At 42.3% G+C, this 72,089-nt stretch overlaps 1 protein-coding gene across 1 annotated transcript; it reads left to right on the plus strand.

The window, feature by feature from the left end:
* Window positions 1–32,026: 32,026 nt before the first annotated feature.
* Window positions 32,027–45,398, plus strand: BDNF (brain derived neurotrophic factor). Its single transcript, XM_064576727.1, is given in 3 exon segments — window positions 32,027–32,204; window positions 32,207–32,250; window positions 44,257–45,398. Coding segments are annotated over 3 exon segments (972 nt in total). The 5' UTR covers window positions 32,027–32,041; the 3' UTR covers window positions 45,022–45,398.
* Window positions 45,399–72,089: the final 26,691 nt, after the last annotated feature.

A 72,089-nucleotide genomic window follows, 5' to 3' on the forward strand; every position in this document is an offset into this window, starting at 1 on the left:
GGATTGGAAGTTGGAGTTTATGAAGAAAGTTTGTGAGATCTGATTTCTTGCTATGAGAAAAGTCTGAGTGGTGACTTAATAACACAGGAGGTTAGTAAGCAGCTGTTCTCCATCTTCACTAAGGTTGGAAGAAATGAAATAAGATATAAATTGCAACAAGAACAAAAATGTGTTGTAAGTGGGAACTTCCAAGCCCTAGAATTGCTGGATCCTTAGAAAGGTCTTCAGAAGAAGAATGTGGAATCTACTGGTCTGCAATGATAGGCCTATGAGTGGTGAGGAAGATGAGATAATCTCTTAAGATCCCCTCTGGATCTCTTTTTATAAATCTACCTAACCACTTAGAAAAATTATTTGCCTGAACAATGCCTCATTTCCTTCCTACCATTACTTATATCAGGATCCCTTATCCTTTGTCTACCTTCTGTAAAATGCTGCTAACCAAGGGTAACTAGGGCCCTGATCAATCATGACAGGCCTCCCCAGCTGCTAGGTGCCCTTCCAGCTTTGGGAACAAGTTTCTTGTCCATCACTTATATCCCTGGCCACTGCCAGCATGTTGAAGATCATCTTCCCATACACCAAATCCATGACAAAGGAAAGCAAAACCAAACATAATTTCCTACCTTTAACTAGTTCACAAATGACCCAATGGATTAAAAGACAGATCTTATGTTCTAGAATTTGAGTATCTAAAGAGCTGAAATATGTTTTATTCATCTGCCTTTAACATAGTCCAAAGGGGTGGGGTACCTGGTTGGCTTAGTTGGCGGAGCATGTTACTCTTGAATTCAGGGTTGCAAGTTCGGGCCCTATGTTAGGTGTAGAGACTACTTAAAAAATAAAATCTTAAAACAAAACATAGAGCAATGTTTGGCAGTAGGTATTCAGCAAGTTTTCATCAACTGAATGAATGTAAGCATGACATGAAGATAGTAAACTGAAGATTAACTGAAGTTGAGAAAGTCAAGCGTTTCAGATGTTTCCAATGGTTCTGTATGCTAGACAAATCTAAGTCTCAACCCTTGTTGCCACACGTGTAGCACTGAGGATTTTATTCCTACCATGCCTGTGCTATCGGGAGCATTTAGACAAGAGAGCCAGCTACACGTCCTGCTCAGGTCCTTTGTCAGAGAGCCCATTCAAGACAGGCACTGTATAGATTCAGAATCATATAAAAATAGGCCAAATTCCTAGTGTGATTTTGTTTTTTAGGAAGCTCAATGGTTTTTTTTCTAAATTCTCTTTTTGCATATGTTTCTAACTTTCTCCATGAAGAATATGAAATTTAACAGTAGAAAATCTCTCATTGCGATCACCAAACAGCCTAGTTGTCTCAAAAATAAGGTAATCTGTACTTTACAATTTGATTCAATGTCCTGAAACCTTCTGGTTTAAACCTGCTAATTCTTCTCATGACTCTTCTCTCAGTAAAACCAACGACATACCACGGGCAGCTATCTCTGTCAGTTCTAATGTTTGTTCTCGGTCTACAATCGCAACCCTTTTGACCGTGCTTACAGAAACATTACAATGAGTAAACCAATTTATTCTTCACTATTAATTTTTAAATGTTCTCAGGGAAAATCTGGTAACTCAGAGGGTTACAAGTTGATGACTCTCATATGTTTGGAGGTTAGTCTCAGTTGTTTTATAACAGTTTTGGTGCTGTTTCTCTTGATCCAACTAAATATTATTCCCAGATGGGATCGGTTTTTGACCTTCTTGTTCTATTCTCCTAATTTGGGCCCTTCTAACATTTTCCTGCTGTGACTCCTTTCTTTTTTTTGTTTGCCACTAATGGCCATACTTGGTTCCATAATTCCTGTAACAGGTGTTGGCCAATTTGGGCATTTGATTGTGGCATAGAAGCTATTCTTGAGGTTCACAAAAAGCTTACAGAGAAGAAATACACCCCATATTAAAGTACCATCTAATAAACAGGAATATTATTTCTCTTTTAAGATTTTTCTCAGGACAGACCTTACTCAATAATTTGTAGGATTAGAAGTGACACAGTTCAGTGCTGGATTGGGCCTTTGAAATCATGCAGCATGACTTTGAAAATACCTTTGCCACTCTGCGAAGCAGTAGAGTTTTCTGTTTACTGATTATTTTCCCTATGCTAATTACGAAGATTTTCAGCAGTTTTAGTCAATTCATTTGATTCTAGACAACTTTTTTTTTTTTTTGCAAGGAGGATTGAAGGCAGGAGTAACTAGGAAACAAATAAATATAATTAAACATAAAATGCTTATAATGATAGAATTGACCTCACCAATTAAAATTATTAATAGAAAAAAATATGTCAATGTCAAATCTGAGTCTACTGCCTCTGTTCCCACTTGGGTAATGAGGCTTAGTTTATGTTTCTTGACAAGAATAGATGAGAATTCACATTTCTTCCTGACCTTTGTCCTTCTAGAACATTGGGTTAGAATCAAATTAGCCCATAACCAAAAATAAAGATTTTAACTAATTCAAAATTAATTTTTAAGCCCCCCAAAAGTGAAATATGGAGCATTTTCTTTTCAAGCAGTCAAGTTTTTCCTCCTTTGGGTGATTGAGAAAATGTTCAGATCATGAATTTGGGAACTTTGTTCTTAACCTATCAATCATGTGAGAGACTAATCTTTAAGGAGAATCAGAAATGTTTGCTCTATATTCTCAGCATCACCCTTGATCATAATAGGAAAATAATTTTGTAAAAAGTTTGATCTTAGACTTCTAGCACTATCTCCATATGCTACCTGAACTAAACAAATAAAAAAATTATTCAGAGTTCCGTGCAACACACCAGTACAACTTAGTTTATCTTAGCTTCATTGTTTTTGAATGTAAGATGTACTTTTAAGAAAAATAAAGTATTTTAAGTCTGATCTTTTACTGTTTTGGTAACACTGTAATCACAAATCAGAAAGTTTTAAAATGCTCAGAAATGTCAAGAGGTCTGATTCATCAAAGGGTTTATCTGAATTGACATTTGTTCTTCTTTTATTTCTAAATATTCCTGCCATTTCTGACTCCTCTGTCTTTTCCTCAGTAAAACTTCACCACACACTGGAAAGTAGAGATACAAACATTTATTTGTATAACGTCAAGGGAGAGTAGGGATAAGAAGATTGGCCGTAGACACAATCAGAGTCTCGGAAATGAGAACACTTTTCCTTCCACAAAAATGCTGATGTGGCAATGTGGATTTAGCCCGTAGAAGATCTGCCATAACTTCTAACTGAGCGGCACCGAGAATGCTAAGATTCTTGACTCTCACTTGGTAGGTATTTTTCCAAGGAAATAAATTACAATTGAGCTTAAGAACTTGAGGAAATAACTCATTTTCAAGCAAATTTAAAGTTGGAAAGTAAGCATGGGTTTGAAGTTAGCATAAAGTTATTTTAAAAAGTTTAGGTAGGGCTCCTCTAGTACTTTATATAGTACAAGGTTTGTGTGTGTATATGTGTGTGTGTGTTTAATTTATAAATCTAGTCTCTTAAATTGTTTTGCAGTATTAAAAGAAATTGTGTCTGCATTCAGCCTACAGCCCTGGGAATCAATACAGAGTTTCTCTGAGGTGGCCAAGCCCAGCTTCATGCCCACTGTCCTTTATTGCTTCTGGCTAGCCTGCAGATTTCACATGCATTAAATATCCCACAGTAAACTTCATCATCTGTGCTGTAAGGTAGTTTGTATTGGTCATGTGTCCTGTCATGCTGATAGAAGTGCAAAGCTAAATGTCTGACACGCTAAGAATATGCATGTTTTTGAGCAATTTGACTACTCAGTCCACCAATTTGGGAAATCCTTCTGATAACACTTCCAAGGTACAGATAGCTTTGTTTATTTTGAGGTGGGGGGAGGCACGGATATTTCTAGCTGGAGTTCCTGAGTTCATTGAAGTCTCCTCTCTGGCATTTAGCTGTGTGAATTTGGGCAAATTATTTCATGGCATTGACCCTCAGGTTCTTCATTTATAAAATAATAATAGTTTCTGTCACTAGTCTTTAGAAGCTCTAAAGCAGCTAATACAAGTGAACTCATTTTATTAACTGTAAACCCTTAGATATAATATTATTATATACTCAGTTCAACAGCACATTCTTGATAACCACAAGAGGGTCCAGGAAAGGAAACTGTTTATAAATCTTTCCCTTTCCCCAAATTAATGTTGGAGTGTTTAGGGAAATTCTTACCGCAATGAGTCTTAGCAATTATTAGGTCAAACCCCTTTGAGATTAGAGAAAAATGCACATACACATAAAACTGGCCTACCAAATTGGGGGAGGATGGGCGATTCCTCTGACACCCATTTATTCATTCCTTAAGGAAGTGTTTCTCAGAGCGTGACCTCAGATTTTCTGCATCCGAATTGCCTGGGATGCTTGTTAAAATGTTAATTCCTAGACCCGGCCCCACCCCTACTAAATCACGAATTCAGGAGGAGAAATCTGCGTTTTAGCAGGCACCCAGATGACTTGTATGCTCGCGGGAGGTCCAAGGACTACAAATTAAGTACTGCCGTCCTGTTCCTTATTCTATATTTTAAGGTCTTTCCCAGTAGCCTACGAATCGGTTGGACAATTGGGAAGAAAATTCAACTTCAAAACAGGAACCTAGGTAGACGGTTGACAGTGTTCGTCCAATGGCAAATTGAAAATAGTCCTCTGGACCCTAGCCACTTAAGTTCTCTCCGAGGATCTTGGCTACCTGCACCCTAAAGACTGCTCTTCGCTGAGTGGGGGAGGGGCGCGAGGGTAGGATTAACTGAGCCAACTGCTTCTTCCCCCCACCCCCCATCCCACAGGTAAGAACAGAAGGCTCTTTATCTTTGCTGCCCAGGTTCATTATTAAAAGGATTGGTTTATGTGTGTAAGTTTGCTAGGGAGAGAAGTGAAAACATCTGCAAAACCATGCAATGCCCTGGAACGGAACTCTTCTAATAAAAGATGTATCATTTTAAATGCGCTGAATTTTGATTCTGGTAATTCGTGCACTAGAGTGTCTATTTCGAGGCAGCGGAGGTATCATATGACACCGCACGTCAAGGCACCGTGGAGCCCTCTCGTGGACTCCCACCCACTTTCCCATTCACCGCGGAGAGGGCTGCTCGCGCTGCCGCTCCCCCTGGCGAGCTAGCATGAAATCTCCCTGCCCCTGCCGAGATCAAATGGAGCTCCTCGCTCAGGGGGTGCGAGTATTACCTCCGCCATGCAATTTCCACTATCAATAATTTAACTTCTTTGCTGCAGAACAGAAGGCGTACATACCGGGCACCAAAGACTCGCACCCCCCACTTCTTTTTAACCAAAGGGAACGTGAAAAAAAAATAATAATAATAGAGTCTGGGAGTTTTGGGGCCGAAGTCTTCCCCCGAGCAGCTGCCTTGATGTTTACTTTGACAAGTAGTGACTGAAAAGGTGGGTTTCTTTTCTTTCTCTCTCTTTCCGTTTTTCTCTGGTCTGCTAGAAAGCGTTTGGCTTTAGTGAGGTCTGTCATTACTGGCTGGAGCAAGTAACTTGATGTAACGTTATCTGGGGGCATTCATTAATAAAAAATGCCTTTATTATCTTGATTGAATTCCTATTAGGCAAACTCTGGAGAGGTCAGTGCACGAACTCTGTTTAAGCCGACGTGTTTAAGGCAGCGGAGTAAACCTATAGCCCCCATGCTCCGTGCGATTTCATTGTGTGCTCGCGTTTGCAGCTCCGTCGTGCGGGAAGGTGCGGGAAGGTGTGTCTCCTGGCCCGGGAAATGCACGCCCTCTCCCGCAGAACTTGGGTGCTGGGATAGGGCGGAGGGAGTTGCAAGGGAGGGGAGCAAGACCCCGGGGACGCTCGATTCGCACCAGCTCCTTCCCGCCCCAGCGCGCACAGCCTGGGTTTCCGCGAAGGGCGCGGATGCGGGGTTTCCCCGGGCGGGGGTAGGTCGCTCCTCGAAGCAGCGGGCGCGGCGCGTACGTCCTGCCCCGGAACCCCGGGAGGGCGCGGGGCTTGCGGGGACACGTCGCGGGGTCCCAAGGACAGGCGGAGGCGGGTGCACGGACCCGGGGAGCCCCGGGAGCCCCAGGGGCTGAGCCAGAGCGAGGAAAAGGCGCGGCGTTCCCTTTAAGCGGCCGCCCCGCACGGGTATCGGTGGCGCGGGCGAGCCGGGGGAGGGGGGCGGGGGGCGGCGCCGTTTGACCAATCGAAGCTCAACCGAAGAGCTAAATAATGTCTGACCGGAGCTCGAGGCGCAGGCTGGAGCTCCCGGTCACCGCCGCCGCCGCGCCCGGGCGCACCCGCCCGCTCGCTGTCCCGCGCCCCCCGTCGCGCCGCGGGCTCCCGGGCGGGGCTGAGAAGCCGGCCCGGCGCGCCCCCCGCCTCCTCCTTGGGAAGCTTTGATGAGACACTTGAACTGCAGTTGCCACCGCTGTTGTGGGGCCGGCGGCCAGCGGCTCCGCGACGGGGATCCGGGCTGGGCTCAGGGGCCAGGAGCGAGATAACGATGTGACTCCTCCGCCGGGGACCCGTGAGCTTTGTGTGGACTCCGAGGTAGGCGAGTAGCGGGCGTGGGGCTTGGCGCGGGAGCCGCCCGTCCGCGGGGGAAAGTTGGCTGGGGGGGCCCGAAGTTGTGGGAAGAGGTTGGAACTCCTTTCCTCCCCTCCAGGAAAAGGGGGACTTGGAGTTGCTCCGGCGGAGCTTTCTCCTCGGCGTCCCCCGGCCCAGAGGGCAGCCAGGACCCCCCGAGGGAGAGGGACCCCGGGCAGCCCTGAAGTGGGGGAGAAAAAGCCTAGAGGAGACGCGGAGCTGCGTAGCAGGAGCGGAGACGGCGCCCCGGGGATCCCCCGAAACCCTCCCCTAGCACAGCCGGGGTCGTGAGAGATTTAGGGCGCCAGCTGTCGGGGCCCTGACTGCGGTGACTGTGTCGGAGCTGGGATATGTATCTTTCCTATGGGCTGGCGGTCCCCGCGCAGATTTTGGGGGGGTCCCTTGCTCCCTCAGCCCACACCACCGCCCCCGGGGCTCCAGCCAGGCTGCACACGGTCACCTGCGCCTCGGGATTTGAGACCAAAGCGGACTTACACAGGTCCAGTGCCAGTATATCTCGGAAAACTTGAGACACTCCTGCAGCTCGGACCTGAAAGGGGCTGCGGGACTCCGGGGCTGGCTGCGCCCACACTTAACCCCATCTCGCGGCCTTCCCTTGGAGCACCTTCCAGGGAATTACAAGTTTTGACTTTCGGGAGCAGGATGGGGTGTCGACTCGGGTGGGTCTCTGGGGATGCAAAGCCGGGAAGAAGGAATGGGTGAGCTGCGCCTGGAAAGAAATTGCTGAGGGTTTGGGGGCTTTATGCCCGACGGGCTGAGAAGGGAAATTGCAGACTGGGGGCACCCCCAGGAGAGAAAAGTCTTGGGATCGCTGGAGTGAATTGGATTCGCGGTCGGAGGATGCTGTGTTTCTGTGTTGGGGGTGGAGCGGGGTGGAGCGGGGTGGAGGGACTGGGCTTGGGGGGCGAGGAGGAGGGGGCAGGGAGCTTGGTGCTAGGGAAGGTAGAGGGTGCCCTCTGCCGGCCAAGCTACCCAGAGCAGCTGCTGGGGGCCGGGAGGCTGGGGGTGGGGAAGTGGTAAGGGATGACTTTCCGGGATCCCTTCGGGAGCTGGTAGGAGGGACTTGTTGAATGATGCTGCTGACTCCCGACTCGGATGTATTTGACCCGTGCTCTTCTTTGGCTCCAAAGCAAAAAGTTTTCCTCGTGCTGGGGGAGTTATGACGGACTACAGTTGGTGGTGTTAGGGCTCCCTGGATCTTATTTCTGGGTTCTCCAGGTATCTTATAGTTACCCCTCACAATGTCAGTAGTAGCCAGTGAACATTTTTTGACAAGAATGCAGGAATGTTCTTGGCCAGAAGCAAAGAAAATCATATTTCTGAATGTTTATTAATTCTCCTAGTACAGTAATCTTTTTAAAGCAAACCAATGTCTAATTGGGAACGTTGTTGTTTTTAAACTGCATATAAAACGTGTTATGCTATTAAATAAGATCTTCAAACTGGCTCTACTTCTTGGAAAATACCCCTTCTCTATTCTTATCCAAAAGTTTATTTCTGTATGTGTTTATTATAAGGTCAAAAGCTATTTTGGTCTTAAAATTATATACTTTTTAAAAATATTTTTATTTATTGAGGTATAATTACAGATTTATTTCGTCTAAGTGTGGGAACCCTCAATGTTTACTTCCTGCAAAACATCATTTTTAACTTGAAGTTTCTGAGATTATGGCACGTACTGCTCCATGTTGTTGCACGTAATAGATCACATCACACATTGCACATAGAGATTGCCAGTTCTTGGCCCTGGGACCAGCACCCCTTTAAAACACTCACTAACTCCTGTTCCCTGATTTTGCAAACACCTTGCTTAAGATTTTTCTTTTATGAGTTTACCTCTGGGCTAGCAGCAGAGGTAAGAGAAAGGAAAGAGACACTTGTTGAAATGTAACCATAACTTTTACTGGAATTTAAAACATGTTGGTCATCATTACTGGAATTCCAGGGCCATAAAATCGTTGTCTTTTTTTTTTCTACATTATTTTGCAAAATGTGATAAATGTTGGTAAATACAGACTGGTAGTAAGTATTTTGATAGAATTGTTATGTAGGGAGGGCTATTTTAAGTTATTACAGAACGTATTCTATTTATAAATGATATAAGCAGAAAGAAATGATTTCCAGATAAACAAGACGTACGTACATGTTTTGAAGCATTAGAACATTGCATACACACTTAGACATCACATTTTTTTTAAAGCAAAATAACAGAGTAATTTTTCACATACCTTTGGAGCCATTCATAGCCCATTCAGAACTGAATTAGTAACTGGAAATCATGTTTATTTTAAGGTGATATTTAAGGTCATTTAAGGTATAAAGTAGGTCAACATTTAAGTATCCACAGAATAAAGCATTAAGGAAATCTGTTTTAGGATGTCTTCTCAGTAAGTGTAACTTTTACTTTCGAACAAGAGGAACTGGGTAAAGGATCATTTGCCTAAAAAGCAAATGATTCATTTGTACTAAGTGAATTAATTGTCTAAAGCTCATAATGGCCAAAGTGGGGTGGGGAGGTGCTGGAATATTGCTGGCTCATTGTGATTTACCAGGAGGGGGAAATCCTGTAAATGCAAATTTCTAAAATCCTGGCTTAAAGTCCTTTGGTTTCCTGTTTAATAGGGGCACCATTAGAATATAAGCTATTCCCTTCTTCCTGGAATCTTAACTTTTCAGTAGTCAAATGCAGATGATTGATAATCTCATTTTTTTCAAACATAAATAGCTCTGGTTTGTAGTTGAGCACACACAGCAAGCTGGGCACGTCCAACGTCCACCTGATAATAGCAAAGAGCTCTGTTACATGTTTTTACGTTTGTGTTTAAACCGTTCTGTAAATATCTCCCCCCACCCCCCACTTCAGACGCACGGAGTACACAGAGCTCTATATTCTATATCCAGTTAGTGAACTTGTGGAATGTAACAGCCAGCAGCTTTGGGTCTCAATTACGGACTTACTCTTCTACTAAACTTCAAGAATATTGAAGATACACAATGGAAAGGTCATATGCACGCAGTTCATTAACATTTTAAGATCTAGGAAGTTAGTCCCAGAGTAGAGAGAATAATTCTCGATTTCGTGAATGAAAACAGAGAGCATGGAAATTGTATGATAGCTAAACTCTGAAGATCTTTTAAAATGAAAGGCACTCCCATTTTGATGTCTATAATAGCGAATTTATTTTAATGGTTGAAACATAATTTTCAACTCCCTGTATGGAAGATTGCAATTTGTGTGAGGGGGCCAGCTCAGCCAAATGCGAGTGAATATGTCCCTTTAATTGGGTAATTGCTAACTTTTCTCAACTTGTTTTCAAACGATTGTTATGGAGCACTCAGTTTCCACTAATTGCAAAATTGCTGCTTAATTGAAGGACTCTCAGCCATCTAGAGCAGCCATTCATCCACTGGCAGGCTCTGTAATCTCAAACTGTGAATTGCATTTTAAAAAGGAATGGAGCAGAGAATTCAGGGGAATTCTAGGTTTAAATGCTGGATGTTCAGTGGAGGAAGAAATCATTTGAACAAGAATCACATTAAGTTGCGTTGTGATAAATTTTCTTTACTAGGATGAATAACATACCCAGATGGGCTTCAAAAGTGAATGAGCAAACTTATTGGTTACCCTCTGCATCCATTTACTCTGTTCAGCATGGAGTAATGTTAAGCAATAAATGATGTTGGCAAATGAAATCCGTATGTCATTTGTATATGGGATTTAACCCTAGACACAGAAAAAAGCTTTGGTATTTTTAAGCTCAGGCATGTGTGTTCTCAGAGTCCCCTTAAACTTCCACCGAAGGCATAGAATTGTTGTTTAGTCCTAAATAATTTTATACTTAAACACATCTCTGGCTTTCCAGAACACTTAGACTAAAGCGTTAGAATAAGTCATGGACCCAGTTATTAAATATATGGAATCATTCTTGATGGCAGACATGAAACAATGAAGCTCACTAATATATTGATTTTGAAAAACTTTTGGGGGGTAAGGGAGTGGTAAATGGGTGTGTTCCCTAAGTGGAACAGAAAGGTATTCTGTTTCTGTAGAAAAACGCGAGAATGTGGTCAGATAAGAAGTATGGAAGCTTTCATTTAACTGCAGATACTCAAATTCAAGTTCAGACTCTGGGACACTTAGGTTCTTGGTGAAACAAATCTGACCGGATATGCTGGATGCTAAGAAGTGGTTCATTGCCTTGATTCTCATTTGCACATGGTCTGAAGCTTGAGGATGGGTTCCTTTAAATGAATTGGGGGAGGGCCGGGGGCGGGACCAGGAGAGTGACAAGGGGGAAGCAGAGTAAATTTACAAGCTTCAGTGACAGCGATAATATAGCAAAAGTTTATTTCCAAAGATCCCAGAGAGTAAAGAACATTATGCAGTTTTCCCTAAAGGTTCACTTGAAAGAACTTTTCACTGGTTGTCATGGTAGTAATGTCCTGATTTTGAAAGCTCCCAGAACCTAGTAGCTCTTAAATGTGCTTTCATCTTGATTCCTTTGGTCTGACTGAAGCTTTATGACCACCTTCTGTGTTTTTGACATGCCTCTGCATACTTAGAGGGAGGTGGGTGGGCAAAGGAAGATGCCTTAATTCTAAGACAATATAATTAGGAAATGTAAAATTATATGGTAAGAAATCACTTAACTTCAAACTGGCTTATTAAAATAAAACTAGAAGACAGCCTGTCATTTAATTACAACGAGTGTGTGTAAAATTAAGATTTATACAATGGAAATTCAAAAAAAAAAAAAGCGGCATTTTCAAGAAATGTAAGCAACTCATCAAAAGTTGAAGTAATAGTGCCACCTAGAGAACAAAATCACCAGCTTTACCAAGCCAAATGGTTCATTTGCCATATGAGCCCTTTCTTTTCAGGCTATACTTTTAAGGCTACAGTTACTAGGATTTGCTTGCTACCCTATTCAGATTTGGTGAGTGTGGGGGCGGGAGGGCGTAGAGGTTTGTTTATGCCTTTGGGATTGTAGATGAGATTTTAAAACTGGCAGATCCTCAACTCACTGCATACACTAAGTCATTTTAGCATTTTAATATAGTAGCCAAATGTAGATTAGCCTGCCAGGAATAAAGGCTGGCTTTCTTTCTTTTTTTTTTTTTAACATTTATTATTTTCAGTAATATGTATTGAAGCATTGAGTACAAAGGTTCTGATTTTATTCACTCGTTACAGGCAATTCATTACACTTTCTGAGATACAATAACACCAAATAAATTGAGTAGAGAGACCTGAAGAATGTCTTTGATCTGAGATCCAATTTTAACTTTAATGATTTGAGGAGAATTAAGAATAAAATATAGAGTCATATATGTAGCAAGACTTTAAACACCAAAAAAGTAAGAGGGGAAAAATAGACAAGGAGAAGGAAATTATAAGAGCTGCCTCAGCCTTAGAATAGATAAAGATAGACATCTGAGCCAGCACCAAAAGATAGTAGTGGAGCCAGGAACCAATAATTGCAAATTAGCTTAAAATTCTTTGATGACAAAAATCTGTGTTTAACTCGTTTTTGCATGCTCCCACAATAGCATCCAAAACGGTGCTGGTAGCAGAGGAGGCACTTGGACAAATACTGTTGAATGGACAAGTAGATTGATTAATAGTTGCTTCAGAGTCTGACTAGCAATGTAGACAATGAAGAAATCTCATTATTGCAGAAAAATGCTTGTTTTGCTGGCACAGGAGCAGAAGTTGGAAGAAAGTGTAGTGCTACCGGTTGTTGATGTCCTTTAGTTGGCTTAGTTCTGAAATTTCTTATGCACCATTCTTTTATAAAGTTAATCATGTTTGGAACATAGGAAGGTTAGAGTTGATGGACGCAGTAGCAGCTGTGAACTTACTGGTGGATTTTCGTTTAAAATGTTTTCAAAGTTTTGGATGTCAGTTATTGTGCTTCAGGGAATGGAAAACTGTGTGTGTGTGTATTTTTTAACAGTATATGTTAAGTTAGTGCCAGTTTTTTCCAGTAAGCAGATCAACAAAGAAAGTCATTATATTGTCTGTATTTTGTGTCATGCATGGGAACAATCAGGTGTGGAAAACTTTCAGGAAAAAAATACTAAAAAACGAGAGACAGAGAGAAGGAGGAAAAAGGAAACTCACTGAGTACAATTTTTGCCACATGAGATTGAATCTAATCAGTCTTGGGTTTGGAGTGGCTAGCATCAGCTTTGACTGCATTTTCTGTTCTTTCTGCCTTCCTGTGTTTTTGAAAACTGAAACTGTGCCCACATTGAAACAAGTTTCTCTGTCTTCTCACATGTTTGTTTATTTCTTGAATTATGGGGAGTGTTTTTAAACACAGATAAATTTCTTTTACATCATACAGAATCTGAAGGTCAAGCAGTTTGCTTCAGGCCGCTGGAAGGGATGCTGGGCCGAGTCCCAGGCCTCACTCCTAGACCAAACTGTCAAAGGTGCTGGCTTACGTACGTGACACTGGGAAAGTACATCCAGCATTAACATGTTGGCTGATAATATATCTAAAGGCACAGATGATATGGTTATCATATTGAAACCTAAAGCCAGGGGGTGCCTGGGTGGCTCAGATGGTTAAGCGTCTGCCTTCGGCTCGGGTCATGATCCCAGGGTCCTGGGATCGAGCCCCACATCGGACTCCCTGCTCAGCGGGGAGCTACCTCTCCCTCTCCTCCCAACTCCTGCTCTCTCTCACTATCTCTGTCTCTCTCAAATAAATAAAATAAAATCTTAAAAAAAAAAAAGAAAGAAAGAAACCTAAAGCCAGGAGACATTCTGTTGAATCATAGAATCTGGATCATTTACATTTACTTAGATGTAAAATAGTATGATTCAGTTAAAATCAATTGTATAAATGCAGGAGAGAGTAGGGAGTTGGGAAAAAGTTTGGGGGGATGACTTACCAGACTATAGAAAGGAAACCTAGATGTTTTAAATCATCACAGGACCAGTGTGAGCCAGTGGTGTGACTACGGGCGGTGAACGTAGCTCCTGCAATTTTGGTCTGCACTAGGAGAAGCGTAACACTCAAATGGGGAAGCTGATAATTCTCCTTCACTTTTTAGAGAGACTATATATAGGATATTATCTTCAAGGAACTGAAATTGCTCTCATCTGTTGAGATCATGGTGACACAGATACACAGGGCATTTGAAATCATTGCATGTGAGGAATGGTTGAGGGAATTTGGAATGGGTGGCTGGGAATGGAAAAACTTAGGCCCGAATGGCAAATGGTTTTTTGTCTCTCTAGCAACTCCCATCACATGATTCTGGCTACGTGGAATGCTGGCTTAAGAAGAATTCTGAAGCTGTCCAGGCTCAAAAGAGAAAGAATGTTCTGACTACTAATGCCCACCATGGCTGAGGGGTTTGCGGCAGCATGTGTGATCATGTTTTTGACGTCCTTATTTACAGGGCAGTCTTCACATGTGGAGGAGGGAGTAGGTTTGTTTTGTGTCACCCCAGAGAGCAGATCTAGGACCAGTGATATAAATGTAGGTAACTGTACATAGTGTCTAGAAGTATTTTAAGTTCCATTTAATTTTAGCAAATATTGAATGCTTACTGCATACAAAACACTTCATGGGGGGGTGGATTTATAATCTAACAAAAAAAGAGACCTTCTTAGGATATGGTCCATTCCTGTTATAGATGTTTAAGCAGAGGTTGCAAACTGTTTAGAAAGGATGCATGCTAATGTGGGAGGTTGGAGTTAGGTATATGGGATCTGAAGTACCTTTGTACTCCTAAGTTTTTCATATACATTGATCATATCATAAAGTGTACTCCCTATTTTTAGTTAACATACAATCCTAATAATAACAATTACGTATCTTTGTTTTCTAATCCTCTACCTTTGCAGCTTTGTGAATTGAGTATCAGAAATGCTTCCCATTTTTTTTTGCAAAAAACTTTACTTTTTCCATACTTTCATATGGATTCCCAAAAGTAGTTTTTTTTTCCTTTGGATCAGACTAAGCAGAATGTTTCTAAAAAGAGGCCTGATCACATTCAGATGCCCAAATTGCTTAAGAAATTAACTTTTGACATTAGATTTTCTAGAGAGTTCAGCGGCTGAACTAAAAAAAACCTTCTCAACATTCACCTTCCCCTTCTGGGAACCATGAGATCTTGAGATATGACAGTTTGTTCCAGAGTTTCTCTTTTTAAATATAAAATGTCAAAGAAATGGACCCCTTCCCCAACTCATCAGGTTTCAACATAAATTTCTTTTTTATAACTTATTTTGCTCTTGGGTAGAATAGTTGGAAATTAACATGGATGTATTATCAAAATGCAAGTCTAGACTATGGGGTGCACAACCCACTCCAGTACTCATGAATATTTATTCTTTACGATTGATCACTCAGACTGCTTTCAAGTATTCATATTGTCAGTATATCAAACAGTTTACTTTTTTTTTTTAAAGATTTTATTTATTTATTTGACAGAGACAGCAAGAGAGGGAACACAAGCAGGGGGAGTGGGAGAGGGAGAAGCAGGCTTCCTGCTGAGTGGGAGCCCGATGCGGGGCTCGATCCCAGGACCCTGGGATCATGACCTGAGCTGAAAGCAGACGCTCAACAACTGAGCCATCCAGGCGCCCCTCAAACAGTTTACTATTTACATCCCCTTTAGAACATCACATATTTTATGGTTTATGTTTTCTCCTGTTTCAAAGCTTTTCTTTTAAAAAAGTAAAAGTGTTATACACCGGGGATGATTATTTTACTCATTAATGCACCAAGCATTAATTGAGTGCCCAGGGGGTGCCAGGCACTGGGCTACATGGGGTTTCTTTTCCCTGTATCGATCCATCCATCTTTAGGTGCTACCTGTTAGGGAACTCCACTGATTTTTCCAAGGCTTCCATTACCTTTTCATATACTCACTTCAAAAGAGGCTTGGTCTTTAGAAGAAAAAAATGTGTTGAGCAAATTCTCTGACTTCCTATCCATACTGTATTTTCAGTGATGGTCTATAACATTTTAAAATAACTTATTTCTCTTTTAAGAGTTGATCTTTCTTATACCTTGATTTTCAGGTGTCATTTTGTATTCAGATAAAGACAAAAATGCTTGTTAGAATTTTGTCTTAAACATTTTGCTGCTAGAAGACATTTCACGAGGAGCTCTTTGTACTGGATGCTGGTAGAAGCCACAGTAGAACTTCTGAACCAGAGATGCTGGTTCATATCCACTGACATGATGATGGATTTTTTTTCCTTACATACGAGGACATGTTTGGGCCTCTTAGTATTCAGGAATGTGTCTTTCATTTGACAGTGTTTATAAATGCTGTATGTATATAAATTTAAATTGTGAGGATGCTTCCATTTCCTGGAAGCTGCTTTCATGATTATGCTGAGTAAGGAAAAGATGGAAAAATCAGTTTAGTGAATACTATCTTGCCTTTAAAGATTAGTCAGTAACATGTTTAAATTTAGTAATGTATGCCTTTAGAGTTTACTAAAAACCTCTTTTTAATCCATAGGATCTCCTTTCATGGTGAAGTCAGGAGGTGTTTTTGCTCAAACGTGTGGTAGAACTAAGAATCCATATGTGATGTTCATGGGTCATGTAAATATGCCAATATAATAACTACGAGCAGTTTGGCACCATCAACTCAGAAAGGAATGTTTAACCTCTTGATATATAACAAGGAAGCAAATTTTCACGTAGTTCTGTGAATTTCAGAAAAATCAGGAAGTTGATCAAGAAGGGGTAATAGGTCCCACTTTCCTTCTCCTACACCGTACTTGCCGCCATGTTCCCAGCCTTCGTTTACACTCCTGAGCAGGGCAGCTAGAATAAGCAGTGAATAAATAGTGTCAGAGAACACTCTATGCTTTGCGTTTTGAGACAAACTCAGAGAGATAGACACATGTCCACTAACCTCAAAACTAGTGGTATGAATATAAATAAATAAGTAAATTGTAGGGCTGGTTTTTTTTTCCCTCTAACAAAATCATATATGGAACCTGAGTATGTAAAACAAGAATAAGCAGTGCTGTTCTAGTCAAACTACAGGTGGGAACATCAGTGTCCTGCCCCTTTGGCCTTGATCAGTTTTGTCACGTGCAAGAGGCCCCTTGACACCCTGCTCTGCAAAACCCAGATGGAAAACTATTTTTCTAGATAAAAGTCAACAAGTACAAATCCCAGAGTCCTAAATCTTCCTTCCTTTTTCATGAAAATGACTGTGTTCCTGCCCATTCCTTGGCCGTTCTCTTGCATTGAGAGTTGTGTTCATCTGCTTGTTCAGAGTATTCACAAATGGAACTTGATAAAGGAGATACTTCTACATGAAATTTTCCCCATTGCATAGTTTTTAGAAATAATCATGATGAAGTCCCAGTACATTTTTGCCCTTGCTTCCCTTGCCTTTGGCGATGTTTCTAGGAAGAAGTTGCTGTGGCTGAGGTTGAAGAGGTTGCTGCCTGTGTTCTCCTTTAGGATTTTGATGGACTCCTGTCTCACATTTAGGTCTTTCAACCATTTGGAGTCTATTTTTGTGTGTGGTGTAAGGAAATGGTCCAGTTTCAATCTTCTGCATGTGGCTATCCAATTTTCCCAACACCATTTGTTGAAGAGACTGTCTTCTTTCCATTGGACATTCTTTCCTGCTTTGTCAAAGATTAATTGACCATAGAGTTGAGGGTCCATTTCTGGGCTCTCTATTCTGTTCCATTGATCGGTGTCTGTTTTTATGCCAGTACCATACTGTCTTGATGTTGACAGCTTTGTAATAGAGCTGGAAGTCCGGAATTATGATGCCGCCAGCTTTGCTTTTCTTTTTCAGCATTCCTCTGGCTATTCGGGGTCTTTTCTGATTCCATACAAATTTTAGGATTATTTGTTCCATTTCTTTGAAAAAAGTGGATGGTATTTTGATAGAGATTGCATTGAATGTGTAGATTGCTCTAGGTAGCATTGACATCTTCACAATATTTGTTCTTCCAATCCATGAGCATGGAACGTTTTTCCATTTCTTTGTGTCTTCCTCAATTTCTTTCATGAGTATTTTATAGTTTTCTGAGTACAGATTCTTTAGCTCTTTGGTTAGATTTATTCCTAGGTATCTTCTCATTTTGGGTGCAATTGTAAATGGGATTGACTCCTTAATTTCTCTTTCTTCTGTCTTGGTGGTGGTGTATAGGAATGCCACTGATTTCTGTGCACTGATTTTATATCCTGCCACTTTATTGGATTCCTGTATGAGTTCTAGCAGTTTTGGGGTGGAGTCTTTTGGGTTTTCCACATAAAGTATTATATCATCTGCAGAGTGAGAGTTTGACTTATTCTCTGCTGATTCGGATGCCTTTTATTTCTGTTTGTTGTCTGATTGCTGTGGCTAGGACTTCTCATACTATGTTGAATAGTAGTGGTGATAGTGGACATCCCTGCCACATTCCTGACCTTAGGGGGAAAGCTCTTAGTTTTTCCCCATTGAGAATGATATTCCCTGTGGGTTTTTCATAGATGGCTTTTATGATATTGAGGTATGTACCCTCTATCCCTATACTCTGAAGAGTTTTGATCAAGAAAGGATGCTGTACTTTGTCAAATGCTTTTTCTGCATCTATTGAGAAGATCATATGGTTCTTGTCTTTCTTTTATTAATGTATTGTATCACATTGATTGATTTGCGGATGTTGAACCAGCCTTGCAGCCCAAGGATAAATCCCACTTGGTTGTGGTGAATAATCCTTTTAATGTACTGTTGGATCCTATTGGCTAGTGTTTTGGTGAGATTTTTTGCATCCATGTTCATCAAGGATATTGGTCTGTAATTCTCCTTTTTGATGGGGTCTTTGTCTGGTTTGAGGATCAAGTAATGGTGGCCTCATAAAACGAGTTTGGAAGTTTTCCTTCTATTTCTATTTTTTGGAACAGTTTCAAAAGAATAGGTATTAATTCTTTAAATGTTTGGTAGAATTCCCCTGGGAAGCCATCTGGCCCTAGACTCTTGTTTGTTGGGAGATTTTTGATGACTGCTTCAATTTCCTTAGTGGTTATAGGTCTGTTCAGGTTTTCTAGTTCTTCCTGCTTCAGTTTTGGTAGTTGATACATCTCTAGGAATGCATCCATTTCTTCCAGATTATCTAATTTGCTGGCATATAGTTGCTCATAAGATGTTCTTAAAATTGTTTGTATTTCTTTCGTGTTGGTTGTGATCTCTCCTCTTTCATTCATGATTTTACTTATTTGGGTCATTTCTCTTTTCTTTTTGATAAATCTGGCCAGGGGTTTATCAATCTTGTTAATTCCTTCAAAGAACCAGCTCCTAGTTTTGTTGATCTGTTCTACTGTTCTTTTGGCTTCTATTTCATTGATTTCTGCTCTTATCTTTATTATTTCTCTTCTCCTGCTGGGTTTAGGCTTTATTTGCTGTTCTTTCTCCAGCTCCTTTACGTGTAGGGTTAGGTTGTGTATTTGAAACCATTCTTGTTTCTTGAGAAAGGCTTGTATTGCTATGTACTTTCCTCTTAGGACTGCTTTTGCTGTATCCCAAAGATTTTGAACAGTTGTGTTTTCATTTTCATTGGTTTCCATGAATTTTTTAATTCTTCTTTAATTTCCTGGTTGACCCATTCATTCTTTAGTAGGATGCTCTTTAGCCTCCATGTATTTGAGTTCTTTCTGACTTTCCTCTTGTGATTGAGTTCTAGTTTCAAAGCATTGTAGTCTGAAAATATGCAGGGAATGATCCAGTCAATGAAACCAAAAGACAACCGACAGAATGGGAGAAGATATTTGCAAATGACATATCAGATAAAGGGCTAGTATCCAAAATCTATAAAGAACTTATCAAACTCAACACCCAAAGAACTAATGATCCAATCAAGAAATGGGCAGAAGACATGAACAGACATTTTTCCAAAGAAGACATCCAAATGGCCAACAGACACATGAAAAAGTGCTCAACATCACTCGGCATCAGGGAAATCCAAATCAAAACGTCAATGAGATACTACCTCACACCAGTCAGAATGGCTAAAATTAACAAGTCAGGAAACAACAGATGTTGGCGAGGATGCGGAGAAAGGGGAACCCTCCTACACTGTTGGTGGGAATGCAAGCTGGTACAGCTACTCTGGAAACAGTATGGAGGTTCCTCAAAAAGTTGAAAATAGAGCTACCATACGATCCAGCAACTGCACTACTGGGTATTTACCCCAAAGATACAAATGTAGGGATCCGAAGGGGTACATCACCCCAATGTTTATAGCAGCAATGTCCACAATAGCCAAACTATGGAAAGAGCCAATATGTCCATCAACAGATGAATGGATAAAGAAGATGTGGTATATATCTACAATGGAATATTATGTAGCCATCAAAGGGAATGAAATCTTGCCATTTGCAACGATGTGGTTGGAACTGGAGGGTATTATGCTGAGCAAAATAAGTCAATCAGAGAAAGGCATGTATCATATGATCTCACTGATATGAGGAATTCTTAATCTCAGGAAACAAACTGAGGGTTGCTGGAGTGGTGGGGGGTGGGAGGGATGGGGTGGCTGGGTGAAGGACATTGGGGAGGGTATGTGCTATGGTGAGTGCTGTGAATTATGTAAGACTGTTGAATCCCAGACCTGTACCTCTGAAACAAATAATACATTATTTGGTAAAAAAAAAAAAAAAAGAAGAAGAAGAAGATAGCAGGAAGGGAAAAACGAAGTGGGGGTGAATTGGAGGGGGAGACGAACCATGAGAGACTAACTCTGAGAAACAAACTGAGGGTTCTAGAGGGGAAGGTGGTGGGGGGATGGGTTAGCCTGGTGATGGGTATTAAAGAGGGCACGTGAATGGAGCACTGGGTATTATACACAAACAATGAATCATGGAACACTAATCAAAAACAAATGATGTAATGTATGGTGATTAACATAACATAATAAAATTTAAAAAAAGAAATAATTGTAGGTGCGGAACAGTTGAGAAGCAAGGAGGGATGACCTTAACGTAAAGATTTTATTAACCATTAAAATGTATCATCATTAACAAAATTTATTTTAAACTGCTTTTCCTAAAATATCACTATATTCCTCTGGTTTTCACATTCCTGAGAATGACGCTGTTAAAAGTTGGAAGGCTTTATTATTCCAGAGCCTCTGATTGTCCTTCAGAGTCAGTCTCATGTAAAAATCTCAGGGAACTCTCACCATCGCTATTCTAAGCACTATTAAAGGATGTGAAAACTTGCCCTAATGAGTAAGCATTGATACTGGAACCAAAATTCAGTTGGTTTGTCATCACTAACATTCCTACATGATTTTCTTGGCTAACATCATATGTAGACAAGGCTGCACATTTCAATAGTAATCTTGTCCAAAATCTTGTTTCATATTTTGAAAATGCATTCTCATGTCTCATTCCATTTGATCCTACAAATAACCCTTTGAAAAAGATGGAGTGGACATTATTCCCACATAACAGATGAGGAAACTGAAGCTCAGAGTAGCTAAATAACTTGATCCAAGACACATAGCTATAGAACCAGAGCAAGGATTATAACTCAGTGACTTCTAACCTAGCCCTCTTGCCATTGCTGACTGTCCACAACCATAACCTACGGTATTCAGGTAAGAAACCATATTTCACCATTGGCACATTAATGGGAATCTGGCATAGGTGTAGGCCAGTATTGTCACCTGGCCTAGTGTCCACTCTATAGAGCAGAGATTGGCGACCTCTCTGTGCCAAGGAGGAAAATGATGATGGGAAGATTTAAAAAATATCTATTTTAAAGGGCTTTTAAATTTATCCCCCCCCCTTTTTTTTTAAGGAAAAAAAACTTGAAGAGAGAGGAACAGAATATATGATTTTTTGATGTCTTGTTCCTTGAGCTTCTTTGTTAAAATTTTACTTAAAGCTGAACATCCTGGTAAGTGAACCATTGGAGACCATAACAGAGCAGAGTTCCCCAATGTGGTGATCATCAGAATTACCTTTGAAACTGTAAAAAAAATGCAAATAACAGGTGCTAGTCCTTGAGATTCAAGATTTGTAGGTTTGGGACAGAGCCTGGACATATATTATGTTTAGAAACTTCCACAGGTGGTTCAGATATGCAGGGAAGTTTAAGAATTGCTGAATGAAAAGCTAAATAAATTGAATATCCTGTGATTTAGAGAGACTTGTCATTTACTTCATTGTTCAAATATGTGGATTAGTGCATGGTTAGAAGGGATTTGCGGCCTTATAAATAATCAGAAGTCCAGAGGCTTTGAGACAGTAGGCCTATTGAAGATATTTTCTGACTTCAAAGATACTTCCTCAGAAACTTCCTTGAGAGCAGAAGACCTGGGACAATATTCCCCAACCCAATGATCAAGTTGGATTCTAGGTCCACCACGTACTAGAAGTGTGACCTTGGGCATATCACTTAAACTCTGTGCCTCAGCCTCTTGACAGGGTAGTGGTAGAGATTAAATGTGTTAATACTAGTAAAGTGCTTAAAACAGTGCTTGGCGTAGTAAGGGCTAAATGAATTTCAGTCACTCTTGTTGCTGTTGGCACTTCCCAGCCCTAAATAGCACCATTTGTGACTTATTAAGACAATTAAAAACTTTATTAACACGCTTCCTGCCTAAATTTGCTCCACTTTATACCAAAGTTGACAAGACGGAGGCTCTGTTTTGCTGTAATCTTTGGAGTCTAATTTGTTTATTAATTACTTTCTTCCCCCTTCATCCATCTAAATCCTACTCATTCTTCAAGACCCAGCTGGAGTGATGGAGTTGGATTCCAGGTCCGCCACTTACTAGACTATGATCTTGGGCAAGTTGCCTAAATTCTCCATGGCTTGAGTAATGTTGAGGGAAATACTTTCCCCTCATCCTGTGATTCCACAAGGGCACCTGCTTCCTAAAATGCACAAGAGAAGGGTTAGGTCAGAGGAGCATTCTGGGTCTTCTCTCATCCCCATTACTTGCTCCTCTCTGTGAGAAGTGGTGATTAAGCTGATTGGTGGGACCTTACCAAACCTGTCCTATCCTAGAGTGTATACACTATGTAAATCAAAGCAACGGACTGCTGGTGCTGAGATTGAGCCCACCGCTCTCTTGCTCTGTGGGACGACCACATCCAAATGTGTAGGTTCTTGGCATTCTAGCCATGATGCAATAAGCAGTAAATGCAGGGCTGGCTTCTTCAGGCCAACACCTATGCCCATCATGTTTTCTAATCCAGCTTTGCCAACATGAGGCTGATTCTGTATTTTGATTTCTTCTTGGCAATGTGTTCTATTCTGTTCTCAATTCAGATCCCAAAGAGAGGAGGTACGGCTACCCCAAATAGGTACTACTAAGTAGGAAGTAAATAAATGGTAATTTTTTTCAAAGTTGAATGAGTTAGGGTCCTTGTCCCAAAACAGCTGTCTTACAAGTTAGCTTTTATCCCCCCCATGTATTTTAGTCTTTTTTAAGTTTTTATTTTAATTCCAATTAGTTAACATACAGTGTTATATACAGTTGTAGGTGTACAATACAGTAATTCAACAGCCATGTATTTTAGTCTTAATTCTGCAGTTAAAGTTGTAAACCCTTTGAAAGCCTAGGTGTCGTGCACTGCATAGTAGGTGGTGACAGGGTACTTGCTCAACATTTCCCTCCCGCATGGGAAAGACTTCGGCATTGTCATGTTCAGCTAGGAAAGCACTGTGAATGGGAAATCATTTCTAGGTACGTGGCCATAAATGAGTCTTGATTTCCAGCTTACATGCCCCAGAAGCTCACCAACATTGAACTCTTTATGGGCATTTTTCTTGCTTTATGGCTTGTAGGTGCTAAGAGGTTAAACAGATCAGATAACGTAATCTTTTGCTCTACAGAATATGATTTATACTGAACAAAAACCTAGGTCAACAGCCTCCTTTTCTCTGTCACCCCTCCTCCCTTTCATTCCCTCTTTTGGGACTGCTCCTGGGCACATGCAAATGACAGCATGTTTTACAGTGAGCGATAGTTGTTGATTTAATCTGTGTCAGACCTGTTCCCCATCCCCTCTCTCTAACGGTGAGGCTCCCAAAGGCAGGGATTCTGCCTCATTCATCTTGGTGTCCCTGGCATCTGTGCTCAGAGATTGTTAAAGAGCAAATGTTAGGAGAAGGCTAAGTCCTAGTCCTCCTAAGCTGTGAGTTTGATGTGTTGACCCCAATAAAAGGCTTTCACAGATAACCCAGACACAGAAGGATGGATGACCTTTGTGTCTCTGAAAGGAGAAAAGGCAGAAATGGAGCTTTAAAAATATTTGTGAGATTTTTTTCCTCATGGAATACTCATGGTCTACCACTGAGTTTCTTCACATGAGAGAAGGACAGAAACACAGCTGGTTACGACCTTCCACTTCAATGATACGACCAGAGCTCTGCTGATAAAACATGAGCTTGAATCCCTGACTCTGATGTATACCTTGGAGGTGTCCCCTCATTGTCCCTGTGTTCCCATGAACATTTTTTTAAGAACTGTTTTTGATTTGTGAACCTCTAATTGATTAATTGTGTAAAATTGACCATTTGGGGTAACGCTGAAACACTTCCTTGAACGCTGCCGGCAGCACCCACCTCTGTAGGTCTCAGATTTTCTTGTTATACTTAAAAGTCAGTGACAATTTCAGGAAACAACAGATGTTGGTGAGGATGTGGAGAAAGGGGGACCTTTTTACACTGTTGGTGGGAATGCAAGCTGGTGCAGCCGCTCTGGAAAACAGATGGAGATTCCTCAAAAAGTTGAACATAGAGCTACCCTACGACCCAGCAATTGCACTACTGGGTATTTACCCCAAAGATACAAATGTAGGGATCCGAAGGGGTATGTGCACCCGATGTTTATAGCAGCAATGTCCACAATAGCCAAACTGTGGAAAGAGCCAAGATGTCCATCAATAGATGAATGGATAAAGAAGATGTGGTGAATATATACAACAGATATTACTCAGTGATCAAAAAACCGAAATCTTGCCATTTGCAACGACATGGTTGGAACTAGAGGGTATTATGCTAAGTGAAATAAGTCAATTAGAGAAGGACAATTATATGATCTCACTGATATGTGGAATTTAAGAAACAAAACAGCATCATAGGGGAAGAGAGGAAAAAATAAAGACAAAACTAGAGAGGGAGACAAAACATAACAGACTCTTTTTTTTTTTTCTTAAGATTTTATTTATTTATTTGACAGAGAAAGAGCACAAGTAGGCAGAGTGGCAAGCAGAGGGAGGGGGAGAAGCAGGGTCTCCACCGAGCAGGGAGCCCGATGCGGGGCTTGATCCCAGGACCCCGGGATCATGACCTGAGCCGAAGGCAGCTGCTTAACTGACTGAGCCACCCAGGTGCCCCCATAACAGACTCTTAATCATAGGAAACAAACTGAGGGTTGCTGGAGGGGAGTGAGGTGGGAGGCTGAGGTAACTGGATGATAGACATTAAGGAGGGTACATAATGTAACGAACACTGTGTATTATATAAGACTGATGAATCACTGACCTCTACCTCTGAAACCAATAATACATTATATGTTAATTAATTGAATTTAAATTTAAAAATGGAAAAAATATCACTGCCTTTAAAAAAAAAAGTCAGTGACAATTTAAACTCAGGATTCAGTCACTTGAAGACTTCATTAAGAGTTACCCAGTCAAGGGGCACCTGGCTGGCTCAGTCAGTAGAGCATTTGACTCTTGATCTTGGGGATGTGAGTTCAAGCCCTATGTTGGGCATAGAGCTTACTTAAAAAAAAAAAAATAAGAGTTACCAAGTTGATTATTCCCACTTTACATGAAGCAGCCTTGAAAATTATTTTCCTTAAACCAAGTACATCTAAACTCTAAGTTTTGTTTTGTTTTGTTTTGTTTTAAGATTATTTATTTATTTATTTGACAGAGAGAGACACAGCGAGAGAGGGAACACAAGCAGGGGGAGTGGGAGAGGGAGAAGCAGGCTTCCCGCCGAGCAGGGAGCCCGATGCGGGGCTCGATCCCAGGTCCCTGGGATCATGACGCGAGCTGAAGGCAGACGCTCAACGACTGAGCCACCCAGGTGCCCCTAAACTCTAAGTTTTTAATAAATAAATGAATCATTAAAATGTATGTAATGCTTTCTTAATCAGCGATAGTTTACCACTCATAAGCAAGAAGAGACTCTGACCTGAAATACTATAGGTTAGAAAGCCCCCTAGAGAAATTTCTGTAAGGAAGCATGGTCTGCTGTGAGACCACATTTCTGGAGGTAGAGGTGAGGACGTTGTATTTGACCCAAAGAGGGATTGGAATTTCTCAGAATGGCCTAAAGTCAAGATTCATTTCATTAAGAGGTGATCCCAGAATTTGCTGCACCATTTGGACTACTTAAGACCCAGCTGGAACCAGGCACCTTGCACAGGGCCTTCTTTAATCAAAAAAGAAAGGCATTCTTTGCTTTCTTTTTCTGAGTTCCATCCATACAGCCTTCTGGCTTCTTCCCAGGCGGCTAGGTAGCAGTACCAAGTAGAGCACCTCCAGTGAACTTCCTCCTATAGTTATTTCCTGCTTCTGGGAATGTTGCACTTCAGGAGGGTGTGGAAAGCCACCCCTGGATTTTTCTGATTAGGTTAACATCGTGGTGCGGCCTTGACCATCCGTTTAATGGGAGCTCTGCTTTCCAGATGACGGTACATATGGAGTTGAGAAGGTTTTTTGTTTGTTTGTTTGTTTTTTGTCTTTTTTGCCTTTTTAAAGCATGGTTTTTCATTCAGTCTCTAAATTTGGGGTAAAAGGTCCCCTAGGGAGTATTTTCAGAAATGTTTGAAGTTTACATCTGATTTTGGAGGAAAGTTGGAGGCCTACCTGTGTGTGATAGGCATCTGTCTCCGACACCTTTACTGATCACAAGCACCATCATTTTGGATTTGAATTTGGATTTTGGATTTGACATTGATCTTGCATTTGTTATTATAGTCTGTATCCTTAAAGTTTGCTCCCATATATGTCATGTCTCCCTAATTTCCCTGTTAGGCTTATGGGATTTCCAGTATATTCATTTGTAGATGACCACATATGGAGTCATTTAACCACATGTCTTCCTCTTCAAGTCTGTTTTTGTCAGCCCACTCTTGTTTTCTATTGACATTTCAAGATTATTTTGGAGATTTCCTCTCCACTCCCCCACTATGTCAGTGTCTCAGAAACTTTTGGGAATGGGTCTTGTTCCCCTTCTATGTTTGGCTATGACCACCCCTCAGGCTGGTGGTGTGGTTAACAACATTTGTTTGTACAGTTGCCCTTTCCAGTTTATAAAGCCCCTTTCCTTGTGTTGATGACCCTTGGCATGATGCTATGAGTCAGGCAAGGTGAGATTTTTTATCGTCCCATCACAGAGCTGAGGCAGCAGGGTCCTTCAGTTGGCTCATCCATGAAGATTCACCTATGAATTTGCCGAATTTGTTGGTTAAAAAATGGCTGATTATGAGCCATTTCATAGGGTCAACTTAAAAACCAGTGGGAAAGGCAGGCCCAGAACTCAGGTCTTCATTCCCCAGTCCCAGGAACTGCCCTCTATACCCAACTGCCCCCATCTTGTATTGGTTTCTTCCAGAAAATGTCCCAGAAATTGAGACTTCTTGATTTTAGTCACTACTGGGACATAACAAAGGAACTGGCATAAATTTCTTGTACCAGAGCATTGGTGTCTGTCAAAAGTGAAGTCACTGGGTTAAACTTTTTTTAAAAAATTGGTTAGTTTTAATTTAATTTTTAATAGTCAATTTACTTACATGATTCAAAATCAAACAAGTATTAAAAAGTCTGCATTGAGGTGTGTTGCCCACCTCAGTTTCCCCATCCAGCACATACCATCTATAGGTGATCATTTGTACTAATCTCATGTGAATCCTTCATAGTGTGTTTTATGAAAACATAAGTAAATATGAATGTGTTATTTTCCCCCATTTTTAAAAATTTATTTTAAGGTTCCCTCCATTTGCTTAAGCCATTATTTTTAAGTAATCTCTACTCGCAATGTGGAGCTCAAACTCATGACCCTGAGATCAAGTGTCAGATGCCCTACTGACTAAGCCAGCCAAGCACCCTTATTTTCCCCCATCTTTTTAAAAAAAAATTGTATTTATTTAAGTAATCTCTACACCCCACATGGGACTCAAACTCACGACCCTGAGATCAAGTCGCATGCTCTTCTGACTAAGCCTGTCAGGCGCCCCTATTTTCCCCCATTTTTTGAACAAATATACTATACTACATATACTGTTCTTCACCTTGTTTTTATTACTTGCCAATATATTTCAGAGAGCTTTGTATTTCAGTATGTAGGCAGCTAATTGTTCTTTACAGTTGCGTGGATTCTATTATATGTATGCAGTATAGTTTATGTTTTCCTATAACTAGAAATTGGGCAATCTCTAGTATTTTTGCTATTATATGCCTGTTGCAGTTACTAACGTTGGGTATACATCATTTTGTAAATGTGCACCTACCTATATAGGTACATTCTCAGAAGTGGAATTGCTGGGTCAACAGGAAAATTCATTTATAATTTTGATAGATATGCTCCAAGGGCCGTGCAAAGGCCTCGAACCCTGGGGCGCCTGGGTGGCTCAGTCGGTTAAGCGTCTGCCTTCAGCTCAGGTCATGATCCTGGGACCCTGGGCTCCAGCCCTGCATTGGGCTCCCTGCTCGGTGGGGAGTCTCCTTCTCTCTCTCCCTCTGCCTCTCGACTTGCTCATGCTCTCTCTCTCTCTCAACTGAATAAATAAAGTCTTTACAAAAAAAATAAAGAAAGAAAACAAAGGGCTCGAACCCTTTGTGTTCCCACCGTCAGTGTATGAGAATGGCTGTTTCTTTATAGCCTCAACAACAGAGTGTGTGTCCATCTGAAAGATGAGAAATGGAGAGTGAGCTTCTATGTGAGGTCTCTGTCTCTCACCTTGCCCCTAGTTTTCAGTGGGGATATTGCACGGTCCCAGACTTGGTGCAGACACCAATTTCAGTAAAAATACTGCTTCACCACGGCCATGGGGTTATGCCAGCTCTGGTGACACACACGAAATGGACTCAGTTGCCACTTGAAGAAGCTCGCGCAATGGAAGTTTGAGCATGCACTCACTATTCACCTAACTAGCAATAATAGATCTAAAGACCGCAACAGGGGCACCTGGATGGCTTGGTCGTTAAAGCGTCTGCTTTCAGCTCAGGTCATGATCCCAGGGTCCTGGGATCAAGCCCCGCATCGGGCTCCCTGCTCCGCGGGAAGCCTGCTTCTCCCTCTCCCACTCCCGCTGCTTGTGTTCCCTCTCTCACTGTGTCTCTCTCTGTCAAATAAATAAATAAATAAAATCTTAAAAAATAACAATAATAAAGACCACAACAGTGTTTATTGGAACAGAAAAGGACATTGTTCCACCACAACGCGCTGTGCACCAGGCTTTCGATGCTCTTTTCACAGCTGTTAACCTTATTTTTAGGTACTGCGTTCAGAAGATATATCCCAAATCACGGACCAGGTCTTGCTGAGCTTAGAATTTTCACACCCAAGGGGATGCACTTTTGAGGAACGATTTTGCACTTTCCTGAAGATGTGTAATTGAATAAATTAGTACTTTTTTTTTTTTTTAAGATTTTATTTATTTATTTGAGACAGAATGAGAGAGAGAGCACATGAGAGGGGGGAGGGTCAGAGGGAGAAGCAGGCTCCCCGCCGAGCAGGGAGCCCGATGCAGGACTCGATCCCGGGACTCCAGGATCATGACCTGAGCCGAAGGCAGTCGCTTTAACCGACTGAGCCACCCAGGCGCCCCTAAATTAGTACTTTCTAAGATAAATTAAAGCTGGTCGAGTACAGCATAAACATTGAACGATGACACGGTATTGTTACTTTTCCTTTAGAGTTGCCAGGCAGTCTCCCGCATCATACAAATAAGGGATCCTGTAAAAACACAGGGTTTATAGCCTAGCTAACCTCTCCACATTTCAAAAAGCATATATTCCAGGTCATGTTCACATGGCTCTATCATTCTCATTGGAAAGATTGATTCTTAGTCTTCTTTTTCTCTGCAGACAGTGTGCTGTATTTAGGGGGGAAAAAATCCCTTTAGTTCTGCATAGAAAAGTGTGGTGAAAGGAGCGTGGCAGAATTGTTATTCCATTCAAGCAGGCGTTCTTTTTCTTTTCTTTTTTAAAGATTTTATTTATTTATTTGATGGAGAGAGACACAGCGAGAGAGGGAACACAAGCAGGGGGAGGGACAGAGGGAGAAGCAGGCTTCTGGTGGAGCAGGGAGCCCGACACGGGGCTCCATCCCAGGACCCTGGGATCATGACCTGAGCCAAAGGCAGACGCTTAACAACTGAGCCACCCAGGCGCCCCAGGCATTCTTTTTCATCGAATTTTTTAGGGGGCCCTTTAAAAGGGAAAGCCACTCCTCTTCCTCTCTGTGGCCTCGTGGCACGTGGGGCGTTGCAGTGATGAGTATATGTGGCTACACAAAAAATAATTCCTGGGCATAAGGGTGGACTGCCAGAAGCTAGCTGACACACCACTGACAAATACACGTTTTCTCTTGTCCGTACCTCTGAAGGCTTTCACAGCAGGCATTTCCAGTTCTGCTCTCAGCCTCTTTGCAGCTGCTTCTCTAGAAGTCTGCTATCATCCGAGGGCTGACTGTGGCCAGAAGCAAGGTATTCGGTGTTTTGTGCCATCATGCATCCAACCTGCCGCACACTTTCAGGATGTCGTCTTGGGTACATGTTCTGTATCCACTCAGTGTGGCTGTGGGGTCCACTTTGCCTTTGCGGTTCATGCCAAGGGCCTCCAGGTACCCGTTTGGAGGCAGGGAACCCGTGTGAGGTCTCCACCCCATGACCTTTTTTCCTTTGGCTGTTTCAACTTGGTTGCTCTTATGGGCGCAATCTGAGAGTCTGCTGCTCTGTCCATGTTGGATCACCTGTTCTGCGGTCTTTGTGGTCCTAACTAGTTGTATGAACCACTCCCTGAGAATAAATTTGAGATTGTCCTGCCATACCTTTTTTCTGCCACTGCCATGTCAGGCCCTCAGCTCTGTTCTTGAGTAACAGGACCATGGCATGAGTCACAATTGGGGTGGCCTAGGGAACCAGGCCTTTAGATTTTGAGGGGATTAGGTTGGGGTACTAAAAAGAAAGATTTTATGTCACAAGTTGTTTTTTCTTCTTTTTCTTTTTTCCTTAAGGCACATTGGTATTTGGGTCCTGATTGAAATCATTCTTACTCAAGTGGAGTTGACACAGGAGTATTTGGCAGTTGTGGTTAGCGATCTAAAAAGCATGTGGTTCTGTTCGAGGCCCAGTGAGATCTTCTCAGGGGAAAATGTTATGACATTTCAAACAAATTACCTCCGTGCATTGTGTTGACACTATGCCCTGTTAAGTATGCGTGTATGGTTGATACCTTCAGGGAATGCTTCAATCTGGGGAAGAGATAGTAAAGCAGAAACATTAGAGTGATTGTCAACCTTGTGAAATTAGTGTGTAAATAAACTGCTTATCAGGAATGATCATAGAGGGCTTTGCTTAAATAAGAAATTGATACATAGGGTTTGCAGGCTGTCTCTGCCAAGTAGACCTCCCTCAAAATATAAGCCCACATCCACATCTGACCCCATGTGGAAAGAAGCATGCAAGCCATCTCTGGTTCAAATTCCACTTCTACCACATGCTGGGCATGTAGTTTTAGGCAATTTATTGAACCTCTCTGAGCCTCAGTTTTCTTAGCTGTAAGCTGCGGATAACTTGGTTATCTACCTTGCTGCTCATAAATGTTAGCTATTATTTTAAATCATTTTTTAATACAAAGAGAAGCTTGATACTACTTATTTATCCAGCTGCCCACGGCTTCTCCCAAAATCCACCCCCCCATACACACCACTACCTCCAGTACTGTGTTTACTTATAAATACCACATAGATAGAAACACATCCCTCATCCCACTGCTTAGATTAAATATATTGGTGTTTCAATTTGCATGTATTCTGTAGGAATCAATGTCTAGCGAAAAGGGTTGGAGACAAACAGATGTTCTCACAGTCCTGATGCTCATGAAACAGAATCGAATGTTTCCATATAGGTACATTCTATTGGCTTAAGTGCTGTGGATATTTTCTGACCAGCCATATGGATCTTTTGTCATCTGAGATGTTAATATTTTCCTTGTATTTTATAGTAGCTCTGCAACATGGCCAATTTCTGGAACAGGGTCCACATGGCTCATTATGCGCAGGGCCCAGAAACTGGCTTGCTTCTGCTACTCACATGAACAGGGACACTTACAAGAGTTGGGGACTGTGGTAGGGCAGTGAGCAGGGGCACGTACTCCATTATTTTTGCTCCTGCATTAAGCTACAAATAATGAGCACTTCCCTGTGCTTTACAATAAGTAATTAAAAGAAATTATAGAGTCAGATGCAAAAATAACCCGAAGGACAACTGGATGTGTGGAACCACCAGTTTTCTCCACGTGTGCAGGAGGTTAATCCTCGTTAACGGTTGGAACATTGAGTTTCTACAGAGAGGGCTGCATGTCCATGCACGTCTTGGCATCTGCCCACACGCTTCTGTATGGTATGACTGTGCATCCCAGAAGAAGGGCTGTGGCATGTGGAATTTAACAAACTGATTCCTGAAAATAGTCTCATAAAGGTGAGCAACGGAGAGCTAATGGCGTTCTCTTGCTAATTTCATCTTTCTCTTAGAATTTCCCGATAGTGGTTTTAAAAGGAACGCTGTTCTTGTGTTCTAGGGGCACCTTATCTGTCCAGTTTCTTACCCTACCTGTTTTTCACCTCTTGCTTTGTAAAAATTAATGTTTTCTATCGTAGTTCAGAGGATAGGGCCTAATCTAGACAGCAGTCTCTTCATCAGGTGAGAATCATCTGTCCCATTCTCATTTTACCCCTTCTGAAGTAATGACATTGAAGGCTTCCAGTTTGGACCTAAGATGGCTCTAATTATGAACAGATATTCTGTGATGGAATTCACTCAGATAACTAATTAACCACAGGAATACATTGGCTGTGGAAAATTTCAGAAGCACCATCTGTGGAAAAACTGGGAAGGGCATGCCGTTACCACAGCTCTGGGGTCCATTAAGAGTGTGTTTGTGTGGGGATGGTGTCTCGTGGGCGTCAGCTCACAGCTGCCAAAATTCCCATAGCATCTCATCCCAGGAACTCCAGAGTGTCCAGCAACATCTTACAAGCAACCTGTTGATTTGAAGTTTCCAATTCTGAGCAAAGAGACTGAAATATAGTCGCTTTTGTTTGTTTTTGGTTTTGGTTTTTAACTGTAATGGGTTCTGGCTTGTTTTCAATTTCCACATTATTGCAAACTTTTCTTAAAGGGGGATTCCTTTTGTCCTCTGGCTTGAGAGAGTTACTGCATGTTTTCTCCCCTTGGGGACAAAGGGCGCAGTTACACCACCCTTGCACTTTTTTAAAGTACAGAACATGCTTATTCCTGGATCCCGGAACTTGAAAGACAGTGCTCTGCTGCACTTTCACAACATCCCCTGGTAGTAAGTCCTCCGTGTTTGTAATTTGGAGGAGGCAGCTCCTTAGTTGTGTTCACATCTGTACTGTGTGGGGCTTAAGATGGAACCCAGTAATACTTAGGATTCCGCCTGGGAAAAGAGGGTTCTGTGTCATCTCAGCCCCACCCATTTGCAGGTGATCTAACACAACACTATCAGGCTTCCCAGTGTGAGTCATTTGTGTACATACTGATGACTTGGTGACTTGGTGTTTGGGAACTAGCTGTCTTTCAATCCTTTGTAAAAAAACCTAAACAGTGAAGCAATCTCCAGTTCTGTTGATGAAACTACCCCATCAACTCCCTGATGATGTCCCTGTAACTCAAAAATGTTTAGACTTTTCTTTAGAAAGCTAACTTTTTTTTTTTTTTTTTTTAACCACGTTGCCTCCTTCAGTCTTGAAGCAAATGATCCCAGTTGTTGGAACCCAACTGAGAAATTGGGTTGCCTGCTGGGTACCTTACTGAGTGAGATAAAGATGAATTTGGGTTGGCTAGGGATTTGGATGCTTGATACACTGATACGTTTTAGGGTTTTGTTGTTGCTGCCACTGCTGTTGTTTTGTGGGTTTTATTTAGGAGTTAGGTGGTAGATGTTAGCTAGATCTGTTAGTTTTAGGGCAGGCTTAGAAATAAATCTTTAGGGTGGGGTGGGAGGGATGGGGTGACTGGGTGATAGACACTGGGGAGGGTATGTGCTCTGGTAAGCGCTGTGAATTGTGCAAGACTGTTGAATCTCAGATCTGTACCTCTGAAACAAATAATGCAATATATGTTAAGAAAAAAAAAAGAAGAAGAAGGTAGCGGGAGGGGAAGAATGAAGCGGGGGAAATCAGAGGGGTAGACGAACCATGAGAGACAATGGACTCTGAAAAACAAACTGAGGGTTCTAGAGGGGACGGGGGTGGGAGGATGGGTTAGCCTGGTGGTGGGTACTGAGGAGGGCACATTCTGCCTGGAGCACTGGGTGTTATGCACAAACAATGAATCATGGAACACTTCATCTAAAACTAATGATGTAATGTATGGGGATTAACATAAGAATAAGAAAAAAAAAAGAAATAAATCTTTATTGAGTGAGTCCGTTTTCCCTGCCTCTGTCTCTGTTTCACCTTCAGAGCTATCTGGCTGAAAGGAATATTCATGTGTGTGGAAATCTATCGCCTGCTAATGCTATTGGTGTCATCTCCATTGAGGGAATGATGTTAGGCTTTGTAAGTGATCAGGGAGACCAATTATGCTTGCACATGGTTTGTAGCATTGAGATAAAAATTAGTGGAGTGGAAGTGAGTGGAAGTCCAGATTTAGGTCCATAGTACAATATAAATTCTCATTCAATCAATCACGTTTATAGGTATACTGTACTTTATAAACACAATAGTGGAAAAGCCAGGTGACAATAAAGGGAGCCCAGATTTATTTAATACCATTACAAAAGCAAAAATACTTTCCTACATAATAAATGTCCCAATAAAACAAGTTGAACCAATGAGGAAAGATGGCAGGTAAGCCCATGATATGCTCAGAATGTACCACAATACTTAAGTTGACCTTAACCCTTTCATTTCCTCATTTGAAGTAGCTTCTTTTCTCTTTATCATTTACAGTCCAATGTTTCTCAACTTTAATAAGTATATGAATCATCTTGAAGTATAAGAATCTTGTCGAAGTGCAGATTCTGTTTTAGTGGATAGGGTGGATGGGATGGAGGAAGGGAAGCTGAGATTCTTTTTCTTTTTTTTTTTAAGATTTTATTTATTTGAAAGAGAGAAAGAGAGAGAAAGCACAGAGGGAGAGAGAGGGAGAAGCAGACTCCCCACTGAGCAGGGAGCCTGACATGGGGCTCAATCCCAGGACCCTGAGATCATGACCTGAGCCGAAGGCAGATGCTTAACCAACTGAGCCACCCAGCTGCCCCAAGAGTCTTCATTTCTTATAAGCTCCTGGGTGATGCTAATGCTGCTGGCCCATGGATCTCACTTTGAGAAGCAAGGTTTCATTTAATTTTTTCAGGTCCTTACAAAGTAGGTCATTGAAACTTAATGGAACCTGGTAGATCAGATCATAATTAACATTACTGTCTGCCACCTATGGGAATTTAATAATGCATTGTTTTTTTGCAATTTAATAGAACATTGTCCAGAGAATGACAAATACCATATGATTTCATTTATATGGAATTTAAGAAACAAAACAAATGAGCAAAGGGGAAAAAAGAGAGAGATAAATCAAGAAACAGACTTAATTACAGAGAACAAATTGATGGTTACCAAAGGGGCAGTGAGTGGGGGGATGGGTTAAATAGGTGATGGGGATTCAGGAGAGTGCTTGTGATGAGCATAGGGTGATGTATGGAATTGTTGGATCACTGTTGCACACTTGAAACTAACATAACACTGGGTGTTAATTAACTGTACTTAAAATAAGAAACTTAAAAAGTCAAGAACAATAATAATAGTTAGAATACTGTTAAATCTGAACTTTAGTTTATATAAACAAATCTCACCTGAAATTCTAAAGAAAACAGAATCCTAATTAAAGAGGTTAAGCTTTTTAATTGAATGTTAACTGCCATTTTGTTCTTCTGATCTAAAAAATAGCAGTTTAAGGGGGCACCTGGGTGGCTCAGTCGGTTAAGCGTCTAGCTCCGGTCATGATCTCAGGGTGGTGAGATCCAGCCTGGCATTGGGCTCCACACTCAGCACGAGTCTGCTTGGGATTCTCTCCCTTCTCCCTTCCCCTCTGCCCTTCCCCTGTGTACGTGAGCACTCGCTTGCTCTCTCTCAAAATAAATACATAAATAAAATCTTTTATAAAAATAGCATGTAAAAATGTATTTTAAAAAGCAAAATTTTTAAGCTGTCTATTCATTTGATAGGCAATTGGCTTGGATATGCTTGACTTTATTACAGATCTGTGCACTGTTTGGGCAGTATTACTCTGTGAAGAGGAGCTGGAGGAAGTGGGCAGGGCATGGATAGGACTTCCAGCTGTGGGTGGCTCTGGCTTTCAGGCATTCTTCCTTGGTTACTGTAGAACAGTAGGTTTCTTGGGGCAGTACTTTTGGAGGCACTTAAAGACTTTTGGATGGTGGCAGCTGTGCCTGGGATGGAAATGGCAGGTGGGATGTTCTCTGCCCAGACCTGGTCCTTGTGCCAGGCATGTTCTAGCCCTTATTCCAAAATTCATTCCATCTCATTTTAAGAATTCCTGTTCTTACTTTAGTTTCACCTCCCTAAATACTATACAAATATTACCAGAGCAGAGGGAAGAGAGTCATTTAGCATGCGTGGGAACCTACTTTGTACAAGGTACTGCAGAAATTGTAATTCTCCATCCTAAGGGAGAATATGGTCTAGTGTTAGTCCTGGGTAAGTTGGGTGTCTGACCAGTAGAAAAATGTTTGCTTTTTCAAGGATGGAGTATGGAATAGAAGGTGTTAATAAAGGACCAGAGCTGTTGTGCTTTCTATCAAAGATGTATGTAAATTTATCTATCAAATTAATAATTCAGGGCAATATACTTTTTTACATGCTAATTACATGTATGTATTATTCTGGGTCTGTAAGAACCAGCAATTTCTCTGGCACTCTCAGTGAGGCTAAGTAATGTCTGCAAGTGTCACAGTACCATGTGTCCACTAGGGGATCAGAGAGTACTCTGGTATGAAGGACTGTGTTGTGTAGAAAGCATAATTGGATACCCATGAACATAAAATACATTATGGTTGAAAACTACATTTTTAAAGGTACTTCCTTCAAAGCTTTGGAACATCTGCCTTATTAGATTTCATTTACTAAAATATTTATTAGTTTCAATTGATTGGTCATTCAAGCAAATAGGTGAGCATCTGTCATGATCATTAGGCCTCCACCGCCATTTTACTTATGGATTCCAACTGCCAATTATTTTCTTTGAGGAATGTGAAGTTATTTGTTTTCAGGTTTTTTTGTTTGTTTTGTTTGTTTGTTTGTTTTATTCTCGCCTAAGCAGTATGTACCTAATGGGAAAATAATGCAGAGGGATGAAAGGAACTGGTCTCTGTAGTTGAAAGGCCTAGTTTTCCTTTGGAATCTGAGCTTCTGACCTTGTTCTATCAGGGGAACCACAGCGAGTGGATGAGTTGATTAAAAACTCTGGTCCTCCTTCCTCCTGTACGAAAGGGGGATAATTATAGTTACCTGCACCTCTAGGGTCCTATGAGTCTTAATTAGTTAATATTTGCAAAGTGTTTGGAGATCTTTGAATTAAAAGTGCTGAGCAGTGGAATCCAAGTTCAGTGTAATTATAATTGGAATGACAGCTTCCATTCCCACCTTCCCTCCATCTCCCTCCACGGTGTTCTTTCAGCCAACCCAGACATGACCCGTGGTTAACACTCATCTCTACACACTTCTCTCTAACCCCTTCTCCTTTTGGAACTCACTTCAGCCTAAAAATAAATAAGTAGAAAATAGAAATAAATTAATTAAGTCAAAAGATATACCCAAGTCCTTAACTCCAATCTCACACTTAAGTAACTACTATTTATTTATTTATTTAGAGCGAGGGCATGCACGTGCACACACAGGGCTAGGGAAAGAGGAGGGGCAGAGGGAGAGAGCAAGAATCCTAAGCAGGCTCCATGCCTAGTGTGGAGCTGGTCGCGGGGCTTGATCTCACAACCCCTGAGATCATGACCTGAGCCGAAATCAAGAGTCGGCTGCTTAACCAACTGAGCCACCCAGGTGCCCCTCACTGTTTATTTTTAAAGCTCAACAGCCACTAAGAAGAAAATCAATGAATTAACTGGTCTTTCCCAGTCTATCATTCTTTCAGGCCCTCCTATACCTGGTGATAAACTGGGCTTCTGGAAGAATTTCCCTGCTCAGAAACTCTTCACTGGCTCTTCCATGCCGGGAAGGCAGGGTCCAAACTCATTAACATCCCCCTAAGAGCCTTCCAGAATCTGACAGTCATTCTCTGTTATTTCTCACTATTCCATTTCAGAGCTCTTCTCTCCAGAAATGTATTCTATGACTTCAACCAAGCCTCCATCCATCCATTGGTGTCTTTTCTGGACACATCTAAATCCTCCCTATCCTTTGCCTTCCTCTTCACAAAGCATTCTTCATTCTCTAACTGGAAGTAACCTCTTTCTCTTTATAGAATTTTTTCTTTACTTTTCCTGGGTCGTTTCTACCTTTCTGTTTTTATTACTTAAATATATGTCCTACTTCCCTCTAGACTGTAAGATTTGAAGGTAGATTCTTTGTATGATGAATGAACAAACAAAATATATGCATGTAGTGAAACTGGACACAAATTAAAGATTATTTGCATTGATTTGCAAGATTGCATTAAGGTGGTCTGTTAATAGGCTTGCATCATATATGTTAGGAATTAAATATTAATTGACAATTTCTTCAACGTTACCATTATCCTTGTTGCTTATAGGACTAAGATGAGCAGCCCTATCTTTAAACTGTTTTCTTTGATTACATGCTCATAGACAAAACCCTAAGGGAACGCTTTGTGTTTTCTCTCTTGTTTGCCTGAGTTACCCATATTACTGTTTGCTTTCCCTTCTTAGCTTTGGCCATGGAAATGTTGTTCTAGCATGCCTAAATTTTTGCAAAGCTTTCCTTTAGAGGAAGACCATGTTGTCTGAAATTCCATCCACTGGAATGGCATTAAAGTCAAAGGGTCTTCTAGGTCACAATTAATCCAATACTAAAAAGTAGCATCTCGGGGGTGCTGCCTTTAGAAAGTTGGACTCCATCATGGAACACTACATCTAAAACTAATGATGTAATGTATGGGGATTAACATAAGAATAAAAAAAATAATAAATTTAAAAAAAATAAACATTCAATGTCTTCATCTAAAAAAAAAAAAAAGAGGGCGCCTGGGTGGCTCAGATGGTTAAGCGTCTGCCTTCGGCTCAGGTCATGATCCCAGGGTCCTGGGATCGAGTCCCGCATCGGGCTCCCTGCTCCTTGGGAGCCTGCTTCTCCCTCTGCCTCTCTCTCTGTCTCTCATGAATAAATAAATAAAAAAAAATCTTTAAAAAAAATAAAAATAAAAATAAAAATAAAAAAAAAAGAAAGAAAGAAAGAAAGTTGGGCTCCAGGATACACACACCTGCAGAGAACTGTGGCCACATTTTAGAAGTTCCTTCTCTGACCACCCTCTGTAGCAGAGCCTCTCTTCTCCTGGCAGTTAAATATTCTAAACCCAGCAGCATGTCCTGATGGTGAAAACCTGGACGAAGAGGTAACCTGTGAACCTCTCTGAACCATAATTGTCTCATCTGTATAATATGGATAATAATATCTGTCTTATCTCCTTGTAACAATCAAATTAGATCATACTTGTGAATGTTCTGTAGTCTTTTAGACAAATGTAAGTTATTACTACAGCCTGCTGTCATGGATATTCATCTGGTTGAATGTTTAAGACTTGTGAGTCATGCTTAAAACTAAACTTTATTTCTATTTTGTCGATTTTCTTTTTAGCCCAGCGTACTATATTTAATTTTTTGAGAATGGGGCTAAAAAAGAAATCCTTTCTAGCATTTTATAGATGCAGTTGAGTTGATTGTTGTAAGCCTTGGAGCAGAATTAGACAGCACCAGTGAATTTATTACATATAAACAGATATATAGACTAACCGTCTACTTAGCAGTATTACACCGCCTCTCATCTTTGGCGTAATAGACTCATCTGAAGGGCTAAAATGTTAGGAATTGTCATGGAAGCTTTTACTTTTAGGATTTCCTGATACAGCGTATAAAATCACTCACTGAGGAGGTTAACAGCAAAAAAGGCAGTTACAATGGGCACCTGGGTGGCTCAGTCGTTAAGCGTCTGCCTTCGGCTCAGGTCATGATCCCAGGGTCCTGGCTGGGATCAAGCCCCGCATCGGGCTCCCTGCTCGGTGGGAAGCCTGCTTCTCCCTCTCCCACTCCCCCTGCTTGTGTTCCTGCTCTTGCTATCTCTCTCTCTGTCAAATAAATAAATAAAATCTTAAAAAAAAAAAAAAAAAGGCAGTTACAAGACTAAAAAGTCCAAGTTTTGCTATGATTATTATTATCACCGGCTGCTTTTCCAAAGTCTTCTATTAGAAACAGAGCTACACAAATGACGGGGGCTGTTCATATGATGTCATGTTATTTGCTTTTTAGAAATCATTCAAGTAAAGCTTTGCCCTGTTAGAGAAGCTGAAGAGATTCTTCATGACTGATCATTGACATCTATCAGATCCCTTCGAGCTTATAATTTGGGTTTAGCATGGCCTGTACTTGACCAAATAATTCCAGTGACTTCACTGGTGCTTTCCAAATGGGAGGGCTTCCCATGAAGATTAGGTCAAAACTGTCTTTTCTCATGGTTCAAAAAACTCATCAGTAAGTTTTTACTGAGAACTATTATATTACTCTGTGTTAAGCATTAATTGGGTCAGACATGACTCATTCCCTCAGAGAGCTTATCATCTAACTGAAGACTGGCCATGGTTAGCAAACACCGTCAACAATTAATGAGTGAGTAGGGAATGAAGTACTAAATGCGATGTAACATGCAAATTTTAGAAGAGAAGGAGGACAGTGTGTGCTGGAGTAATTAGAGAAGGTGCCATGTGTGATTTGATGCTTTAACTGGGCCATGAAGGATAAACAAGACTTAGAGAGAGAGAGAAAAGAGTTTGCCAGGAATGGAACAAGTCACTTCCAGGCAATAATGTTTCTGGGGTTCCAGGGACTCAGGCCTGATCAGAGTAGAGGTGAGTAAGGTGAGACCAGATTTTGAAGGGTATGAATACCAGACAAAGAGGTTAGATGGGATCTAGTGGGACAAAAAAATGCCATTGCAAGTTTTTGTAAGAGAATGATGAGCTCAGAGTGGTTAGTCAGGCAGTGGTCATCATAGTTGAATGGAGCAGAAAGGATGTGAAGTACGTCTGGGGGACATTGTAGTCCCAAAACCAAATGGTGACAGCTGAGCCAAAATGGTGGCAGTGGGACGGAGGAAAAAGGGGATGGACAAGAAAAAAATGTCTTAAAGGAAAAATGAACAGGACTTCTTTGCTGATTGGATTTGAAGATCATACCTAAAATGTATGGTCAAACCTGACTCCAAGATTTCTTGCCTTCACCCTGGACGGTCCAGAGGAATAAGAAATCACTGTCAGAAACAGAAAAGTTAGGAAGGAACATTGTCCCCACAAAAAGTAGGTGTTGGATGCGTTCCCAGGCCTTGTGAGTGAGTAGGCAGTGAGCATCCCAGAAGTGTCCCTCTGGGCAGGGCTGGAGATGGGGGCTGGACTTCAGCACCAGGAAGTTCATTACTGACTCTGCAGATGTTCAACTTTCAGGGATGCCCCAGGTTTGGGCTTCAGGATGGAAGCCAAGTTATATTGACTCAGATACCATTTGTATCTGAAATACTTATGGAACTGCTAAGAAGAATATGTAAAGGACTGACTACTTTTGTAACCGAGAAGTTATTAATAAAAAGATGAGACCAGTAAAAGGCAGGGTAAACTTCTTTAAGCCAAGTATAGGAAAAGGTTATCATTAAAAGACTTATTACTGTGGTAGTGGTTATAAAACAGTTGCCCAACCCTGTATTTAAAGGTGCCTGAGTGCCTTAGGCCATTGTAAGCAGTTTGTGTGGGCACTTAGTAAATATTTACGAGACTTACTCTATTTGATTAATTCTAAAATGAGCATTTTCCGATTCATGTTTTTAACATCTCTGAAATAGGTTGTGTCCTACAGTTGATGTCACTTTATTGTTATTGTTGGCCAGGTAGGAAGGAGTCACGGCACAGTTGTCACCACCTTAGCCAATTTATTTTGCTTAGTTTTCTTTGGTTATGTATGCAGAAAAATTATATATGATAAAATGTGCCCAAATAAGCCTAAGAGAGCTCTTCAGCAAGTATACAGTAACAGTTCCGAGCGATAAAGAAAGCAATAGTTTAATTGGCTGCCTTTTTAATTTCTTAGTGGTACATAAAATGGTGTGTTTTATAATGCAGGCATCTTAGATTTAATGAAATAATAGTATTAAAAGATAACTGATCACAGCAAATCTCTAGTGATATAGATGGATGTAGTAATATACAGATGATATAGATGGCTGGAGTGAAATATTCTAAATTTGCATTCTTTCCTCAGCCTCCATCGGAGGTGCCCCTTGGGTTGTTTTAATTTGAACTGGGAACATTAGGAGAAAGGATTTTCATTCAGTGGTACAGCCAGGTACAGAAAGCTCCTCGGAGGATACATTTCTTTGGTGGTGCAGAATCCAGAACATTCACAAAAAGTTCGGGTGTAAGCAGAATGGATATCTGTGGTTCATTCAAACCAGTGTGCCCTTCCAATCCTCAGACCCTTGTGTACTGCAGACAGTCCTGAGCATGCTTGCTAGTTGTACAAAGTGAGAGTGAATCCACAAGGAAATTTGTGGGTGTTTGGGGACAGTAATAGTCTCTCCGTGATCTCTTATAAAAGCGGAGAACAGAAACGTTTGTTTCTCCGTACCAGCATTTTCAGCCATTTCTGCAGAATGACCCATTGACTGGAGGTAGGTTGTTGCCTTCCTGTTCAGTGACACTTCATGGACAGAAAAACAGTCCTTCTTCCTACTGGTTAGCACAGCATAACAACTAGGGCACGTGTGTGTCTCTTTGTAAGTCCTTGCTCCAGGACTGAGAAGTAGGAATAGTTAGAGTGTTGGAGCTGAGGGATGCTTCTCTCTCTCTTGCTAAGGGACCCAGTGTTTCAGGTAAGTGATTCTGAAGTCCTTCACCATCAGACGGTAACCTTGGGTCGGTCTGTAGGTATGTTTTCATGTTGTTCGTTCACCTATCCTAATTGGCTTCCCAGACTCTGCTTGTAGACGTAGAGCCAAATTTAGAGAATAGCAGCCCTCTGGCAAACAGGAACAGATTAATTTTGTGGTGTGCTGTTAAGGGACTTCCCAGAAAACTTCAAAAGCACAGAAAGAAGCCTATTCCAAAATGTGCAAAATGCCACGCAGCTTTTTAAAGGTGTGATAAACTCCGAGCTCTCTCATACACATACACACCGGACCACACCTCCAATAAAAGGAGAAACTGAGCTTTCTTAGATGGGGCCGCCTGTGAGCCAGGAAAGCCAAGGGGTGAGGGGCTCGGAGAGTTGGTGGAGATAACTGTGGATCCGCATCTGGGAGGCATTTGAAATTGACTTCAGTGCCTTTTTAATGCTGACTTTTCCAGTTCTCTCTTAAGTAGACACATTGTTTTCATGACATCAGCCCGAGGCATAGACACGCCATTAAAATCAACGCGTAGAAAATGATTTGTGTTTGGAAATAAGCAAAACATTTTCGGTTATGACCACCCAGGTGTAATAGGGAAACACTGGAGCTGAAGTTGGGAGCCCCCAGTTCTAATATAAACTTTCTTCGGGACAGGAAGCAATTCCTTCAGTGGCCTTTGGTTTCCTTATCTGTAAAGCAGGATGGCTTGATGGGATTATCTTTCTGCTTGGTCGTAATAGATTATCTCTACGGGAGGGGGAAAAAAAGTCAGTGTAAAGGCTCTTTGCCCCTCGCTGACTTCTTTGTCCTGCTGCTCTTCCTGCCTAGCTATCTCACAGCTAGAAAGGCCCCCACAGACCCCTCAGGCCACTACTGTTCCCGTCACACGTTCCCGCAGTAGGACCATGCTGCTAACTTGAAAAGAGAAAAAATTACTATTACACTTGCAGTTGTTGCTTAGTAACATCTCTGATTTTGTGTTTCTGTGACAGCCTGAGCAGAGATCATTAAAAATTAAGCTTACAAAGCTGCCAAAGTGGGAGGAAGGAGGAGAACTTGAAGCCCTGTTTTTTTCACTTGCTTAGAAGCCGTCTCACCCTGGGTTTCAAGGCCCAGTCTTGGGGCAAACACAGCACGGTCTCTGGTTTATATTAAACCACACAGAGCGCACTCCTGACATTAGCTCGCGTTGCCGCCGGAGTTTATCACCAGTACATAAAATCCTTGACCCTGCAGAATGGCCTGGAGTTACAATCACATGGCCGCACTGCATCCCCGCGGAAGGAAGCCCTAACGAGTTCTGTGTCCTCTCTCTGCTTTCTCCCTACAGTTCCACCAGGTGAGAAGAGTGATGACCATCCTTTTCCTTACTATGGTTATTTCATACTTCGGTTGCATGAAGGCTGCCCCCATGAAGGAAGCAAACGTCCGAGGACAAGGCAGCTTGGCCTACCCAGGTGTGCGGACCCATGGGACTCTGGAGAGCGTGAATGGGCCCAAGGCAGGCTCGAGAGGCCTGAATTCCTTGGCTGACACTTTTGAACACGTGATAGAGGAGCTGTTGGATGAGGACCAGAAAGTTCGGCCCAGTGAAGAGAACAATAAGGACGCGGACTTGTACACTTCCAGGGTGATGCTCAGTAGTCAAGTGCCTCTGGAGCCTCCTCTTCTCTTTCTGCTTGAGGAATACAAAAATTACCTGGATGCTGCAAACATGTCTATGAGGGTCCGGCGCCACTCTGACCCCGCCCGCCGTGGGGAGCTGAGCGTGTGTGACAGCATTAGCGAGTGGGTGACAGCGGCGGATAAAAAGACTGCAGTGGACATGTCGGGCGGGACGGTCACGGTCCTTGAAAAAGTCCCCGTATCGAAAGGCCAACTGAAACAGTACTTCTATGAGACCAAGTGCAATCCCATGGGTTACACAAAGGAGGGCTGCAGGGGCATAGACAAAAGGCATTGGAACTCCCAGTGCCGAACTACCCAGTCCTACGTGCGGGCCCTGACCATGGATAGCAAAAAGAGAATTGGCTGGCGGTTCATAAGGATAGACACTTCCTGTGTATGTACATTGACCATTAAAAGGGGAAGATAGTGGATTTATGTTGTATAGATTATATTGAGACAAAAATTATCTATTTGTATATATACATAACAGGGTAAATTATTCAGTTAAGAAAAATAATTTTATGAACTGCATGTATAAATGAAGTTTATACAGTACAGTGGTTCTACAATCTATTTATTGGACCTATCCATGACCAGAAGGGAAACAGTCATTTTGCGCACAACTTTAAAAAGTCTGCATTACATTCCTCGATGATGTTGTGGTTTGTTGCCGTTGCCAAGAATTGAAAACGTAAAAAGTTTAAAAAAAAAATAATAATAAATTGCATGCTGCTTTAATTGTGAATTGATAATAAACTGTCCTCTTTCAGAAAACAGACAAAAAAAAAAAAAAAACAACAAAAATTTGAACCAAAACATTCCGTTTACATTTTAGACAGTAAGTATCTTCGTTCTTGTTAGTACTATTATCTGTTTTACTGCTTTTAACTTCTGATAGCGTTGGAATTAAAACAATGTCAAGGTGCTGTTGTCATCGCTTTACTGACTTAGGGAATGGGGGCTGGGAGGGGTATATTTTTGTTTGTTTTGTGTTTTTTTTGTTTGTTTTGTTGTTTTGTTTTGTTTTTTTTTTGTTTTTTTTGTTTTTAGTTCCCATAGGGAGTAGGGATGGGGAAAGAATTCCTTCAATATATATTCTGGTTGATAAGAGATTTATTTGTATGTTGTAAAGATGTTTGCAATATCAATCAGATGACTGGACAATGAATAAAAATTAAGGCAACTGAACCAAGTGCTCACTCCACTTCCCATGATGCACCTCCTAGGCTCCCACTCGCCCTTTGGGCCTTGGTCAGGGGAGTCTCCTTTTGTCGGAAAGACCTACATTTTCTTAGAGCACGTTCTTTCCCTCCCTCCCCCTTTGGTCCCCTCTTTGTTTTGTTTTCTCTCAAAGGAAGAAAAATCAGTTGCGCGCTCTAAATAATTTACCACTGCTGTGAACGAGTGAACAAATTTTGTCATTGTGGCACTCATAGAAGCATGGAGAACAGGGATTTCTTTCTTTTCTTTTTCTTTTTCTTTTTTTTTTTTTTAAGAAGAGAAAAAGACAACAAAACACAAAAATGAAGATTCTTTTTTACGAGGGGTAAACGTTGGGTAAATCATTATAAGCCTTCACAGAATCATGGTAAGGCTTAAAAATTGTCTTGCAAGCAAAAGGTGGAGTTCTGTATGGACCCAGAAACGCCTAGATCAGAGTAGGAGTCCACACGCCAGTGAAATGAGACTGCAGAGCAGCCATATGGAGGCTGTGTGGAGCTGACGTGTCATTTCCGGGTGGTACAGGAGAAATTCCTGAGTGGCCATCCTGAGGTCTAGGTGGGGGTGGGGAATGGTACTTGAGACATTCCAGAAGGGAGGCCTCTGAAGGACCTTTCAGAGGTGGCTCTGGAATGACTATGTCAAGTTGCTTGGACCTCGCGCTTTAAGTGCCTACATTATCTAACTGTGCTAAGAGGTTCTCGCTGGAGGACCCCACTCAAGCTGACTTATGCTCTCCACCCCTGGGTAATTTGTCCTAAAGCTGGATAAGCCTGGAGCAGGTTCAGAACCAAATATGGCATTGTGATCTTGAGACTGATACAATGAGAGAGAAGATGCTTGCAACATGAACACTTACTGCTTTGAAATTAGACTTGAGGAAACCAGGGTTTTGTCTTCTGAGAACTTTTGGTAAGGGGGAAGGGACAGGAAAAGGCCCCAAAACTCAGGTTGGATGACCAAGGCTACTGACAGAAAATCTTGTCCAGAGACAAGACTTCGAGAAGGTGTCTGCACATCCAGGACACCAAAGGCTTGAAAAGGTGCCTTGCTCAATGGAAGAGGCCGGGACAGAGCTGACAAAGTGTTGCTCCCTGTGAAGGCCTCAGCAACCTCCTGCCCATCCTGTCTGTTCATGGAGAGGGTCCCTGCCTCACCTCTGCCATCTTGGGTTTGGAGAAGTAAAGTTGGGAGTCTGGAAGAGTGGTCCTGGGAGAAAGTGCTAAACCCACTCCCCCATTCAGCCCCCTATCCAGATCTGAGAATGTCCTAGACCAGGGTCCTTGAATAGCAGAAAGCCTCCAGAAGTTGCTGCATCTTAGGAGGTTGGGTGAGGGGTCAGCAAAAGAGGACGTCCACCATGACCCAGGGAATGAAGATACCATCAGCAAATAATTTCTATTTGTTCAGTCTTTCATTTAGAACGAGCCGAGCCTATCCTTTATGATACCACCTGAACACCTATCTTTAAAAGAGGGAAGATTTAATAGAGGTTTGTTTTGTGCTGTTTGAAAATATTGTCTTTGTAATTATTTTTGACATGTAACGAATATCTGCTGTATGTTAACTTTTTGCAGCTTGCTTCTGAGGGACAAAATTATAAAACAGGAAGTCCCGTCACAATCTCAAAGTCCTGCAAAGGCCAGATCCGTTACGTGGTTGAATAGGAGACCCTGAGCAATTGTGTGGTCACTGGCTCTCTCTTACCCCATAGGTTACATCATAGTCACACGCTTGGTGGCTTATGTTGACCTAAGATTTATTTTGTTAAAATCTTTCTCTGTTGCTGTTCATTTTTGTTCTGTTCAGTTCTGTTTTGTTTTTTTTTAAAGTGTTGCTGTGGTCTCTGTGGCAGAAGTGTTTCATGCATGCCGGCAGGCCTGTTGCTTTTTTATGGTGATTCCCATTGAAAATGTAAGTAAATGTCTGTGGCCTTGTTTTCTCTATGGTAAAGATATTATTCACCATGTAAAACAGACAAAAAAATATTTATTGTATTTTAGTATATTTATATAATTATGTTATTGAAAAAAAATTGGCATTAAAACTTAACCGCATCAGAAGCCTATTGTAAATACAAGTTCTATTTAAGTGTACTAATTAACATATAATATATGTTTTAAATATAGAATTTTTAATGTTTTTAAATATATTTTCAAAGTACATAAAATCTGGGGGTTCTGGGTTTTTTCTCTTCACTATAAAACCAAACATGAAAACGCGTTTTATTATAAATACGTGTGTTCCTTGCTTTAAGACCAACCTGACTAGTGTTAGCAATTGCACAGCCCCAACAGAGAGGAGGCTTATTTCAAAGCAGGGGAGGCCAATCCTGCAGTCTGTGAGCTTCTGAGAAGCTCTAGGATTGGGCCCACCTTCTGCAGTGGAAGACAAGAGTGTCAGATTCTAGGACACTTGAAAGTTTTCTCCTTTGAAGTGATAGACTTTCATCAAGTACCAAACCATGTATCCTAGCAACATCAGGATCCATGAATCAGGGCTGGCTGGCTCTATCTGATTATAAAATAACTGTTAAAAAAAAAAAATCAAAGTAGGTTTACTTAGGAATAATGAGAATAAATTGGCCCAAATTTAGAAAGTCAATGACTGAAAGAAAACATAGAAATTCAATATTTAGAAGCAGGTCATGTACCCTCCGTTTGGAAATGGTGCCATTTGCATTATGTATTTGTATCCATTGCACTGATTTAATTTTTCTATGTGAAGCATGCAGATTTTATATCATAGTACCCATGATCTAACAGATTGTTAGGATTTCTAAAAAGATTTGCCACTGTGATGGCTGCCAAGCCGCTGGGTAATTTAGTTAAAGTGTTTAAAGTTATCACTAAATCTTAGGGAAATAAATGGAAGGATTTTAAATTAGGGAAAGAGCCATTAAGGAAAAAAAGCATCTGTTCCTACTCTTCAGACTCCCCATTTGAACACTGACAACCCATCCCAGAACGTGGTGAACCATATCTGTGCAATGTATCATTTCTATTTCAAACATACACACATGGTTTCCTCTTGTATTGTCTTATAAATAAGGATCAAGAAAGTCATAACAAACATTAACTTGTGTTGTGTATATGGAAGAACAGAACCAATGAGATGAATTACTCGATCCTAATCTGTCCAGGGAGCTTGCAAAGTACTCCAAACTCTAAGAGAAGACCCTGCCTGGCAGTCCGGGCATGAGCCCAGCCGTGGAATTAGATCTTTGGTAAACGTCAGGCTTAACCAATTTTCATAGTCCAGGAAGACTAAGATATTTTTTGAAAGGATTGTGTAAAAAGAGAATTAAGTATGGCATTCAAATTACTTAAAAGGGTGTGGTAAACAGTCCTGGGAGTTTTCATCAGAAGATGAGGTCAGAGAAACAAACAAAAATGGAGGCTCTACCAAATTAACCAACTTGGAGTTAACAGGAGTAGTCAATTTGTACTCTGTTCATTGGGTACAAGCCGTTAAACCTGTTCAGTCATTGGGATGCCTAGACATAACCCAGATCATTGCTTTCTTGGACCAATTGTTTTTCACAGTATTAAGAGGCCTCTCTGATTATTGGCGGTGTCTATGGTATTGTGAGCGGTACTAATTCCATGAATACTCCCTCAGTTGTGAGATTCTGAATGAAGTACTAGAGTGGATCCGTGCTAAATCTTCTCTTATTCATTTAAGTGATTACTAGACTCTGGATAAGATGTCAAACACCTTATTAATTGCAACCAAGGGTTTCCAGCCTGGCCTCAGTTCAGCCAGCACTGAGGCAGCGTTAGGGCATAAGCCTGATGCAAAACATACATACCTTCTCTGCATTCTCTCATCAAGCCTGTTCTGGAAGTCAGTCAAAGTTGAAACGGCTGCATATTTTGATAAGCTACTCTTAAGTAAGAAATGATATATGTACATACATGTAGGTAGATAAAGTATTTAGCCTGGAGAAAATTCATCCATGGATTTGACCCATCCTCAAAATGTTGGACAGCAAAATTAGTGATGGAATTGGGCCCTTTTAAAAATTTTTTGGTTTTCGGTTTTTGGTTTTTTGGTTTTTGTTTTTGTTTTTTTAGCTGTGGGTTGTTTTAACTCTTGTTTTAAAGGTTAGTTGGTTGGTGATTTGGCAGGGGGAACGAGGGTTGAGAATCTGACTCTCATTGGTTACATTAAGCTAACCGGCGATTGGTTCTGTGAATCCTCACCTAAGAGCCAAACTGAGTGACTAGAGTAGGTGCAACCACTCCAAACCAGCCAGCGTTTACGTATGTTGCAGCTAAGTGTCCCCCTCCCCCTGCACCTCTGTCCCCAGGCTTGAGTGTCTTCATTTACTCCCCAATTCCAGCCACCATTTTAATTCTGTATAGAAAAGCAAAAAGACCCCCTCCTCATCTTTTGATAAGTGATTAAATGCAGTAAATTGCCTGAAGAATGTTTAAATATTAACAGAAAAAACACTGTGATCTTACACATCATTATATTCCTCATTAAGAAAGAGCTCTGTCTGTAGGCTTTCCATAGGCCTCACCTCAACCCCTCTAATTATTTGCTCGGCACAAACACTGGATCAGGGGCCCCCCAACCTGGCATTTGCTTGTCTGACTAAGGATAGTGTACCCTCAGTATTCTCGGTATCATGGAATTGTAAATGCTGATCTCCTAATTAATTCTCACTGCATGCACACACACACACAGGATCTTTGCATTCATTATATATTTGTGTGAGCCGCTAATTTCTTCTACCTGGCAAAACAAACGTATTTTCCCTTTGGAAAGATAAGCCCTTCCTTCTGTCCTAAAATATCCCACACAAAACACTGCAGTTTAATGACAGGAAATGTCTTAGGCCTGTAAATAACCAAAAAATGTTGATGGGAAGACTGTGCTTGAAGTGCATGTTCTACATTTAGAAATCATCATAAGGATGCTTCTGCAGCACGGCAGTTTGGGATTGTATTCTGTTCAGATGGTTCCTTAGAAACCAGGAGGTGGTCTGCATAGAATGGCTGAACCCAGGGGAAATATTTTTGTCTAGCTTAAGTGCTCACATTTTGGAAAAATCCGTATCAAGTATTGCAGTACATACTCAAATTAATTTAGTCAAGCTACATTCTCCACTGAGCCCTAACGTTAAAAAAATTTTTTTCTAACTGGAATTTGGCGCATATCAAGTGGGGAAAGAGGAAAAGACACAAAACAAAGTCGAAACTCTCTAAGCGGGAGACCTCCAACAGGTACCGGACAGCACAGCGTTTACTTGGAGGTAGTGGTCCCCATGCTTGGGTCTAATTGGACTACGGTTCTCAGGGTAGGCTCTGCAATCAGCAAGCGGCAGCCTCTTCAGGAACTTATTAGAAATGCATATCTCAGGCCCCACCCTAGACTTGCTGGAATCAAAAGCCCTGGGGGTGGAGACAGCAAATCTGTGTTTTTAACAGGCCCTCCGGGTTCTTCTGAGGCCCACACACATTTAGGAATCACTGGACTAAGGGACATAAGCAATCAGCCCCACCCCTGTATTCTAAATCATAGGAAGATAGCACAGCCCGAGACGTTGGAGCTGTGAGTTCGAATCCCAGGCATGCCACTACCTCTTTCCAGGGCCCCCAAAACATCATTCAAACCATCGAGCTTTTCATTTCCTAAAAGCCACAAGAGCAGTGGGTGCTCCCAGGTGGAGCACTTCTCAGCGCTGGAAGAAGGCACTAATGATTGAGAAGCAAGCACATAAATGTGTGCGAGAAAAGCTCACCACAGTTTACAGTCAACAATTTTTTTTTCTTTCCTTTCAAAGCTACAGCAGTCGTGGATTCAGGACCCAGAGCATGTAGTCATTTGTAACACATTTGGAACGACTGCGAGAAATGAGAAGCAACACGCAGCAAATTAATAAGGAAAAGATTATTCCATCTGGGGAGCTGGGCTCTGCACCTGCCAACACGGCCCTCTCTCTGTGAAACAGAGCTATATTGGTCACAAATTAAATAAGCTTCCTGGATTAATCAGCTATTAACATCCAGCTGAGGAGTCCGAGGTTCACCCCTCCAGAATGACCAGGTTGTAAACACAAAGGGCTTCTCCAGTCTTTGTGGCCAGCCTTTTCCTGATTGTAAGGAACTGTTTTTCTGGAAACGAGGACTGGAGAATAATCTATTCCCAGCCCCACCACATATCTGTGTGTATGTGTATGTCTGTGTGTGTGCACATTCCTGCACATTTTTAGACACCGCAAACAGCATTCGAAGGTTTTCTGTTTGTGGGCTGGGCTGGAGGTGTCCAAATATGTTACCCATTTACTGGGCAATGTGGAAACCTGAATCCTGACAGGTCTGCCTTAGGAACCAGGAGTCCCAGTAGCTCAGTTAACCAAGTCAGCCAAGCCATGTCTGGACTCCGAAACTTCAAGTCCTCCTTCGTCTGTCCTAGGAAGAGACTCGGCTGTCTTGGAGGTAAATTCCAGCTCCAAGAGTCTGTCATCCTGTTTTTCCTACTTCATTACTTGTGGTAAAAAGAGATTAAAGAGGTATCGGAAGCACTTAAAAGCTGGGGAACAATCTGAGAATTCACCGCCCATCTCCTGTGTCTGTCCCTGATGCCCTCACTGCTGGCCACTTGCCACAAAATGGAAATCAAGAGGCACTTGGGTCTGCACAGGAGTTGAGGAAGCAGCGACATGCCCTGAGGAAGGTTTTCACCGCTTATGTGACTATGAAAATGTTACCAACTGTCGGACAATCAGGCAGAAAATGCCTTGGGGAAGGTGCCCAAATATTATTCAAGGGACAAACTTTTCCTAAACTTCATTTCCAAGCCAGACAGTGATAGTTGCCCGTTTTATGCCACTCCGTACTCTATACGGTGGCTGGCCAAGAGAGATGACGGCAGGGAACCCTGGGGCCAGCTGCAGGATCGGCATCCTGTAGAAGAGCTGTTTATGGAACTCTGAAACAAACAGGGCTTGCATCTCAGTTCCTTTGGGTTTGTAACTTCACCAACGACATGCAGTTACCAACTTGCAGTTATCAACCTGCCTCACCGCTGCCCCGGACACTCTGGATATATCCTCTTTCTCGAGACAATAGACTTGAAGACAGGGTGTCACATGATAAATCAGGGCAACACTACACCCAATAGCACACTTCTTCAGAGCCGACCCTTAGGGAAGGTCGTTCCAAGTGGAGTCTAGAAGACAGACCTCCCTGGCACAACAGAGTCTGGAAGTCCTCATGCCAACCACCTAACTTTGGCTTATTCCTGGCCCAGAGTCCTTTAGACCTGAATCTCTGAGAAACCTATATTTTCTTTCTAGTTCAATCTGCCTCTGCTCCCAGTGTATGCCCCTCCTCCCTTCCTGGTGACCCGAGGAGTCGTTTCTTCTGGAATCCAACTTCTTACCTCTCAGAGCATAGTATGGTAGTTGAGAGTACAGATTCTGGAGCCTGACTGCTGGGGTCTGAATCCCAGCTCTGTTACTAGGGCTGTGTGTCTATGGGCAAGTTACTTAACTTCTCTGTGCCCCGATTTCCTTCTAAAGGACAGGTAAAAAGTACAACCTACCTCACAGGACTTTCGTGAACATCAAATAAGTTAACGCACATAAAGCACTTAGAAAAATGATGGACCCGTGCACAAGTCTCAAGAAGTTTTTACAAACTCTTATTCTATTGATTGGTGATGAACTGGGCTCACCTAGCCCAGATATCAGAGATTCTTCTCTAATATTCCCCGACTCTTAGAGGGGATCCCATTTCATCTGTGTTTCATTAGCCGCCAGGGCACTTTGTCTTCTCTGGAAGACTCAGAGAGGCAGCTCTCGTGTATCCACTAACAGTATTCCTTGGCCGTTAAGCTGTGGCCAATACACACACTTAGGCAAATGGAGGAGATACGCTACAATAAAAGGCATTTTTCTAGACTATGCAATCCCAACGAAGCCCATTATCCTTAAGTGTCCATTCCAGCTGAATGGGACGGACTAAAGCCAGGGCAAAGTGGATGAACTCACCGAGCCGGAAAGAGAAACGAGCCACAGTTCTAAAAATAGCCATGGCCCGTCAGGAGGATCTATCAGCCGCTGGTCATCCAGACCATGACACAGTGGTAAGGACTCGTGCTCTCCCTAAGCAAGCGCTGTCCCAGGCACCGTAGGCAGATCTAGGTGGCAGTATTCGTTCTCACATTTTAGAGGTGAGGAAGGGAAGGCGCAGAGTTCGAGGGAGCTGCCGAAAGTCACAGCGCTGGTGCGCAGCAGAGCAGGGCCCGGAATCCAGGCAGTCTGGGTCTGGAGCCACTCCCCTAACTGCTGCAATGTTGAAAGAGTGTAAAAACATTGGGGGAAAATAGAAACAAAAGCAATGGAAAGTAGCTCTGGTCTAAGAAGATCTGGGCTTCCATGGAAAGGGAAGAGCCCTAGTGGTGCTTTTAGTTTCTAGCTTTCAAGAGATCACTGGCTGGCTCTTTGAAGGGTTAACGTGCACAGAGGCTCATGTTGCAGGGAGGCCCTTCCAAGAGTAGATAGGACACTGCTCTGTGCTAAACAATCTGAGGGCAGGGTTTCTAGAGCTTTGTGCCAGCTATTTCCAATGCCTGGAAATAGGGCAGCTATCGCCCCCTTCAACCTCATAGCACATCGGAAGGGTTTCCTGTGAGTTGCCTGGAGTGGGTAGACAGAGTGTTCTGGATCCGCTTGCTAAACTCAGGATTGCCCAGTCCTCCCTAGGTGAAACATTTATGAAGTTATTCTGTGTTTGAGATGGGTGGAGGAGAGAAAGGGCAGGGGCCCAGACCCTGTTGGGTCTGCCATGGTCTTGGACAACACGCTGTAGGGGTAACACAGACACCCCCTCCCCTTCACCCCACCCCTTCCAACTATGGCAGACGCCACTAATAAGTCCTTGCTGAGCTTCGTTTCAGCCTCAGAATACTCAAAATGGGGCTTTGTGTGGTCACAGCCAACTGAACGTAACCGACTCAAAAGATGAACTCAGTTTGCTGTCCTGGGTTCCCCAGTTTCTCAAGAACAGATCCCATAGGTTGTGGGATAGATCAGGCAACAAAGTCAAGTGCTGAGGCCTCGATGTGCCCAGCAGGCTGGAGCAGAATTGGGGTGTGAAAGGGTCAAGAATGTTCTCCAGACAAGTATGCAGAGAGTGGTACCCGTGGGCTTTGGACAGATGATCCAGATGTGAGAAGCCCAGGAAAGGGGTGATGACATGAGGAAGTGGTTGAACACTAGGAAAAAAGTTTGGCAATAGGCAATAATATTATAACCCTGAAGTATTTTGTACAAGATGCCATGGTAGATGCTTTGCATGCTATCTAAAATGCATGTTAACCATGACATAAGAGTGATTAAAGAGATAAGGAAACTAACAACACACAAGCCTAAATAACTTGCCCCAAGGTCACACAGTAATAAATGTTAAATTCAGATTTGAAGCATATAGATGATTCCAAGGTCCCCAGTTTTTAAAAAATCAGCATTGTTTTATTTTCTTTCATTGTCCATATGCTACCTAAAAATCTTAGTAAGTTTACTGCTGCCTCTATATTAATCATCTGTTGGCATTCTCAGTGTAATCCTGTATTTTCTGGTATTTTTCTCCCCCCCCCCCAGCTTTACTGAGATATGATTGACCTATAACATTGTGAAAGTTTAAGATGTACAATGCAATGATTTGATACCCATATATTGCAAAATGATTTCCACCATAGTGATGGCAAACACTTGCATCCCCTTTCATAATTAACTGTCTCATCTTCGTGGTAAGAACATTAAAGATCTCTTCTCTTAGCAACTTTGAGGTATACAATACAGTGTTGTTAACGGCAGTCGCCGTGCTGTAGGTTGGATTTCCCAGAACTTATTCATCTTACAGCTAGAAGTCCGTGCCCCTTAACCAACATTTCTTCTCTCCCCCTCACCCCCCAGCCCCTTGTAGCTACCATTCTAGTCTCTAGTTCTAGGAGTTCAGATTTTTTTAGATTCCACATATAAGTGAGAGCGTACAGTATATGTGTTTCTCTATCTGACTTATTTCACTTAGCATGATACCCTCAAGGTCATGGCACAAATGCCAAGGCCCCTAATCTTAACCACCAGACCAGTGGTTCTAGATCTTGAGCTATACATATTTGAATCACTTAGGGAATTTAAAAATACCTATGCCCCGGCCCCACCCCGGGTAAGTTAAATCAGAGTCTCGGGGAGTGGGGCCCAGGCATAGGTATTTCTTAAAGCTTCCTAGTAGTTCTGTTGACTAGCCAGAGCAGAACCACAGAACCCCTGCCAAAACAGGGGACGTGCTAACAGCTGCAGGAGGGTGAAGCCCGCAGATGAGGGTCAAGTGGCCCAGTGGCGTAGTGGACAGAGCTCCATAGGCCAGAAGGCAGGCAGGTCATTACCTGTCCCACCTCCAGGTAGCCTGTTCTGAGCCATTGACAAGCTCCCACAAGCCATTTCACTAAAGCTTGGCTTGTTCGGCTAGACTCCAAAGAACTTTATAAGGTGAGGGCAAAGAGAAGAAAAACATGTTTTCTCTGTTTCCAGAAGTGACCATTAGCTTAACATGTGCCTTTGTCTTCTGCTCCTTCTAATATTTTTTTACCTCTCCCCTGTCCCCACCTCAAGCTGCTAAGCAGTCAGTTCTGATTGAGACTTAGTATAAGGAAGAAGCATCTCCACGTCTCATGGCCCCTTCCTCGAGGGCTTCTTTTAGCAGCAAAGCAGGACATGCCCGGCTTAGCCAGGCCACGGGGCTCATCGAAATTGGCAAATGCTCTGTGTCAGCAGCACCAGGGTGCTAACGCCCCGGGTCAGCTGGTTAGAGGGTGAGTGGGCAAGTGCCTGGCTTTTTCCCCATGTTTTCAGAACAGGGATCAGAGTCCCAGTAATCACCAGGCTGTGGGACCAGAGGCTATTTTGGGCATTCCTTTATCCAATGGAAAGTTAGGGCTGGTGTCATCTGAAACTTCCAGGCAGCATCCGGTTTCACCCTTATCTGGACACATACCTAGAGGAAATGGAAGCAATGTCAAGGAGACCAAAATGTGGGTGTCACAACTTTCCTGTGTTTTTATTTCTGTGTCATTTCTTTTCATCTGTTCCTTTCATTTTCGGCTCACCTTCCCACCACTGGGTTCAGGTCATTAGATCTCGGCTGGACCCTCACAGCACCCTCTGGGGCGCTCTCTACCTCCAACTGTGCCCCCCAGCGCAATCTACCCTCCCATGATAGCAAGGTTCAATGGGAATAATGTGAAAACGCTTTGCAACACATGATACAAATAGCAACACCCACCTACATACAAATTTGCTGACTTGGCAGGAGACAGGGATGCAGTCCTTCCTCAGTGGTGAAGACACAGGGATAAAGTGCAGGGCTTTTGCAAAAGGATGAAATAGACAGACTGAGAGGAATGTTTTAGGGTAACAAGGCGACGAATTTGTGCACACGGTATTGGAACCTTCAAACAAGTCCTCCAGAGGCATTCAAGGTGCCCTTGTGTGCTCTGCAATTGTATGTCATTATGATAATCCTGATGAGAAGTGTAGGGTGGAGACCTAATCATGCCCACTTCTCAAAGAACTGAGGACGAGAGTGGCTAGCTGACTTGCCAAACATCACTCAGGAGGTGCATAGCAGACCCAAAACCCATATTCAGAGGACACATGCTTTCCAGTGCACCATTCTGATACAGATACATTGATGGATGGATGCATGGATGGGCAGGTGGATGAATGGATGGAGCATGTTTCCCTCCCTTTAACATGTTGAAGGGCTCTCCATTGCTGACAGAGCGTAAATCAGTCAGAGTGGCCCTCATGGCCTTTAGGATGTAGTTTTACATTATTTTCTTACTTTAGTGTCCAGACAACTCCCAACACTCCCTACACTGCATTCCCACCCATCTCTCCCTATTCCTCAAATACACCTTGTACTCTTGATCCTCTGTGCCTTTGTGCCCTTCCTGTTTTCCTCTCTGATTGTAGAAAGCCCACCTAACTGTAACCCATAGTAGGATTGCCAGATAGAGTACAGGATGCTCAGTTAAATTTGAATTTCAGGTAAATAATGAGTAATTGTTTAATATAGGTATGTCCAGATACTGCATGAGACATACTTTTTTTTTTTTTTAAGATTTTATTTATTTATTTGACAGAGAGAGACACAGCGAGAGAGGGAACACAAGCAGGGGGAGTGGGAGAGGGAGAAGCAGGCCTCCCACCGAGCAGGGAGCCTGATGTGGGGCTTGATCCCAGGACTCTGGGATCATGACCTGAGCTGAAGGCAGATGCTTAACGACTGAGCCACCCAGGGGCCCCGAGACATACTTAAATTAAGAAATTATTTGTGTTTATTTCAATTCAAATTTAACGCTGCATCTCATCATTTTATTTGACAAATCTGGCAACCCTACTCATAAGATGTTGCCATATATGTATCCTTTGGTTTTCCTCTGCCCATCTCAAAGTGGGGTTCAGTGCTCCTTTGTATTTTCCATACAGAATTCACTCTTACCAAATCATTGGTAAACAATGTGTATTTTACTGAGGGTTTCTCAGTAAACATGGAAGATGGGGTTTACATTCCATAATATCTCATATTTTGTCTAAAAAAATTCTTACCAAAAATGGCCTCAAGAACCTCTGTTCTTGGTCAGAAGGTCACCAAGTATTCTTTTGATCTCTTTCCTATGTAGCATTCAGCTCTGCTCCCATTCTTTATTATGCAGAGAACCTTCCATTTTCCAAACCTAAGCAGTGGTCCAAGGCTCTTTTGCACACGATGGTTGATTTACCTAAGCAACTTTTCAATTAAGCATGCCCCTCCATACAAAGGAATCGTCTATTAAGAAGATAAAAATCGTTCACATGTTTATAGAATCTTCAGAGTTCAATTCCACGTGGCCTTCAGGATTTCCCAGGAAAAAGGAATTCCTCCTTTCCCAGATGGTAGTTACTTATATAGTGACTAAGCCTATACCCCATGCTTTAGTAGGGCCATGGATATTTCATTCATGTATGCACCCACCACAGTGTGCCTAGCTATATCCCGGAAAGTACTCAATAAGCATCGATTAAATTGAATGACACAGTGTGACACCACATTTTAAATGCATTTAGCGCTACGTAGCTACAAAAGAGTTAGCAGGAGCATAAGGAACCAATCCCAGCAGCCAGGTAAAGTTACTGGACCGTCTAATTGAGTGATTCTTTTTCCCATTTGCATGTTAGACACCTGGGGAGTTTCTTTTAAAAATCATCATGTCTAGACACCATCCCAGGTCAAGTGAATTAGAATCTTCGGGATTCAGGCATCCATATTGTTTTCAAAGCTTCCAGATGATTTTATTGGGCAGCAACGTTGAAAATTATGGGTGGTTGCTAGAGAATTGGACTGATACGCATCTCTGGGTCTAATGCATGACATAGAAGAGACCATAAGATAATATGAGGGAGAGTTATGGCTTTCTTTTTATTTTTTTTCCTTGTACGTGTTTTATAGTTTACACAGAGCTTCACACATGCAGGGGCACATGCCACACCCACAGCACAATCTGGCCATTGAGCCTTTGCTAGGTGTTCACTTTGTGAGTATGAGGAACAAGGTGATTACAGAAGTGCTATGCTATGCAGACATGCAGTCTTGGTTTTGGTTGGGTTGGGCATTGCTTCCTGGTTCGCAACTTTTTTGGGTTCTGGTTGCACCAAGAAGTCAATAACGGTGATACATTTTGGGTTCGAATGGATAAAAACTTCGCTAAAGCAGAATTGGCCAGCTTTCCACAGCTCCATCTCCACCACACACCGACCCGAACTAACCAGAGAAAAACGAAGGAAATGGCTTCCTTCTGGTTTGGCGACATTCCACTTGAAGCTCTTCCAGGCATTGTGAAGCAGAATTCCTTTCAGTGTATGTGACTGTAAAGAGATGGATTCTTGAAATGGACACTTGGAAAAGTAAGGGTGAGCATGAATAGAGAGAAAACGTGGGTCTGGGAGTCAGCAGATTGGAATCCCTGACCTTGCTCTGCCCTTCTGGGTTCCCCCCTTACTTCTTTCAGCCTTGGTCATGTCCTCTACAAAAGGAGGACACTGAATTCGATGATCTTAAGATTCCTTCCAGCTCTAAATGCTCCATGGATTCTAAGTCTTGACGCGGTACACGAGAGGTCTGTTGAGACTCTGTGAACAACTCTTAAGAAACAAAATTCTTCCCCCAAGTCCTGCCTACACATGTGCTCAGACAGTGCACCCAAATGAGCACTGGATGGGACACAGTTCCACCTTGAACTGGCTCCATGTTCTAGAGAAAGTTGTACTCCCTCTCTGGGTCCTATTCTTCTTAGCTGTAATTTGATGTTCGAGTACATTCTCTCTACCATCCCTTTCAGCTTGGCCACTTTAGGAACAGCGGGTGCCCTAGTGGCTGAGAATTTATGTCACAACGAATGTAATATTTGAATATAGGACAACATCCATAATATGAAGGCGAGATCAGAATTAAAGATCAAGAAGACACCAGTTGTCCAGGAACCAAGTTGTGAACCAAGCTCAAACGCAAGCAGAAGGAAGGAAGGGAGAGGAGAGAGCCAAAGAATTCACAAATAAAATTTAAAGTCTAGATATATTTTATTCCATCAGGGGGAAATACCTATAGTTGCGTTTTAACTTAGATAGGGAAATTATATTTCAAAAAGAAAGCTCTTCAAATGAACAAGTATGTTGTTTGCAAAATCAGCTCCCTTTGTGGTTAAAAGAAAAAAGCTTTCTATTCTGGTTAACTAATGTAACTTCTTCAGAAATGAACTAACTAGATAAATAAGCCCATGTTTTGCCAATTCTTACTAATAAATAATCACCATGTCTCAAAGGCTTAGGTCTTATTTTAACTTTTTGTTCTTTTTCCATTTGGTCTTTTTAAGAGCCATTTTAGGGACCTTCAACTTTAGATGTATATGCTTTAGCTTCTTCCTTGAGGTCCCTGGTGATCTGGCTTCACTGAGGGCTTCAGGCCACGTCCCTCCCTGCTCTCTTGCACATACCCCAGGATCTACTTTTACTGAAACACCCACTGCCTGTTTCCCATCTCTGCCTTGCCCTTCCCACCCCTGACCCTTTGCTTGTCCTTTCCCACTCCTGAGTCTGCATAAATAAATCTTTTAAGACTCAACTCCAATGCCACTTCCTCCTTGAAGCTTCTCCTATTTCCTAGGCTAGAAACAGTCTCCATCCCACTTTGGTTCGACCTCCCTCAAGGCACTTAGTGTTTCCAATCCTACAATAGTGCCCCTAGAACATAATCGTGCTTTCCCGACAGCAAGACTTGCTTCTGAGGGTAGCACACGGCACAGGGGTATGAAGTCCAGCTGTTAGATAGACCTGGGTTTGAATCCTGGCTCTGCCACTGGTTTCTGGGTGACATTGGAGGGGCTACCTGACCCCTCAGCTTCAGTTTGCTCCTCTGTAAAAGGTGGATGGTACCTACTTCATAAGGTTGCTGGGACACTCAGGAAATATATGTGAAATCAAACTTAATATGCACTTACTATATGCCAGATATGGTAAGCACCTGATATTTTTTAAACTCAGGAACCTCACAGCAACTATTATTAAACCCCTCTTTATACAAAGAACCTAAGATCTCTTGCTCAAAGTCAAGTAGCTAGTCTGGCTCCATGATCCATGCTCTTGGCCACTGTACTTAATGGCCTCTGTTCTGGAAATGTTACCTCTTTTCGTGAATAAAATTTATTTCTTGGGGTGCCTGGGTGGTGCACTTGGTTAAGCATCCAACTCTGGGGTGCCTGAATGGTATAGTTGATTAAGTATCCAACTCTGGGTTTCAGCTCAGATCATGATCTCAGGGTTGTGAAATTGAGCCCCGTGTCGGACTCTGTGCTCCATGTGGAGCCTGCTGAAGACTCTCTTCCTCTCCCCTCTGTCCTCCCCCTGTCCTTTTCTCTCTCTCTCTCTCTGTAAAATAAATAAACACATCTTTTTTTAAAAAAAACTTTATTTCTTTACAGAGCCTAGCATACTGTTGGCATGAAGTAGATGCTCAAGAAATAATTATTTGAAGACAGTGGCTCAATATTTAATTTGAAGAAACTGACCTGATTAGGTGCATTTTGGGGATTAGCTACTTGAACGGCACATCTGTAGTGAGCTGACACACACACACACGTGGTGAGCCCACACTCCTTTTCTGGTTTCCTTCCACTGCGTCATTTCTACCATCTCCATCAGGAAGCCTAGGATATATGGCACTCTCTTTCCAAGGAAATGTCAGTAATACTGAAGACATCAAAATGTTTCCAAGGAAGAATAATGACATAAAAGAATTACTATTTCACTGTGTGACCTTAGGCAAGTCATTTCTTGTCTCTTAGATGTAGTAAAGTGACAGGGCTGAACATAGTGACCTTTAGGCTCTAACATTTCATGATTCCATGTTGTTATACATTCCTTTCTTCTTCTGATATCTCAATATGTGTCTTAAGGCAGCCAGGATGCAGATATGTAGAAATTTGACCTATATAGGATATATTTGCCAAATGCAAAAAATAAAACAGAAATAAACGCATTTTTTTCTCATAGAGTTATTTGCATGGTGTTAGTAGTAACAGCACCTTCTTTAAATTTAATGCCTTTGCATTTACACAGGGCTTTTTGAGATTTTCAAAGGCTTTCACCCTCATTGTTAAGAGATCTCCTAACTATTAAAAAGCATTGCAACAAAAATATGAAAGACAGATGCATAGAAAGCCTGAATCCTATCTGTATATCTAACAAGTATTAGGCATCCATCATTTCTAAGTTCTGTAAAGAAACATAAAAGACACACCCTAGACTCAGGACTTGTGCCCCCTGAAAGGGAAGATACACAAACGTACATGCAGCTACACATTAAGAGCAAAAAAGTCCTGTGCAAAGAATAGCCTGCCTAAAACATCCTGGGAACCAGGCAATAGGCCAGAAGTTCATTCTAGGATTTTTCTGCCTTAATAATAATAATCCTTTCCAAGTGTGTGGTGCCTTAGCGTTTCCAGAATCTTTCACATGCATTTCTTAATTTAATCCTTGGGACGGACACACACACCACCACCACCACCACCTCCCCCTGTCTGCAGTACTCTATTAGTCTGAGTTTACAGATGGGGAAACTGTAGTTCAGAACTACAAAAAGACTTGCCCTAGGTCAAGAAATTAGTACAATGCTGACACAAGAGTCAAATCTTCTGACTCCAAATCCTGCTTTCTTGTCACTTTCCAAACTGTTTATCTGAGGTTTCATGGAGATCAGGGGCTGGCTGGAGAACTCTGGAGGCTTTGGTTACAGTCAGGGAGAGTAAGAACAGATGTGCGTGCTTGGATGAGGCAGAAAAGCCCAGGTACGGGGGAGAAAAGAAAGACGGTCTTGAGTTGCCCGGCTTGAACATTTTGAATTGGAAAGGGATTCTTATCTCCATTTATAGGTGAGGAAACTCAGACTCAGAGGGATTAGTCCCAAATCACATAGCTGGTGGCAACCTCAAGGTTTGAAACCAGGTGTGCCTGACTCTGAATATAATGACGAGAAACATGAGTTTTGGTTTGAGCTCTGCTCTCCACAGAGATCTGGGGCCAGCCAGCTCCCTAAGCCTGGTGTTCTCATTGTGAAATGAGCCTAATAATAACCACTGATAAGATCTCCTTGTGTGTATTAGGTGAGATGATTCTTGTGACGCACTCAATACATATCTGGCACCTAGGACATGTTCAGGAACTATTTGCTATGAGATTATTTGCCAGACCTCACTGTGTCTCTTGAGTGCCATCCCTTACCTCCCAGTGCCTTTCCAGAAAGATACAAGTGGATGTAAGAAGATGGGGGAAAAAGTACGATCAGCTAGAATGGACATGATTATAGCTGTCCAGCTCTCTATTGACCTTCTCTGCGGACTACCTTTGATCTATAGGTCTGCTGAGGGGCAGAACTGATTGAGTCAGAGGTCAACACCACTCTAGGTGGAAACAACCAGGTTCTCCCTCTGGGAATTTGAAACTCGGACTGGGGAAAGACATGCTACGTTGTGCATATTTCTGGGACTATTGCATAGAAACCTGAGAGGGATGGGGTGGCCCTATGAACTGGGGGGCAAAGATGTACAGTCTGCAGAGAGAGACGGGACGAAGCCAGTCTGCAGAGGAAGGCAGTCGTAAGAAAGAGTTTACTACCATAGTTCCTCCCGAAGACCCAGCTCTGAACCTGTCCTCGGGTTCCACTTCCATCAAGCAGGCTCAAGGAGTCCCACACACTGCAGTAGCCACTGTGGCCCCGTAGCTCTGTTACTCAGCCCACACCGTGCAAGAGTCCAAACCCCCAAATCTCCTTAGATCATGAGGCTTGCTTCTTTAGGAAAGAGGACATGGAAGCTGCATACCCAGGCACTCAGAGGAACACTGAAGCCAAACTGTGTCTGGATTGAGGCTGTGTGACAAGCCTATTTCAAATGATTTAGGCTTTAAGAACACAAGATAATATAAAATCCTGGCACCCAAGTTTTCAGGAGTCCCAACTGGGCTCGGAGCCACCTGCATCCCTGAGATCCAGTCATGCCTAGTGTGGGCAAGATAGTAGGGGTTTTCACAGAAAACTCAGTCTCGAGGAAGAAGGCAATAGGCAGACATCCTGGGTGCAAAAGCAAAGCCTTAGTCGGCGAGGGATCAGGGCAAACCCTAGCTCAGTGTTGTGCTCAGTTCCCTGCGGCATCTCCTCTGGATCATATGGGGCAGAGTAAGGGCAATGCTGGGATAAAAACCAGGCTAAGACTCTCTCAAACAGCAGTTTGGTAGCCATGCCAAACACAAAACATGAGAGAGAAGCATTTATTCTACCCGCTGCTGTACGGGAGCCTGTAAGACCTTGACATCTGGTGTCAAGGTAGAGATCATGGTGCCCAGCAAACGTGGCTCACAGGGAGCTTTGACGGAACAAAGCAGATGCCATGCAGAAACCCAGAAGACAAATGTCTGATCCTCATGCAGCCTCTGCGGGCTCTCAGGAATCACTGAGAGAGGGAAGTCTTCTAAAATAACGCTGGAAGTACTGCAAGAGAACTAAGGGCAGTGGGGAGCTGGGAGCAGTAAAGCACAGGTTAGAAATGGCAATAACTCCTGGGACATAAATATGCACTCAGGCAACTGCAAAGATGGGGACCAGATGCCCTGAAAGAGTTTAATGAGGCTGAAAATTCAGGCCAGTGATGTGAAATGCAGATGGCTGCTGAGTTGCGGGACCGAGAATCATCCAACCTCTTCACCTTCATGCAAATGGTAACCTCAGTGATCTACAGAGCAGTTGTTCCTCGCCTATTTGAATATCACTGCATACATTCTCATTAGGGCCTCAGAGAGCAGAGAGGATGCCAGTTAGGGTAGGAGGAAAGCAAGACTCTACTTGGGTTTTCCTGGTATCCAGCATGGTGACTGGACTAATATTAACTCTGAGGGCTCTGGCAATATTAATCCTCAGGTGCCCTGGGGTTTCAAGAATTCACCGACATCCTACTCATACGGGGAAAGCAGATTCCGGATGAGGCCACCATGAGGGAAAGGCAGAGTGGGATTTTGTGGTCGCACAACTTGGAGCCAGAGAGCCCCAACCTTAAATTATGGCTCTACCACTTACCAAACATGTGACGTAGAACATGTTAATTCACTTCTCTGGTCTCCAGTTTCTCTTTCTGCAAAACTGGGAGAACGATATATAAAGCCAATAGTTATAAAATGCTTTTTATTTTCCCTGTTGTTATAAACTAAGACTCTCTCTTTTTTTTTTTTAAAGATTTTATTTATTTATTTGACAGAGAGAGACACAGCGAGAGAGGGAACACAAGCAGGGGGAGTGGGAGAGGGAGAAGCAGGCTTCCCGCCGAGCAGCGAGCCCGATGCAGGGCTCCATCCCAGGACCCTGGGATGGAGCCCGATGTGGGGCTCCATCCCAGGACCCTGGGATCATGACCTGAGCCGAAGGCAGACGCTTAATGACTGAGCCATCCAGGCGCCCCCTAAGACTCTCTTTTAACCCATTGTTATTTTCCTTCCGACTTCCTCTTTGAAAACTCTAATGCAGGGGCGCCTGGGTAGCTCAGCTGGTTCAGTGTCTGCCTTTGGCTCAGGTCATGATCCCAGGGTCCTGGGATCGAGCCCCACATCGTTGGGCTCCCTGCTCAGAGAGGAGCCTGCTTCTCCCTCTCCTTCCTGCTTGTGCTCTCTGTCACTATCTCTGTCTCTCTCAAATAAATAAGTAAAATCTTAAGAAAAAAAAAAAGAAAAGAAAGAAAGCTCTAATGCCCAGGGGACTGGGCAGATAACCTAGGTGAGTGAGGGACCAGGACATATAGTAGAGGGCCTCCCCCATCCCAAGAGGCTTCTTTAGATCCGGCCTATTCTTGCTGTGGAAATGCCAGCCCAGGATTATCAGACATGATTTTTTAAGAGAAGTCAAAAATGAGGAGTTTTTATGTATAGCCTCTCATTTTAAATGTCTCAAATAATTCAGTTTTTTTAAACAACCACATAAAGCAAATCCACAACAGGCTGCATTCAGCCCACGGCTGCTGGCCCATCCTGAGAGAAGAGGTAATGATGAGATTCCACCCTTAACCTCTCTTCAGAAACCAGTTCAAACCACCCAAGGCATCTTTGGTTTCCCCCAAACAGCAGGCCATACTGAGTGAAAAGGGAAGATAAGACTCAGGGGCTGTTCCTGTGGCTCTCTAGAGGGGTTCTTGGTTATCCACATTGCATCTAGAGCTCCCGTGTCCCACCTGTAGCCCCCAGGAGTCCCAGAGAATGACTCTCAGCTCCCATCTTCCTATATTTGGACTCAGGTGCTATGAGACCGAAGTCCCCGTATGATGACATTCCACATTCTAAGAAATGTTCTCCTGTCCTGGTTCTCTTCTGGGTGGCCTCAGTGCTCCTGAGAAAATCGGGCCGTAGAGATCACCCTTAATGCAAAGCTGAGGGATGTATTTATAAAGCTTGTCGGGGGATTGATTGATTTTGACATTATCTCTTAGGCTGCCCAAGCTCAAATGAGAAACAAATCGTCTTGGGAATCAGGTAGAGAAAGAAATGTCACTGAGAGAGACAGCCACAAGCAAATGCAGATGGAGGTCTCTTGAGAGACACTGGCGTCAGAGGAAGTCAACACATTACAATAAGGTCGTGGCCTCGGTGGATTAAGAAGCTATCAAATTCAGGAGAACATGATAGTTAAACCAATCCCAGCCCAGCATAGAGGGAACACTTCCAAGGACTTTATCTTCAATCATCAGATAATTTTAAACTCCTCTATGGCGGGCACTGCAGGCAGAATGAAAGGAGAGAATCCACATGTGTTAAACACCCACTGTGTTTCATGCATGCTGGTTATATATATTCTCTAGCTATAGGACGTGGAGCAAGGTATTTAACCACATGGACACTCATTTTGCATCTGTAATATAAGAATGATAATGTGCATGTCTTGTAGGATTATTATAGAAAATAAAGCAAAGTATATGAAAGCCCCTGGTACATATTACGTATTCAATAAATCGTCACTATCCTTATTTTATTGTCTTCCTGCTTCCTCACCCTCAGCCCAGGGATATTATCTATACTTCCTGATGAGAACTGAAGTGCACAGAGGTTACTAGGCCACATTGCTTGCCCAAATTCTTCCAGGTAATAAGTCAAAGACCCAAATTCCAATATAGGTTTGCTTTTTGCTTTTTTTTTTTTTCCCTACAAAGTTCTTTTTCTGGTTTAGTGACATTACCAAGTCAATTTCCTAAATTTTTCTAACCAGAGTTATTTTTTTTTCTCTTGAACCAAAATTGGAAGGGGCAACGTTTAACACCTGACTAAACCCTCCCCAGGCCCTTGGTTCATTGCCAATGTTTTTTTCTATCACCCCAAACAGTTACACGATCTGACACTCGGGGCCAAGCCGTCTCCTGTCGGTGCCCCCTCTGCCCTGGATCTTGGTTTTGGGGTGTCTGTCCCCCAAAGCCGCTCACATACCACAGAGCTGCCATCTAACATGTAGCTGGGTCTGCACCTCCACACTGGATTCCTCCCCCTTTCTTGCTATTCTCACTCCTTTCCTGGACTTTGTCACCTGTTTGCTCATTGTGTTTCTGGCATCTGACATCCTGACATCTGCTGATGTTCTGACATCTTATTTGGCTTCTCCATCTTGACCCTCACACCTCTGGTCAATGTGGCTTTAATATAGCTCTTGGGTCCCTCTCTTTAAACCAGCTTGTGGAAACCAACTCACCAGGGCTGGCCAGGGCCCAGGCCGCAGGAAGCAGAGAATTATGCTGCCCTTTGCAAATAAACCTGAGTGTCTGATATCCACTAATCACTTGGTCAACCCAGTCACTTCACTTCTAGGAAGCAATGATAAAAAATAACACAAATGCGGGACACCTGGGTGGCTCAGTCGGTTAAGCGTCTGCCTTCAGCTCAGGTCATGATCCCAGGGTCCTGGGATCGAGTCCCGCATCGGGCTCCCCGCTCCGCGGGGAGCCTGCTTCTCCCTCTGCCTCTCTCTCTCTCTATCTCTCATGAATAAATTAATAAAATCTTTAAAAAAAAAAATAACACAAATGCATGCATATATGTAAATAGTACAGCATTACTTGTAATAACAAAACAATAGAGTCTGAGTATCCATCAGTGGCACAATACCCAATGTCATCAAATAAAATAAAGTTAATCTAGAAAGATATTCGAGCTATACTAAGTGAAAAAAGTAAGTTGCAACTGCCTGTGTAAAGTCTAATCCCCCTTCGGTTTAAAACACAGCTTATAGGTACCTAGATATTTGACTTTGTAAGCAAAAGAAAATTCTCAAAAGATACTCTCCAAGCAGGAACAGTGTGTGGTGGCTCAATTTTTGGCATATTAACTCACATTTATCCTCCCTGTGTTTCTTCCTTTCCTCCATTGTAAACAGATGGCCAGGGCTTTTTGTGGCCTCTTGCCACAAAGGAAATTTTTGTCACAGGGCCAGAAGCTAAAGTTGTTTTTAAGACACTTCTGATCCCAGTCTGGAATTTTATAAAACCTAAATCCATTGAGGAGATTCTATTTGGTATCTTGGAGGAGCAGGAGAGAGAGAATGGAAGGCCTTTGAAATGGAAATGGATAGAAGTCTGTGATCCTGGAGTACTCCCAGGAAGAGGAAAACCTCAGATGAACTGGCTTAGGAAGCTGGGAATTCTAAAGTCTCACCAAAGATATTCCTGGCTTACAAAAAGGCAGAAGGGGAGCCAGAACAGGAAGAGATCATGTGGTCTGAGACCATGAACATCCAATGGCTGAAGAGTCCCGAGGACTTGGTGCTACATAAAACCCTGGGACCTTTGCCCAACACTGAGGATGGCAATAATGACTGAGATTGAATTTCTAATAACCTGATAGGATGAGAAGAGTGGCTGTGGACTCAGAATTGGATTTAAATTATGTAAAATAAATAAAGTGCTATTTCTTGCACACCTGAATTTATAAAATAAAATTCATGTTCACTACACGTAATTAGACGGGAGAGTTAGAGGGGAGGACTTCCCTTATGAAATTTTCAAGTGGGAGGATTATGGATAGCTTTTATTTTTATTTTTCTGCTGCCCCTCCCCACCCCCCATGTTTTTCTAATACACCTGTTTCTAATGTTTATTAAGTTATCCCACCCCCTCTCAGTGAGGTGGTAACCTCTCCAGAAGGACAGTCAACTGCATAACCATCATTTCTGACCCTAAGACATGGGTCCTCTTTATTCATTTAAACATCATTTGAGGGACGCCTGGATAGCTTACCAGTTAAGCCTCAGACTCTTGATTTCGGCTCAGGTCATGGTCTCAGGGTCCTGGGATTGAGCCCCTTGTCGGGCTCCACGATCAGTGGGGATTTTGCTTGAGGATTCTCTCTCCCTGCCCGCCTCTCTGCCTCTCCTCCCTCTTTCTGCCCCTCCCCTTCTCCCTAAAAGAAATAAATAAATATATATTTTTTTAAATATCACTTGAAAGATCCACCTGCTCAAATGGTCTGTGATACTTGCACAAATTGGAATGCTCACTCTCCCGGGTCCTGAATTTCGGCTTCCCTTAGACTCTGAATTCCTCTACTCTCTCAGAAATAAATCCTCATTCTACCACCTCTTCATCCATCTCCTGACTCAAGTTTTCCCCAAAATGTTTGTCAGATTGTGAACTTACTTTCACACTCATTTATTCTCCAGATTTCCTTGATGAGATTGTTTTAAAATTTCTTTGGAGGGCTTCCCTCTTAGGAAGAGAAAATGCCTCTAGGGGTGAGTAGGTAGGAGAGAAGATGATGGCTGGAGACATCTGTGCCCAGTCTGAAGGGGACTCTGCTGTCAGAGTGCTACTGAAAAGATAATTGCCCCTTGAAAAATGCAATAATGCCATCTAAGCCCCCTGCATGGAAGAAAAAAGGAGAGGCTGTTTTCTACACATCAGTCCTCGGGTCCCATCAATCCCTCCAGTCATAGAACCCACTGCTCTCCAACATACAATCGCCCGACTATCAGGCCAGGACTCTACACTGATCCCCACAAGGGCACAGTTCCAATCTCCACATCTTTGTATAAACTGGTTGCTCTTCATGACAAACCACCTCCATCAGACTTCTACCAGCTGAATCCTGTCTATCCCACTATGAAGCTCCCTCTACTTCCTCCTAGCAATAGTCACCTTCTCTGAACCCAGATGTTTCATAAACACACCTTTATTAGTCCGGGTCCTCCAGAGGAACACAACCATATATATAAGTTTATATGTGTATGTATATTGTAGGGCAAGCCTGCATGTTGTAAATTCAGATATGACTTGACGTTGCAGTCTTTAGTCCCAAATCCATATCTAAAAACATATCTTCCCAGCAAAATCTAGACTGTTATTTGATCGAACAACTGGGCACAATAGCCTGGTCAAATTGACCCTTTACCATTATTTTATATATTTGAATTGTCTCTCCTCTATAGGATTTTAAGCTATTGGAGAGCAGGGAACAGAACGACATCATGGGTTCAGGAAGAGATGTGTCTACTGAAAGCCCCATATAGTAACCAGAATTGGAAATACCGAATCTCAGAGTCTTAATTCTGAATGTCAGAATCTCAAATACATTTCCTGTGACTGTGAACTCAACCATTCAGGGATAGAAAATGTGAGTTCTCATTCTTTCTGCTACAGAATTCTGGATGCTTGCTGTGGAAATGGGGTTTCCTCTGGAGTTTAGCTCTACATGAAGAAAGGAAACAACTGTCAGCTAAACCAGGAGTTAGCAACTGTCATAAAGGGTCAGTGGGGGTAGATTGTTGAATGTTGTGATTGAATTGACATTCAGTTATCAATTGAAATTCATAGTTATCTTTGGATTGCTTTAAGCTGTGCTAGCCATGACGGAGATAACTGGTGAACTGGTCAACAGTTAACTGGGTCATTCTCCCTTCCCCGTCTTTCACCTCTCAATACACACACACAAACACACACACACACACTCTCTCTCTCTCTCTGTCTCCTCTGACTGAATTTTTGCCTGAATTAACTGAAGGTTGACCAGTTAATTACAAGATAAGTCTGAGAATCAATCTTTATGGAGACTACCGGGAACTGAGTCAGAGAAAAGGATACCAAAAGGGGAAGCAGAGGGACAAATTGTTCTTCCTCATAGCCTTGTTTCTGCTACCTTCCAGAGTTAACCACAAGTAATAGTAGCATTTCAAAAAGGGTCAACTGCAGTTGACAGTGATCATACACGCAACCCCATTTATAGAATATCTAGAATAGAATAAGATTTAAATGTCTCCTGGCTGTTCTTATCCTTTCCCTGAAACCTGTCATATCTTAGAGGGATGGTATATATATAATATTATATTTTAATATTTAATATAAAACACATACAAGTAGTACTTCTTCTGCCTGTATCATGTTCCTAGAAGTATATTTAGAATTTTAAGCTGTTCCAACTATTACACATTTTGCCAAATTTTAGTCATTGAGGGAGTTGTGTTTAAACATCTGTTGACTGCAGATGTTAAGCAGTGTGAAATAGTCTTTTAAGATGCCAAAATGCAATTAAAATCATAATATTTTTCTTAGTAACATATCATGCTACATCAATGGAAATTCAGAAAGATAACACTCAATGAACAATGAGTGGTAATAATTCTCTAAACAAATCAGCTGTGGCTCACAGCAGGGGAGAAT

Source organism: Mirounga angustirostris, unplaced genomic scaffold (assembly GCF_029215605.1).
Source record: "Mirounga angustirostris isolate CCGP_5_RB_7025 unplaced genomic scaffold, mMirAng1.0.hap1 SCAF_13, whole genome shotgun sequence".
Lineage (NCBI taxonomy): Eukaryota > Metazoa > Chordata > Mammalia > Carnivora > Phocidae > Mirounga > Mirounga angustirostris.